Raw genomic sequence first — 71,542 nt, forward strand, 5'->3', positions numbered from 1 at the left:
ATGTTTAAGAAAAAGTCCTCTTGCTGATGTTTATGACAAAGTGGAACCTCTGGTTCCACATAGTTCATCTCTCCACTTCAGAGCAAATCTCAGCTATTTGCAGAGGACATTTTCACCATTCCCTTATGAAATTACAGGAAGGTTCCTGATGTGTGTGTCAGAAAGCAAGCCCAGCTCCTCTGACAATATCTGACCAATCTTCAGAACACCATATTGATGCTACCTGAATAAGTGGCACTGCTATTTATCAAATTTCTGCAGCCTGCATAACACAAATTGCTGGAAGACCTTAATACATGAGGAAACCCTTCTGATCCTAAGGGCAAGCAATTTGTCTGAGATTCTAACAGCAGGGAAGCTCTCAACTTTTGCCTCTTTGCACTCACCTAATTACCTGACTTGGTGCACCTAATTAACTTGCAATGCTGTCATCAAGGGAATCCATGATATTTCCAAACAATTTTGTGGCAGCCGCAGATGAGCCCTCTATAGAAAAGACACAATCTGCTTTTTAATTGCTATGTCCATTTTTCTCTATTCCCCTTCTGTATTCTCTTTCAAAATAATCAGAAGTGAGGAGAAACAAAATTGAATGAAGGGCATAAGAAATGCCATGTACTCCTGAGACAGCATTGTGTAACACTGAATCCTAAAGAGATCATATGTATATGAAATGTAGGTTAAATTCCCTTCATCTTTCATTGTAACAAACAGCTTTTGATTATTTAGCTTGCCTTTACATCTGGATTGGATTTAACAAGGGCATATGAATTTGCACATCCTTTTTCCATCCTTCTAAGGGTGGTTCTTGAGATGATGTTTTCTTGCCTGGCCAAAACATTTCAAGAACAAACTCCACTTGACATCTTCCAGGACACTTATGGACTCTTGTACTTGAGTATAACATTGGGAGTCAGGAGTTTTGGGAACTATTTCTGTCTCTGGCACTAAACACTAGAGGAGGGACTCAACAAAATGCTCTGACCTTTTAAAAGAGAAAGTTAAGCTCAAGTTTTCACCTAGACCTCCTCTGCTGAGAGAAGGAAGAGAGATACAGTTGTGGATGTATTATTCCACACCAAATAAACATGTTCAAGTTAAGTGAAGGAACTCACCTTCAAGGTAAATACTGACTGTAGTAGTTCCTCTGTATTACAGTGACACTCTGTTTGGAATGGAGACAATGAGGTTTATCAGGTATGATATGAGGGCAACCATGAAATTTTAGCTGCTAATTCATGTCATATATTTTTAAAACCCTGTTCAGGAAGCTGAATTGAATTTATTGCCATTTTTACCCAATAAAAGAAAAAGCAACAACCTGTACAAAACTTTTCTTCAATGAGAGAGATTTCCAGAGGAAAACTACAAGTACCTCTTCTGAGTCCAGACAGCGATTATTCAATTAAACAGAGAGCAGGAGGATGGAGAGCTCTTGTAATTTATGCACAGCTGTGCAGGCTGTTCACATTCACTAAAAGGCCTCAGTCTTGCCTTGCTCCCATCCATTGGTGTGCATCAGGTGATGTGGGTGCCAGTGTAGTTAATCCAAGTGTAATGCCGTGCTCCCAGAACTTCCCTTTTCCTATTTTCACTTCTTTAGCATTTTAATTCTGGTGCACTAATTTTGCTGCCCATGACAATGGCTTAATAAGTGTTTTTTCTGTCTTCTCAGCATTAACCTGTATTTTTTGTCTCTGTCACCTCTTTGCCTCTCACACCAATTTGCCCTTTTTACTCTCTCATACCTCTTAAGTCATGCTGAGTGATAATAATTCCTGGTAGAACTGGACTCTTAAGTTAATTTTTCCGTGGGTTTGTATTAAATCTCCCAGTCTTGGCTATCCTGAACATTTTGAGCCAACAGTGCATTTTAGCTCCTGGCTGGGCAGTGGTAAGTAAACACAGCACCAGTCTGCAATACTGTCCTTGCAGCTACCCATGGTTAATCTCTTTCCATGCTAAGAATTGGTCATTTGTTCCTACTCTTTTCTCCTTATCTCTTCTTCAGTTTTTAATCCATGACAAGACTTTACCTTTCACCCCTGGCCAAGTTTCTCAATAGGCTCTTGTGCTGGACTTTATCAAAAGCCTTTTGAGAGCCCTCTGAGTCCTCACTGCTCTGCAGCTTTGTTAACCCTTTCAAGGGATTCAAGTTGTAAAACAAGAACATGAGAGAAAGAAGATTATGGCTGACAGGCAGTTTGCTGGTTGGCACATCTATCATCATTTTGGTGTTTTCTTGGCCAAATGGATTCCAGTTGTAGGAGGGGTGTGGTTTATATGAACCTGCTTTTCTTGGAGGCAGTCTGGCTGTTTGCTCCTTCATCACATTTTGGGAGGGAGCAGAAAATAAACTCAAAATAAAACTCAAGAGTTTATTTTAAATCATGGACTAATTTTGGTCTCTAGGTGTTCATGTCAAACTCTGAATTGATGGTTCCAGATCCCCAGCCTTTGAAACAGACTTGTATGTATCCTGTCATGCCAACTGTATATCCAAACTAAGGGCACAATTTGGCTACTTGAATGTGGCCCAGCACCATTTTAAATGGCCACAAGTAAGTGGTTATTTGCATCATGGAACAGCTCTGTAGGTGGGTACCAAATGGGCACTGTGAGAGATCTGGGCAGTGCTGGACAGACAGCTGGCAGTGGGCATTTCTCCTGAGCCAGAGTACACAACTTGCAGCTCAAGATTGGGCAAGAGGCCTCCAGAGGTCCCTTACAACTCCATTTTCTTGCTCCAATACAGTGCTAGCAACACTTGATGCTCCTGGCTCCTTGCCTTCCCTCCAAACCCTTCTGCAGAGTGGGGCAGCAGCTCCCAGGCCTGCAGGGCACTTCCCATTGTGCAGCTCAGTGGGTGACTGGTGGGGCTGGCAGAAACCAGCCCCTTTTCTCTGTTCAGAAGCTTCTGTTTGCAGTGACTTGCCATTTTGCATAACGTTACCAAGCCCCTGCTGTACCCTATTTCAGCACTGCAGTGTGTGTCCTTTACTGTCACCATGTAGACATTCCTCTGATAACGTCCCATTTACTGTTGTTGTCATTTCTCTGCTTCCACTGAAGCAGGTCCCTGCTGGAATGTTCCCAACCCCACATGAACTAAGCCTGGTCACATCAGTGCCCAGTCCTCAGCCAGCCCTGCTTCCCTTCCTGCATATTTGTACTGCCTCTGGCTGGGCCTTTTGAAGCTTCACCTGGAAGATGTCTATTAAAAAAAGCTGAAAACTCTCAAATCTACAGCACCTTCAAAGCAAGCTGGGTGCATTCAGTATCTCTCAGGGCATAACTGACTGATGTCTCTGGCTTTTGCTCTCCTTTTTACTTTCCATTTTGTCTGGATTAACATCATCATGGCTGTTTTCACTTCTGTTTTCACTTGATATTGTTATCACCATAAGTATAGGAGAGAATATAGGCAGTAAGAGACTGTTGCTTTGCTTGTGAGGGCCACGACCATTTCCTTTTTCCTCTGCAGTCTTGATTCTGCTGCACTTTCTTCCTGCATCCATGTTCCTGGGATCAGTCATACATGCTCCAGAATTATTCCTCTTCTAAAGAAAATACCAAAATTGTAAGTGCATCTAGACAGGAGCTCGCTGGGTCCTTGGGGCAGACAATGGGAATTTCACCATTTGCTTCCTTGTTTTTTTACCTTATTCATTTTTTATATCTAGTCCTGCCTGTAATATATACATATAATAATACAAAAAGTACTTTGACTATAAATAAATATACAATTTAGCTTTCTGTAGTACTGTTACATTACAATGAATATGGCAGGAGTTGCAGAGCATGTACTGAAATCTCTGGCTTTCACAAGGCATCCTACAACTCTCAGAAGTAAAAAAGTTTTTAAATAGAGGAGAACACAATAACATTTTTCAGTTGCCACCTGTAATCTTTAGGGGTATCTAAAGACTCTGGAGGGTTCTGCTATATATACTGAAGACTCTGAAGAAATACTGTCATCAAGAAATCAATTCTCAGCTTACAAACAAGCAGATAAAAGTTTACAAAGGAACACCTTCAATAGGGATATATGACAGTCCTACAAAGACAGCTACCTCTCCTGAGGCAGCTGCATTAAGAAAGCTTTAACCCTTCAGGCAGTGATCAGAAAACTCAGCCAATCCTTGGACATGTTTTTGTTAATCATTTCACCTCCTTAGGAAGCAAACACCATAAATGTGTTTCTTGTGAGAGAGCCAAGGGCTCGCTGAGGACAGTGGTTTATCCCAAAGCTCTTGTTCAGGACTCAAAGTAACACTGATGTTGTGTAAACACCATTTAAAGTTGCCATAACAAGAACCCTGACAACAACAGATATATCATATCATATCATATCATATCATATCATATCATATCATATCATATCAATCATATCATATCATATCATATCATATCATATCATATCATATCATATCATATCATATCATATCATATATAATACAATATCTGTTTGAAAGGAGGCAAGATATTCAAATCAATGATGTCACTGCTTATGCCAGGTTGATTCCCCAAAGAAGAGCAAATCTATTATTACCAGAGCATAGGGGAGTGCCCTCTACAACATGACCTCCTTGTTCCCTCACCTTTTGTCAGAGTTTGACAGCTTTTTATTAAATTTTGGCACTTAGCTATATTCATGTTATAGCTACCTTGCCTTTCTGAAACACTGCTGCTGACCAGGGGTACAGCAGGTCATCGATTTTGCAAAATACCTGTATTTTTGGTAGGAATATTTTACAGGAAGTTTTCTGATAGTTGTAAAAACAAATTGTTCTGATTATGTTCTATCTTTTCTAACAGAATAAAAAGGGTTAATCTGAAGGAGAAGATTTGAAAGACTGGAAATTAACTTGCATACCACAGCTTCTTGAATCCAAGAAAGAATTAAACGACAAGGTAGGAAACCTATAATGCTGTACTTACCCTGGCCAGTGAAGGATTAGGAAAAAGGTAGGGAACATCTGCTGGAAAGGGAAGGGTTTTATAAACAATGGGGAAACCAACTATCATTTTCTTAAATGTCAGCAGAGTGAATAATCACATAAAATAAAACTTAAAAAATTCCAAACTCTTCTGCACCTGAAAGAAAAAATAGAATACTGCTATGAGATTCCTGCAGGAACCACACGATTTAGGGTTAAATCTGAGTAAATCAGATTTTGCTCAGCTCAGCTTCAGAGCATCCAAAGCATTTATTCTATTTAATTTTGAGACTAACAAAAGGGGAAGATTGTATGAGTCAGAAGTAAATTGCTATAATATGAAGTAATTTTTGTTAATCTCACTCACCTCAACTGTTTTCATTCGGCTTCCTTAAGTGTAGTACAGAGAAACCTTATCCAACCTTGATGTTCTGGTGTCTCAGGGATTATATATCAAGCTCATTTTAAATCACAGATTTAACACATCATGTGTTAGCTTTCAGCACCTGATAAATGTTATGGGTTTCCTAATGAACTTGCAGAATTGGGACCACCAATTCATCGATTCTCCAACTGTTGTTTGACTATGTGGCATTAAAGGCTGAATATTTTATTAACAAAAGGAAAATCAACCTTAAATTAAAATAAAATACTCTACCCAAGAGCCCAACTGCATAATGCTCAACCTCAAATCCAATTTGTGCTCCTAGCTGGCTTCAGAATACACAAATTGGGTAGTTTTAACAACTAAAAATGTTTTCTAGTAACATACCAAAGATGGGTCAGATTCAATCACCTGCTACAATCTCAGGATGTCTTTTTAAAAGGAAAGCAATCATAAGAAGAGAGTTTCAGAAGCTAAAATAATAAAATGCTGAAACTGAGTGGAAATAACCCCAGGACTGTGGACACAGTGGTTGGAAGGGCGTTCTGGAAGCCTCTTGCCCAGCCTCCTGCTGAAAGATAACTGACAGCTCTAGATTAGGTCAGATGTGGCTTTGCCACCCAGATTTTGAAAATCTACAAAGACAGAGGCTGAGCTCCCTCTCTGCAACCTGTTTCAGTGCTGCACTACATTCCTCATGAAATTATGTTTTTTTCCTGCTGCCCCTCCCAAGCTGCAGATCCCCCTTTGCCCTCTCTTACTGCCCTATACTCCCGAGAAGGGTTTGTTTCCATCACTTTTATCATTGTCTATCAAGGATTTGTGGACAGCTGCTGAATTTCTCCTTTCACTCTCTTTTTCCAGACTAAATGAGCCCCCAAGGACAGGAGGTCCCTGACCGTTTTACTAGAAATGTGTTTTGACATTGAAAACTTCAATGTCATTTGACTTCCTAAAGAAGTTCCCATTTGGAGTCCAGCAGACAATACTGGTTTAATGCATGGGCAGAAGAAGGTCCCAGAGTCCTTTGGAGACCTGCCCAGGATGGAAACCTCCAACAGACCAAAAAAATTGCACAGCCTTTTCTGCAGAGCAGGAATGAGGTTGCTTAATGGAGAAGGTGAAGAGGAGAGTTTGACAAGGCCATCTCCTCTGGAGAAATTGCCTCCTGCCAAAACTTTCATTCCTCTGAAAGCATCTCAGCCCAATTAGCTTGTAATTTAATCTCCTGTGTTTCATCTCAGGGTGTTTCAGCTGCTGTGGGTTTTATTTGCACATACGTGGTTTGTAGTCAGAGGGATGCCAGCTCTCTCTCTCTGAGAGGACTAAGAGAACCAGCTGAACATTAGTCTGGCGTGGGCAAGCACCTGCAGCACAATAAAAGCATCTCCTGATTTTCTAAAATTCCCTCTTTCATTCCCTGCTCTTTCCTCTTCCCTCACTAATTTTTCTGCATTTCTTTGTTTTTCTTTTTTTTTTTTTTTTTCCTGGCTCTATGCTCCTCTTTTAAAAACAAACACCTCTTTTTCCACATTCTTGGTTCCTTTCCCCATCCTCTCTGCTCCCTTCCTCCACAGCTGTGCATTAAGCCTTGGTGCCAACACTTGAGCCCAGTGTGTGAGCCCATGCAGCTTCACATCCCAACTGCACTTGTGAACCAAAGGAAAAACTCCCACTCTCTGCAGCAAGCCTGTTAAGCCAAGGTGGATTTATAAGGAAGATCTATGGGAGCTAATGACAAAAAGCACTTTCTGCATGTGCACAAACCATCACAACAAGGGGAGGGCAGCCAGCTCTCCGTGTTCCTGGGGACGTGCTCTGTCTCCATGGTGGCATTTGTAGATTGCAGTACATTTGTCCATAATTTACACATGTCAGGTAGCCTGACTGGGGCAGCTGATCTTACCAGGCAAGCAGATGTCCAGAAATGCTGACATATCCACGGAGCACGGGAACATCTGTGTAGGGTCAGAGCACTCAGATGGAGACTCCTGGAAAGCCACGTGGGACCCTTTGCTGTGGCAGTAACATCAGCTACAGCTTGACCCCAGCATGGAGGGTCTGGAGGGCACATCCCAGTGCTCCCAAAGCCTTTTGCAGCTATTACAAGCAGACAGTGTCAGGGCAAAATAGGAGGCCGAGGAGATTTTGTCTGTGCCAGCAGCTTGTCATGTTGCTGTGGCTGTCACTGCAATTTTCGTGCCTGGATTTGCTACTTTCAGCGTGAAGATTGTGTTGCCTTTCTGCTTCTCTATTCAGATGATCAGAAGTGATGGTAAGAATTTCGTAGTGTCCCTTAGGCCCAGCAGAGACACAATCTTCAATTGCACATCCCCTGAATGATGAGGGAAACCTGCAGCACAGTACAGAAGTACATGGCATTCCTTATTTTTTCTGGACTGAAAATAAGCAGGTTTATTCATATAGATCTGAGGCTTTTTTTAACCATTGTGGAGGAAGAAATATGCCCTAAGCCTTAATTTCCCCAAGTCCCAAGTAATTGACACTGAACAGAGACAACTTGATAGCAAAGCTCCAGGACTGCTGTTGGAGTCAGTGGCACTCACTCTTCCTGCTCTGGTGTCCTGGCACCAGCAGCTCCTGTGCAGGAGGATCCTCACTGCCCTCTCATTCCCTGCACAAAACATTCTCCCATCTCTAAAACCAGAAGGTCAGAAAGGAATCCTTATCCCAATCCTGTTCTCAGTTTTGACTGAAACTTTGAGACGTGGGGATTAGGATATGAAAATCTCAGCACTGACACTGACAACACATTCACAGGATCTAAGGCAGGGCCAGTCTGCAAGGCACGGTGACATATTTACCCAATAGGGACAGCAAAGCAGGGGAACGAATGCATTACCCTGTTGCTTCCTGAGAAGAGTCATGGTACTAATGGTGACACCCTTAAACCCACGTATATCTGTTTCCCTGGGGAACCAGGTAGCTAGGAGTAAAACTTCACCATATAGCTGACAACAGACAGGGAGCAATCCCCATCCCAAACTTCCTAAATCCAGCAGCTTTGAGGGTTAGGGGACACTGTTTCAGCCTTGCCAAGTGTTGCCACAGGCCATGTGTATCTTGTGCTGTCAGCACACCACAGACCCAGTGCATTACAAGGTAGAGGCTCTGGGTTAGACACATGTCCAGGACAATGAGAGACTAATCAGGTCATCTGATGCTGATGCCTCTTCCATGATCTCATTACTGGCATTTGTCAACACCATACCCTGGGAAGTCCCTCACTGATCAAAGGTCTCCAGACCCATCATACTTCCCAGACCAGGCATGGGGAATCCAGCCTCCCCAGACTGGTTTCCATGTTTAGTCCTCTAGTGCAGTAGAAGAGCCTTTGTCTCCACAAGGGAGCACCAAAGGGAGCCTGGGTGGCTCTCCCCAGCAACTCCTAAACCAGGGAGAGCTAAAAACATGGCATTTCCATTGGAGACAAGCATATTTCTGTTTTCTTACCTGGGCCTCGCAGACAGGCAGAATTATCTCCTACTTACAGGTAGGGTCCAAGTCTGATCCAGCTAAAACCCTCTTTTAACCAGCTTAAAGAAAAGGTTGTATTTGTTATAGATATAGATTTAGTTATTTTTATTGTCGATAAAAAGTTATATGCAACTTTGCCAGTGTGGGAAAGTAAGCATGACTTTGCCCAATTCTTTCTCTCTGATTTTAATATTCTGCATTTTTTATTCTCTCAGACTCTTGGAAGAAGAGGGAGTGGTTGTCCTGCATTGTGTCTCCAGCATTTTGTGGTGGCCTCTTCTGCAGCATATTTGGGGCTCCTTGGAGGAAATGTCACATGAAGGAAACCACCTCAGACAGCGCTTTCAGAAAGACAAATGTGCCACTCTTGACAATGTTATATATATTGACAATAAATAGTCCCTTCCCTTCCTAGGGAAGAGCTCTTTCCTAGATGGGAATGCAGCTTTCCATGTCACAAGCAGAACATCCGAAATTAGCTGAGGGGTTTGAAGTCTTTGCCAGCAGTGCTCAAACAGCATTAGCTCCTGGCAGGGTGCCTGGGCCCTCTCTGTCCCTGCTGGAGAGCCACAGCTGGCAGTGGCTGTTAACCCTTGAGAACATCCCCCACCCCCCAGCCAGCACAGAAAGTGATGGGGAGCTTTGGGCCACTGTAAACCTCCTCAAGTTCAACAAAGCGAATGGGAATTCAAAGTTGGTGAGAGGACTGGAGGATGTTCCCTGCAAAGACAGGCTGAGAAAGTTGGGGCTGTTCATCTCGGAGGAGAGATCTCACAGGAACCTTCCAGTACCTGAACAAGGCCCACAGGGAAGCCAGAGAGGGACTTTTCAACAGAAGCTGTTGTGACAGGACAAGGACTAATGGATGAAAATTGAAAGAGGGGAAATTTAAGTTAGATATTAGGAAGAAACCACTTAACATTCTGTGATTCCGTGTCCTCAGTCAAAGCCAAACCAGCCCAAGGAGCCCTGTGGAACAGCCAGCAGCTCTTGACATGTTGGAGAGGAGCCCACAGACATGCCAGGTCCCAGGAGCCACACCAGAATTACACATTCCTGCTGCAGTCAGAGACACCCAGAGGAGAAGCAGGTCTGTGCTGTGTTACATGCTTTAGAGATGCAGTCCAGGGAATTTGTCATCCCAAAGAGTTTAGCATCCAGGAGGAACATATAAGTACTGCTGGGATCTCAGCTTCACTTGATTATTTTTTTAAGGATGAGGATTCTCCACAAGCAGAATCACTTGAGTCATTGAGTACATCCTCAACAGCAACTAAAGATTGAAGGAGCAGTGGGAATACCTTTGTTTCTCCCCTTGCAGGGATATGGTTGGGATCTCTGCTCTCCAGCTGCCTTGGCTCAGTCACTGTTCGTGTCCACCCCGAGGGAGAGAAACCCCATCTGGGACTCTGTCCCTGACTCTTGTGCCTGGCAGGACACACAGCCTGACTGCCATGCACAGACTGCCCTGTCTCCTATTTGTAATGGTGGTATTTGCACCACTTAATTAGTGACTTGTCTGCAGTTTTCTTCTGTCTTGTCTCAGAGTCAGGATTAAAAACACGAAGGAAACTAATTTTCTCGTGTTTGGGCTTGGTTGTTTATTAAATCTTATCTAAAGTACAGAGAGTTCTGCAACATTTCTAGCTACCAGCTAAAAGTGAGCAAAATGGAGGAGAACCTAGCTAGTTACAAGGTCTTTTAAAGCTAAACAGTCCAATAGAGAACTAACACCTATATTATTTATACTTTTAACCCAATAACCAAATTCCTGTGACCCTCAGTGCAGCATTAACTGTCCAGCCAGAAACTACTACCTGAAATCATGAAGAAGAAGGAAGATGAACACTGAAAGAGACACCACCCAAAATCCTCCATCAGGTCCCATACCTGTTACTATATTATAAAAACCTCAAATTTAAACCCTTCACCATGTGAAAGCACATACTTCTATTTAACTACACACCCATGATTTTAACTTCATCACTCAAATTCTGAAGCCTTCTCCAAGGCCTCAGGTCCAAAGCAGTGTTCTCCAGGGGGTCAGAAAGCACAGAAAACTCAAAAACCCCAGGTTTCTGGGATCCAACACCGTTCACCGTTCGATAATGCTGAATATTGTTAACTCTCCAGGAACTGATTCCATCCCACGCTTGACTTCACATCTCAGACCCAGGAGAAGATTTGCAGGTCTCAGAGCTCATCAGAAATCCATGATGCCTCATAACAAAATGACTGCCTCTGCCTTGTTCCCTGACCAGACATTTTTCTCATGCACCTAAGTTAAACCCTCCCTCTGAAATACATCTCTATGAAATAAATTTCCAACTGCCACTAGCTCCTAACTCCTCTGTGCTCCTGGTTCCCCCAGCCTTGCTGTCCTCCTCTGCTGTCCTTTGCTGCCACAGTCAGAGCAGGCTGGTGGAGGCGTTGGCCCAACACTGCTGGGCAGGCAGGTGGACACTGACCCTTCTCAGCCCCACTCCTGGCTCCTTTCTCCACACTCGTCACAGTGACAGGTTGATCTGCTGTGGGAGGGCTGGGAGACAGCAGCACAGATGGGAGACCCAGACAGCCCATTCAGGAGCACAGCAGTAGGGCAAGAAGCAAGAAGATTCCTGAAGAGTGTTGAAGCTGCAGGGGAACTGCAACCACAACTGGGAAACACAAGTGAACTTGCATAAATCACTCCACAATGCTACATTTATTCCTCCAGTGCTTACAGAAATGGCAGAGCCCAGCTACCCTTTGGAGTTTATTGGATTGCTGCTGGGCTAACAAGATTAATGGAAAAATTAAAAATTGATCAGATGAGCTAAAAACATTGTGTTCTGCTGGAAAAAAGTTGGCTTCGAGTAATCTTGCAAGTTGGAAAAGTGTTTTTTGAACCCCACTTGACATTGCTGAACACATATTGTTTTACAGCTGGAGTGGGGTGACGGGCAATTGCTGCATTCTTGACATGGAAGTGAAACATTTCAGTTGCACACACTGGAATCTTTCTTCAGGTTTACATCTGGAAAACACTTCGGTGATTGTGGCTTTTCATGGCAACTCATAACAGATTTATTATTCTTTTCTTTGACACCCTAACAAATTTCACAGGGAGAGAAAACCACACTCTGCAGAGCTCTGACTACACACTCTTGGGGGCCAGGCATTGTTCTGCAGGGAAGGCTGTAGTGTGTGCAGCTAAAACAAGGGCTACCCAAAGCCCAGTTGTGCAGCTGCCTGTTTCACCCAAACAGTCACAATAACAGCCAACAATCAGATCACCCGGAGATGCTCCAGTCTCAAACAATGACGTTTTGGAGTCTGGGTGCAAGTGTCCCCACCAAGCACTGCCTACCTGCACCAGGGTCTGGTTTTGCAAAGCAGAGCCAGCAAGGGCCCGGTTCAGCTGCCCTTGCAGAGGCACAGAGCACCACTGAGGGTAGTCCGTGGGCACTGGACCATCTGTAAGGGACTGGTGGCTGTGATAGGGGGCATGGGGAAGGTTCCTGCCCATACAGAGCAGCTGGAAACCAGCTAGGCTGTGAAATGACCTTCCTCTGTTTAGGCAAGAACACTATACTGTCCTCATCTGCTTAAAGAGAAAATATTCTCTACCCAAATGTTACTGGGAGAGTGAGATTCTGGCTGTGCTCACACTGCTTCCTGCAGAGCTTCTCCCCACTGCTGAGGCAATCAGGTCTGGTGGGTGGATCCATGTTAGAACCCTGGAAACTAAAAATTTTAGACTTTCTATGCTAACAAACACTAACCCCCCAAAACCCACAGCTTTTGACCAGAAGCCATAGAGAAGACATCCAAAATTGAATAATAGAACTAGAATCACAAGTATCTAGTTTAAATAGAAGTGTGTATTATCACATAGTAAGAAACTTAGAATTTAAAGTTTTAGAATATAGTAACATATAAAAAACAAAGTGAAAGTTTTAAGGCAAAAGTTTATCTTTCTTCTTCATCTTCTTCTTCATGGGTCCAAGTAATTTTATTTAATTAAATAAAAAGTCTGCATTGCAGACCAGAGGTAGTTAGTTATTAAGTTAAAAATAAAAATAATTTAAGTAACTTTTCTTAATTAAACAATTAACCCTTAAAAGACCTTATAAAAAAGAAAAATACGTCTCCGTTTTTAGCTTGTTAACTTAAAGTACTGTAAAACCTACAGTTTATAAAACTATAATATAAATAAAAACTAATAAACATCTAAGTCCAAACAAAAAATACCGTCTCATGCTTTTAACCCTACCTCTAATTAAAAAAAACCAAAAAACAAACAACAAAATACAAAATACAGATCCCATCACTTTCCTGACATTAAGCACCATGATTAAACTGGACACTTAATGTAAGACATCTAAATTCAGACCAAAGTTGATGCAGGGCCCCAGCACCTCAACATTCCAGCAGGAGAGTTCAGTGGCTGACAGCTTGATCATCCCCACACAATGAGCCAAGGCTGGCTCAGGAGGAGAGGCAAAAATCTGCAAAGTGCCTTGGGGTGAGAAGCACCAGCAGCCTTGGAATGTCCCCTGCAATGGCCACCTGCCCCTGGGCTGAGGAGGTGGATGTCCCTGGAGGAAGGTGTGCCCAGCACGATATTTACAAGGATTTACAACCAGAATTTACAATGGAGATTGCCTCTGGTAGAAAAAAACTGAGCATTATTAGCAGTAGAGTAAAATATCGTGGGAGTCTCTCTGACCAGAGCAGGGCACAAGGGAGGCAGGATGCCCGGTCCTGCAAACAGATCCTTTTCTGTGAGAAAAATTGGTTTTTAAAATTAAGGCACTGACTTGCAGTTGCTCTCATCTGAGTGACTTGCTGGGATGGCTCAGTTTGGGTTTGATCTGCTGGAAAGGAAAGGCAAGCTGGGACAAGCTCTGCTCAGTCTTACTCATCTGGCATCTCACTATCACACTTCTGTGCTGGCTGGACCAGCTGTTCCCTACAATCAGTCCCTCTGAGATAGCAAAACGAGCTAAACGTGCTGTTCCCAGTGCATCCCTCCAGCCTACAAACAGCCTCATGCCTGCCACAAGTGATGGAGGGAGGTCCCTGAGCAGGATGTGGATTCCTCTTGGGGCCTCTGAGACACACAGGGAATTATTGAAAGCAGAAATGAAACTTCTCAAAACTTGTCCTCAGTACTGGGGACACAGGGAGGCTCCAGCATAGACCCAACCATAAGGAACCCAAACCTCACCATGGGATGGATGTGGTGTCTGGGGGCTGACTTGCCTTTTGTCCTTCTCCTGTCCCTCATTTCCCAGAAGGTGTGGGACATCTGGTCTTCTGTGACAGCACACCAGTTACATAAGCTCCCACCTACAGATGGGAAAGGAAACACGTGGGAAAAGCCCAAGGAGAGCAGATTTCCTTCTCCCTACAGGAAGCAGAGGAAAAGTGTATCTAGGAATGTTCCCTCCAAAAGATGTACTACCAGTCCAGGCTGCCTTGCTCTAGGAATGTTTCACGGGCTTTTGCACTGAGCAAAGACAAAGCAAAAGCTCTGAAGGACAGATTCTGCTCCATTTCCTTCCCTGTTCACAGCACCAGAAGCAGCCAAAACCTCCAGGAAGCTCAAAGACACAGGTTGTGTCCTCTCCTGAGAAGCCTCCTGAAGAAGTCAGGCCATGGTAATGCCACGGGGAACTAAGGCAGAAACACACTGCAAATCACAATGGTTGCAACAAACAGATGAATCTCTGGGTTTCAGATGGGTCTTGGCTTGTTTAGTCTAGAAAAGGAAGCTAAAATGCCCAAAGAGAATAATCATCCAACACATAAATGGTTGCTATAGAGCTGAAGATGGTCAGTCATTGTCCCTCAGCTCCTGACAGGAGAACAACAGATAATTGGAGTAATATCCAGCAAAAGTGCCTGAAGTTAAACGAGTAACTAAAAGGAGATTTAAACACCAGACAATAAAAAGAGCGATCAAGTTACTGAAGAAAGCTTCAGACTCCTCATCTATAAAGGCTTCTAATGACAGATCAGACTAACTTTGCCCTAGAATAGTATGGAAACACTCTGTACTTGATGGGGAAATCTTCATAAACTCTGGCCTCATCTCAACCAGAAATGCTGTTTTAGAGGCTGAACATGGGCAAACAGACGAACAAAAATAAAAAATGAAGCTACTTGGAGAAATCACTGCCCACAAGAGAAAGTCACTCTGAAATATGACATCCCAACAGTTTTTTCTTTCCTTACTTCCCATCCCCTGTATTGCAGTTATATGTATTGGCCAGTCACTCACCCTGTCTTTCCATCCTACCCCCTGTCCCAAGCCCTGGCCATGCTTTCCCCCAGGGCTGCTACATATTTAATAGGTATTTTTAGTACGTGCATCACTGTGACATCTCCTCCCACCTGAGGAAGCTGGAGTCAGTACCTGGTCATGCTGTGATGTGAACCTGTGGTTCCCAAGAGTGGGGGCATGAGCTGCTGAGCTGCACATTCCAGATGACACAATTTACTGAAACTTCAAGGCTAGACTGATTTATGGATGCTTTCTGAAGCCTGCAGGTATGGCAGTGACCTTGTGCTGGTAGCAAAGGCCAGCTGATCTTTCAAGGTGCTCACACTTGAAACAGGTGGATGAAATCCGTGCTCACCCCAGTAGAATAGCTGCGAGCACTGAGCCTGTTTCAAAGTGGCATCCAGTGACCTTCTGGTAGCCAAGTGCTGAACCAGCTGAAAAGGTCAATAGCATATCAGCCAGAACAGCTGGATCTAATAGAAAATGAGTCAAGATGCTACATAGCTGGCATTGCAGAAATAACAGATGTCATCTGGGCTGGTTATACCAGCATGTTGATGTGCTAAAACAACTGAAAAGAGACTCACATGACCACAGCAAATCACCCTCTTTCCAGCCACTGAAACTGAGATGACCCACAGATGTTACACACAGATTTTCTGGAGACCAGGTTTCTGCATGTGGCAGATACAAGGCAGATCTCATGGCAAAGCATGGTCTTGAGAAGGGCTATTTGCAGTGAGGCATACAGAGATGGAGCAGATTGCAAAGTAATAGATATCACCCACAGTTTTGATTTACATTAGGATGCTGAAGTTTTCAGTCCCAAGCAACATTGCTGCCATCCTGGATCAGGCATACTCACACCCCACATTTTCCATTTCACCTTCTCTGCTGTAGTAGAAGTGATGGTAACATTTGCAGCTTTACAAATAATAATAGTAAAAAAAAGCAGTTGCTTAGCTCAGAGCATCTTTTATTGTCCAAATTAAAGGGGGCTCATGGGGGCAAGGTGAGGAAAGCAGGTTGCAGGGAGTGAGGCTGAGAAGCCAGTCTTTCTGGGGGCCCTGCAATGCTGCACCTCTCCCACAGAGCTTAAAAAGGATTAACTTAACAAATTTAGAAAGAAAAAGAAGGCTAAAATAGGAGTCTAAAATAAGAATCAGAATCCCTCTGGTAAATTGCTGAGTTTGCTCCCTGCTATAGAGAGCCAGTGGTGTCGAGGGGAGTGAGCTATTTTCTGGAGATGTACTGGAAATAGCACGGGGTAATCAGGGAACAGCAGAGGGTGAGCAGCAGCAAGGGAACCTGTGAACCCTCTGAAGTTTTCCTGTTAGGTAGGGCACCCCAGAGTACAGTGGGAGGATACAGCAGGGAGGGGTGGATGTGGGGTGGGATGATATGGGATGGGATGGGATGGGATGGGATGGGATGGGATGGGATGGGATGGGATGGGATGGGATGGGATGGGATGGGATGGGATGGGATGGGATGGGATGGGATGGGATGGGATGGGGAAGGCTGTTGGCTCAGTGCTGCTGATTCGAGGCTGCAACCCTCAGCAAATGCAAAGCCTTGGTGTGCCACTCATGGAGCGAGTGCAGGAAGTGCTGACCCAAAAACATGGGGCTTCCTGCAGCCCTGTGACTTATGGCACTATCCCATCACCACATCCAGCCACTCTGGACCCCCATCATGCAGGCAGTGATGAGCAGAGAGTTGTGTGGCAATGCAATTACTGCCAGGCCCAACATTCCACTGCCAGTGCAGAAATTGAATTTTGAAGCAGTCAGCAGCACTCCCCCTGGGAGCACCAGCAGGTGGACGGGGGACAGCAAGGAAGGAGGTTTTTCTTACCAAGTTTCAATCCTCACTTGGACATGCTGAAATTAGACACTAAGCCTTGAACTCAAATCCTCTGATCTTCCCTTTTGTGTTCAGCACAGCTCTTGTTTTTTTCCCTCATAAAACCTGTTGGTTGTAGCCACACAAAATACTTCATTGGTATCTAAACCATTTGTCCTGAACTTTGAGATGACTCTGCCTCTTGCAGAGGGCATGATAGGAAGGTGATAGACATCAAGCAAGTCAGAAAAAGCCATGGAAGAGACTGGGGCTAAGAAATTAGGCCAGGTAAAACCAGCCGTGTGGTGTAAAGGGCTCACAAAAGAAAAAAGCCTCAAACCTAATTCCTTGGTGATTGTTAAACCCAGGAAATCATCACCAAACCCTAGGGGTTTGTATTGCTTTTTTTTTTCTTGCAGGAGCAGCAGACTGGCACGTAGAGCACTACCTTGTAAATGAGTAACCATTCCTTATGGAGGTGTTTACAATAGAGGCACATGAAGAAGTGGTGGTTGTTAGAAGGGTTTTGATGAAATCACATGAAGCTGATGACTTCCAGCCTTGTGCCTGTCTGGATGAGAACACCAGGAGGGAGGATATCCATGGGAAAGTCCCTCTGCATCTCAAAGAAGGAAGGAGTAAAGAAGAGGGAGGGAGGGAGAGAGAGAGGGTGGCATAGAGTTTCTGTACTGCACCCATTCCTCTGGGTGGGACGTTTGTGTGATGCTTGTCCCAGTGATGCACTGTAAAAATCCTTAGGGCAGACCTTTTCTGGACCCTCAGTGTTTCCCACTGAGCATTCCTGAGCACTGGTCTCTCGTTGTAAAGAAAGCATGTGTTCAAGTATGGGAAAGGAAATCCCTGACTGTCTCACCTGCTCTCAGGTTCCATGTTTCCAGTGCACAGCAAGGGCTGTAAGCAGCTGAGCCACGCCAGGTCCCAGACCCACTCCAGGACTGTGCAGGTTTGTCTGCATTTCCAGAGATCTGAAAGAGAAGCTGCAGGCTCTGTGCCCTAAAAGTGAGACGGAGCCCAGGGCTGCCACTGCGGTGTCACACAGTGCTTCACTGCACGGGCACTGTCCTGCCTTCCTCCGACACCTGAACACAGTCTGCACACAGCCAACCTTACTCATGCTCGAGGCACTGCCCACTGGAGCAGGGAGGAGAGGAGTAACCTTCCACGCCTCTGCTTTCCCACAGGACCGCTCTGTGCACAGGAGCAGCTCTGGCTCACTCACTCGCAGTGGCAGGGGAAGAAGAGGCGAGGTCCCGGTCCCTGGGGTGGCAGTACCGGCGGCAGTGACAATGACAGTGGCAGTGGCAGTGGCAGTGGCAGTGCCGTGCAGTACTCGGGAGGGCCGCTGGAGGTCTGTGTGTATTTGCTTTCTCCCGCTCCGTGCGCGGAGTGCGGGATGAGCCCCGCTCGCCCTCCCGCAGCCCGGCCAGCCCCGCGCACCCAGCTCCCCGGCCAGCCCCGGCCCCTGGGGCTGCTCCGCTCCCCCACAACCGTCCCAGGGCAGCCTTGGGCTCCCTGGCTCCCTCTGCCTCCAGGCAAAACTCGAGGGTGGGGAGATGAGCTCGTCTGGCTCCTCTCCACGCAGGAGGCGCCTGCAGCAGCTGGATGCACCGCTGCCTGTTTCCCAAGGAACTGCTTGCACCTCTCCCAAGTTTGGAGTGAATTCATCCTCGGGCCAGACCGGCACGAAGCTGTCTACCTTCAGGATGTGAAAACCTCTTTCCTTTTCCTGGCTGGCTGGCACCATTGACTGGGTGATGTTGGTATTCTCACAATAAGGCTCTTTTTTTTCCGAGGTCACAGGTTGCTCTTTTCTGAAGACGGCTGCTGTTATCCAGCCCCTGCAGCCCCAGCCCTGCACCTCTTGCCTGTATCCATCATTGCTTCCCTGGCCCCTGCTGCATCAGTTGCCCTGATTTTGTTTTTAATCAAGTTGAAATTCATTTGTGTGCTGCAGGATACTGGCATGAGTGTGTATTTGCACAGTGTTTTCATTCTGGGAAGGTGTTCACCCACTTTCACAGCTGGACAAACAGACAGGCACAGCAGCTGTCTGACACAGTTCAGTGCCAACACTGAGGATGCAGGATCACAGGTGACTCAAGGCTGGCTCACTTTGGCTGTGTTTTGGCCCAGTTTTATCCACCCACAATGGCAGGATGGCCTCTTCTCTGCCCTGGCCTCTGCAGGGTGCCAGGCCATGCTCATTGCTCTGGACTGTGATGCCACGGGAAGGCACTGTGTTTTTTGAATTTGCCCAGTGCAATCAACCACTATGAAAATGCTGGATCTTTCAAACTTCACAAGCTTTTAGGACTTCAGTTTTAAAGGAAATAAGGCACACAAGGATCAAAACATCCCCAGTATAGCAAAATCAGAGCAGCACACACAGAAAACCAAACTGGGCTTCTCAGAAGAGCCTAGGCTGAAGCTGTTCTAGCTTCATCTACACAAGGAAAATGGGGGCTCCTGGTTCTCCAGGCATCTAACACTGGAAATCAGCCTGTGAAACAGATTTGTGGCTGTGTCCTGCTCCAGCAGGTCTGTCCTCCTGCCCCACCAGTGAACTTTGAGGTGGAATCTTCCTTGAGCAGATGTCCAGAATGCAGGGGGCACATGTGAGCACTGCTGTTTGTGGCCAGCTCAGAGTCTGTCCAGGGCTCCTCAAAAACCTCTTTGTGGACCCTAATTGATGATGCCCAACACCCGTCCCCATGCTCAGACTGTCCCCGAGGAGGATGCTGGACTGCTGGATCTGTGTAGAGAAGAGGACCAAGCATCTGGCAGCTGTGGGAAGTGTGATTTTAAGAACAGAGAAGGGAGGATCAGTGAGATGGCTCTCTCTGTGATAGGTGTTGCTTCTCCAGAAGGAGCCCAGCTCTCTGTGTCATCTAGAGTGAGTGTCCCCCCACCCCACGTACAGAGGGATGGGGATCTGTGGTCTGTGTCTTGCAGCAGTGTGGCCTGGGGGCATCACTGAGCAGGAAAACTGGAAATACCTGAAAATTTGCCTCGGCTCCTTGCTGAAAGGCATTATGAAAGGAAAGGAAAATCCCAGCCTGGATCAAGTGCTGGAAAAACCAGTGTAAAGTCAGCTCTGACATGAGCCCAACCCATACAGGGGATGATCTATATTGCCACCCCCGAGGCTACACACATTGCTGTTGGAGGAGTTGGGGCATTTGCTGGACCTTGCAAGCAGTTACAGGGCAGCCTTGCAGGCCAAGCTGAAAATGTGACTTTCCTTTGCTCAGCAGCAGAACTGACTCTCAAACGTAGCCAAAAAACTTCGAGTAACCTTGCCACATCTTTTCCTGCCTTATCATTGCAGAGCTCATCTTGGACCAAGGTATTTAGTAGTGGCATTTTGAGGTTTTTTTACTCGTGGTTGGTTTGACACCGAATTTTCCTGTCCTTGCTACTGAATAGTCTCATACCTTCTCTGCTCCAATTTTCTTTCTGTTTTCCTTTTATCTTCCCTTGGTCCTTTTCAAACTCCTTTCCCCTAGCCTGCTGTCAGGCTGCAGTGCCTGCCATGTGGAGAGTAAATAGGATGTTCCTCATCCAATTCCCATCATAAAGCTACAGTTGTATTTTGATGATCGTTAGTTAAAACAATCATTGTTTACAACACCAGCAAAAGAGCTGTTGGTCAAAAGTGCAGTCATTAACCTCATGTTCTCCCCTTCTTCCTCAGCAAAGATGGATACACATTGACAGAGTTGTTCATGATACAGCAGATTTTGTAATAGTGCTACCCTGCTGACCCAAGCAGGTAGCCAAAATTCAGGTGGCTGGAGGTTATTCACAGCAAGAGAAAGAACTGACTGTGGAGGAAGGTAATTTTCCAAAGCAGTGCTGCTAATTTACAAAGAAGGTGCAAAGTCCTGCACTGAAAACCCCAAGAAATGAGCATTTCCTGGCTCACACTACCTGTGTTATTCCCACGTGAATAAGAGCTCTTGTGCTCTCAGCTTTTCTCAGGACTCATGCCGTCCTGTCCCCTCCTTCATGGCCTTGTGCTCCCAACACAGCCCCTGGACAGCCTCTCCCATTCTCCCATACATCACAGAGCTTGGTCTGGTCTGCTTGCACAGCTCTGTCTCCTACAGCTAATTGAAATGAAAGTCTCTGGTAACATTTGGACATCGAGGGGGAGAACCCAAGTCCTCTTTTTTTTTTAGGGTTTTTTTTTTAATCTAAGCTTGCAGCAAAAATATTATAAGGATGAAAGATATGTTGTGTCTCCAGGACTTCATATCCAGTGTGAGAAAATACTACTCCTTAAATGAAGATGCTTAAAATCTCTACAGAATCATAGAATGGTTTGGGTCGGAAGGGACCCTAAAGACCATCCAGTTCCAATCCCCTGCCATGGGCAAGGACACCTTCCACTAGACCAGGTTGCTCAGAACCCCATCCACTCTGGCCTTGAACACTTCTTTGTTTGAAAGTATTCCTGATGGCTGCACTGAGATGCTCTAAATAAATCTTTACGTAATTGCTACACAGCTCAGATTTTAATGTTGCTTTGATCTAGAACAGGGTTTCTTCAAGATGGATGTTATTGAACATTAAATGTACATGCAAGTTCCAAAATCCCCACTCGATAGAGGATAAAGCCAGCCGTGGGTGTGCACACTGTTTGGGAAACATTCGTATTTAATTCACAACCCACAAAATTCTTTCAGCCCAAAAAAGTTGTAGGAAGAGATTAATCTTCAGAGATCCCCCAGGAGACTTACACAGCTGAGCTAGTCACCCTGAACTCCCTTTTGCATATAAACTCTACTGCTTTTAGCACATGATTCATTCTATCTATTTGAGATCCACATTGGGCTGTGAGGCTCCGTGACTCCAAAGGGGCCTGTTTTCCCACTTTGCTGTGCCCAAAGCAAAAGCCAGCCAGCTCCAATACCAGCAGATATCTGTGTGTGTCAGCAGATCCCACCTCTGGCCCTGGTTACCTAAACGTGGATTTTTACCAGCTGGAAATAAATCCGCGTGTCAGGTTTTATAGTGACTTATTCCCAGCACCCAGACACGCAGGGAAGGAGGGAGCCTTCATCATTTTTGTGATGGGTCACAGGGAATGGCAGGACTGGGGAAACCGGGATGTGTGTGTGGTTACTGCCAGGCACAGCACGGGAGCTGCTGCCAGTGTCGGCTGCTGAGCAGGAGATTTGTGAATCCTGAGCCCCGGGGGTCTGTGCAGCAGAAAAGGGGCCAGCAACACAGATCTTAGCAGGAAACCAGCGTCCCTAAGAGAAGGTGCTGCAGAGCTGCTGCACTCAGAGGGAGGGCAGTCAGAAAACCTTGGGAAGCTAATTAGTCTCCCTTCGGGAAGATATTTATTAGGCAAATGCCTTACATTCATATGCACATCTGCAGCCAACAAAGAGGTTTTTACTTTTTCCCCAGCCCAGCAAAGCAGGAGGGTGGGAGCTTGCTGCAGCAGAGGTGCTGGGGGTGCTCAGCCTGCTCCGGGCATCTTGGGTCAAGCATGAAAAAACCAGCTGAAATGACCAAGGTCCAGGTTGAAGGAGAACCTGGAGGCGGCTGAGAAGATCTTTAAACCTGAATATCTTCTCCCCTGCTCACTAATGGAGACATTGCAAAGGACAGGGTGGGAGCCACCCCTGACAGACATCCTCATTCTGCTGGGATGAGCTGTTCCGGAATCACTGCATTAATATAACCTGGGGCAGCTTTAGCTGTCAACCAGTTAATTGCTGAGGTTGATAGATACAGCCCCTGATGAGCAAGGAATTGTGGCTGCTTGCAGCTTTTGCAGAAGAGCCAGCAGGACCTCTCCTTGTCCAACAGACACTGAGCAGAGGGTCACGGAGGTTTGCAGGGGACCTGCCTTGGTGTTCCCCACTCCTTAGGTGCTTTGGCAGAGCAACTGCTCTTCCTGAATTGTTTCCCTGATTTGCAATCACACAGATCTCACTGCTTCGAGAGTTACACCAAAATCTAGTTGGAAGATATTTCAAGTCATGCAAAGCCCAAGGTTGCACAGAAAACCTAAAATTTCAGACGAAGAGCAGGGCATGATCTTGTCAGCAGGGGAATTGGTAATTCTGTTCTACATTTGCTGGGTGTTTCCTAGGGCTCATGAGAGGGAGTGACTCCCCTTGACCCAAGATGAGAGATGCTGATTTGGGAAGGATAAATAATGGCATTTCCAAGGCCTACTGGTTTGATGTGCTAATCCAAAGCAAAGTTAGCCTAAAGTAGACCTGCTGAAGGCAAAGCATGTTTCTTACTGAAATAGTCAAACCTCCTCAGCCCCCAGAGTCACACAGCCTGCCCTCATTATCCCAGGTTTTTTTCCCCAACGTGCCAGTGAAGCAAACATCTGTACAATCTCCAATTTTACACTGAGCAGCAAGAGCTGCTGAGAGCACTGGCACGACATTCAAACTTTAAACTGTCCATCTTAATTAAATTAATTCTATCCGTGAGGTTCAGCAGTCGGTCATGGCATGTGGGAGATTTACCCTCAGGTCCTGAAGGAGCAGCAGTAAACTCAAGAGTAAAATCCTCAGTGACTTGGGATGACAACTGTGTTCTTAAAGACCAAAAGCTCCTGGCAGAGCAGTTGGCTTGCCAGCAAGCTGCTGTTAACAATATCCTTTTCATTCCAGGGACCCAAATCTGCCGTCTGTGAACCTGACTGGCTTTTGCAATGATTTCAGAGAGGCCCTTAATTTTCACTGACATTTGCTTTGGTCAGTCACAGCTTTCAGCTCCTCCTTCCCTCCTCCCTGTTGTGCAGCATCCCGAGAACCTCCCCTTCACCCTCATTTACAGAGAAAGCTGAATCTTGGCTTTGCAATAATAAAGGTGAAGTTTGGCATTCATACAGTGAGGAAAGACTCAGGAAATTTGGTCCAGTGCTTTGTGTCTTCTTTGAATCACTGCATGATGGTGCACAAATCACTGTATCCCTCTGTGCCTCAGTTCCCTTGCTGTGGCCAAGGATGATATCTCCTTATCTCGGGGGAACAGGAAATATTAATTACTGCTCATAAGATGCTCAAATGTGGCAGCATAAATAGTAAACAAGTATTTAGTGCTTTTCTAAAGATAACTCATCTGCGAACACTCAGGTCCATAGCCCAGAATTAGGAGCTCTCATGGCTGTTACATAACTGCAGTAGGTTGTTTTGATTTTTTTTATTTTTTTAAGGAATGAGTTGTTTTTATTACTGTAGTAATTTCATAAATAAGGAATGCATCTAACTAGAAAGGATAAAACAAAAATAAATGCCTGCTTAACCCAGGCATGTGGGAACTAGGCATTATCTTAATTATATTTCTGAAACAGCAACCTCCTATCTTTGGCCTGAAGCTTTCAGAATTCTAAGGCAAACATTGCCCTGATTTTTTCAGCTTTTTTCCTCCATCTGCTGACTCTTTGTGTTCGTGAATTTGGGGCTGCCAGGTATCTTCTAAGTGCTTGAGTTCAACTGCTCCTTCCTTGATGAGACGAGATGTTAAGGGCGATGCAGGGATGCCGTGTACCTTGCCTCTCCTCATTGGGGTGATCTCCCTCCCATGAGAAGCTCCACTTTTGATCAGATGATCTTTTGGCCAAGTCATCCACTGTTGTACCTGTGCCACGATGCCTTTTATAATCCTGTATTTTGATCTCCAGTGCAGACAATCAGAGGCTGTGGGAGCTGGGGGTTGCTCTGGCTGCAGTTGCAGGTGATGCTCGTTAGAAAGGGGAACCCTGCGGGTGCTCAAGCAGCGCTGCAGTGCCTGGCCACCAGCAGGTCCCACAGCCACCCCAAAAGCAGCTTCTCAACCAGGGATGTCCAGTGCAGCACAAGCCTGTGGGGTGCTGGCACTGCTCCTCTGGGTGGAAAGGCTTCCAAGTGTCCTTAGCTAAACCTTCCACCCTCCCTTCTCTCATACTCCTGAACTACTTTTTTAATAGAAAAGTGAAGCAATGAAACCACTATGAAATCATCACAGTGAAATCAAGCTTTAGCTTGAAGCAAAGATCCAGTCACTGCCTCTTCCTGAGGACCAAAGCATAGCCTGTGAGCTCCGGGAAGGCAAATCCCGCAGAGTTTCAGTGACACAGCCGCACTCCCTGACGGCAGAGTGCATCTCCCACGACATGCAGGGATGAAACTTGTAGGGAGGGTGCACGGGTGCATCTCACAGGGACGGACATGTGCACCTGGCAGGGGGATACAGGGATGTTAACGAGAGATGATGCACGGGGGGTGCACAGGGGCACCTTACCGGAGCAAGAGGCACAGATGAAACTTTCATGGGCTGTATGGGTGCACCTTGCAGGTGAAGGCACGGCTGAGGCTCGCAGAGGTTACAAGTCCCAGGGGGATGCACAGGTGAAGTTTGAGGACAGGCACGGCTGCTACGGCTGGGGACTGTCATCGGGCAGGGGGAGACGCGGACGAAGCTCTCGGGGGATGCACCTCACGGGACTGAGGGGGTCCGGGGCCTCCCGTCTCCCCGCCCAGCATCCCCCGCCCAGCCCCGTCCCTGCACCGGCCGCGCACGGCGCATGCCTCGGGCAGATGCCGGCCGGTTCCAACCGGGAGAGGCTGAAGCTTTTCGGGTCCTGCGAAGAGGAGGAGCCCGTCCTCCTCCCTGCGCATCCCCCTCCCCCTCCATCTCTTCTCACCGCCCCGCGGAAGGGCGCGGAGGCGGCTGGGCCGGCCTCGCTCTCTGCACCGCGCAGCGGCGTGGGCACGGCAGGAAAAGTTACTGACCGGGGGGCGCTAAGGGATGGAGAGGGGGATTTCCTTGGGTTTGGGACGACCCGGGCGCCGCGCGGCTGCACCTCCCAGCCCCTTTCCGCCCCGTGCGGGATGGCGGAGCTGGGGCGCGCTCCGCGGGGAGGGACTCACGGCGGAGCAGCCGCACCGCAGCCCGCGGGGACGCGGTGCGGAACCCTGGGGGACGCGGTGCGGAGCTCGCCCGGACGCGGTGCGGAGCCCGCCGGCCGGCCCTCCCTCCCCGCGGCTCCGCGCACCCGCAGCGACTACTCCAGAAAGCTGCCGAGTGCACAGTGCGCTCGCAGTTGATAAACAGATACATAAAAAATAAATTAATAACCCCCTTCCGCGTGTACCGGTGTACGCGGACAGGGATGCGCGGCCCCCGGCTCTCCGCGCAACCCCGCGCCGTAGTAATTTGCAAGGGGCGGTGCAGGGATGGGGGGGCAAGGGGGAGGTGTCCCGCCCCCCCGATCACATGGCGACCCCGCGCAGCCAATGCGGGGGGCTCTAGGACCCCGGGGACCCGCGGCCCCCCCGCCCTATAAATGCCTCTCCAAAATGCAGCGGGGCTCCTTCCTCTCGTCCCGCCCGGCCGCGCTGCTCTGCGCCCCGCTGCCCGCGGGTCTCCGTGCCGGCTCCGCGCCCCGCTCCTTCCCCCTCCCCTTTTTCCTTTTTTTTTTTTTTTTTTTTTTTGATCTTATTTTTTTGTTAATTTTCTGACACCTCCCCTCCCGTTTTTCTCCTCGCCCCCTCCCCGCGGCCGGTTTGCATGCATTGTCTGTCTCCCAAGATGGTTTGTGAGACCAAGATTGTGGCGGAAGATCATGAATCAATCCCGGGATCCAAAAAAGACACGATCATTGTTTCCTCCTCCCAGATGTGGCCCTCTTTGGCGGGCTCCCCTCCCTCACCCCCACCTCCCCTCACCCCACCAAAAGAAGACCCCAGGCGCGACAATGTCTATATCCGCGAATTCCACCCCTCTGAACAGGAGGTGGTGCGCCGCATCTTTTACGAGGGGATCATGGAGCGAATCCCCAACACGGCGTTCAGGGGGCTGAAGCAGCAGCCCCTCACTCAGCTGCTCTACGGGCTGCTGGCGGGTGAGTATCCGCTCCCTTTTGGGGAGGGGGGCGCCGGGTTTATTCGCCGCTGTGGGTCCCCACAAGATGGTCGGAGAGGCGGGAGGCGCCGGGAGCCGCGGGCGCGGTGCGGCCGGGGAGCCGCAGCGTCGAGCGGAGCGGCCGCGGAGCCGCAGCGCTGCGGCGGGGGCAGCGGGCTGCGCGGGGGAGCCTTGGCCGCCGGGGATGCGCGGGTGATAAGGGCGGGGAGGTCGCGGCGGGGGTGAGGGTAGAGCCGTCATTGTGGTTATTGCGGGGTTTGGGGGTGCACGGAGGGGAGCGGGGAGCAGTGGCCGCCCCCGCGCAGCCGGCGAGGGGGGGCTCGGCGTGCCGGCGTTGCCTGGAGACAGCCAGGCCCGCCAGTGAGCGGCCCCCAGCTCGCCCCCAGCCTGGGGAGGGGGTACAGGGGGTACCCCCTGCAGCCGGACCGAGCCGCGGGGTCACCTCACCTCCCTTGACTTAAATGCCCCAAAACAGCGTTTGCAGGGTGTCCCCTCCCCGTGCCAATAATTAATAATGCGTGCCCCCCGGCCCAAGAGAGCTTTGGGGTGGTCTCCTGCCCCCGGTGGCTGCAGGCTGGTTGCACCTCATGTCCCAGACACCGGGAAGGACGGAACCCCGCGCTGGAGGGGGACCCCCGGCCGGCGTTGGGGAGCAGGGGGACCCAGCCGGTGGCTCTGGGCCGTGCCGGAGAGAGCCGCCGGCTCAGAGACACCCGTAAAAGCTCCCCAGGATGGGAAGGGGCAGGGTGGCTGCCCTGGGAGTCGGTGCTGATGGAAATAGCACTGCCGCAGTGGCGAACACATGGCTGCGGAGCGCTGCCCGCAGCGCGGCTCCTCCACCCGGCCGCGTTCCGGCCGCACCGGGGACAGCGCGGGGGGCCCGGGGTGTGCGGGGCCCTCGGGGTCCCCACGGCCCCGCTCCGGAGGGGCTCGGTGGGCCCTGCCGTGGCCTGGCGGCATCCTTCCCACCGGCTCCTTCAGCACCTCATAAAGTTCTCCGGGTTATCTCGTCGCGATACGCCATCCCTTAACACGATAATCTCGAGAGCGTGAACTGTGTGTGTACTGCAAATGTATATTTTGACTGTGCTTGTTTTATTGATTTATTTTTATAATGAGTTTGTATTCCGAAATCAACACTAAATTCTCTTTTCTGACAGGTGTCGTTTATTTCTCTTCCTTATCTCCATAGTAATGTGCTTTGTTGTGACCAAGTCCTTCCTGCTGACCTGCTGTTTGCCCATCTTTCTGATGGGCATGAGGTACTACTTCAGTAGAAAAGTTATCCTGCACTATCTCGATTGTGCGCTGCACACGGACATGTCCGATATTGAGCAATATTACATGAAACCGCCAGGTGAGTACGAATTCCCAGAGGGAGCCTTCCTTCCCCCAGCCTGCTGGGGAACATGGCTGCTCCCTGCTGCTGGCGCCTTTTCCTCCTGTCAGCAGCACTGAGCAAGCTCAAAAGTCGCCAGAATGCAGCTCTTTAGCCACACCAAACACAAAGCCATTCTGGTTTTGGTTTGGTTTGGGGTTTTTTTTTTTGCTGATTTTGTTTTTTTTAATGTTTTTTTTCATTACTCCCCCTCCCCCAAGTGCCTAGTCATCCCAGGCAGCCTCTGTCCCCCCTGGAGCACAGCGCTGCTGGGTCCCACAGCCCCCCCGAGCACCGGGGTGAGGGTGCTTTGGGACACTGAGGCTGGAGGATGTGGGTTCATCACCCCAGCCCTCACATCTTGAGCTCGGTGTTTCTTTTCTCCATGCATTTGGTATTAGCTCTGACAGCAGGAGAGGGAGATGGAAGGCCTGTTAGCCTAAATGCTCAAAGGAGCCCATTTTAGCTGTTGAGCCCATTTGCCCATGTCATTCAAGAACATTCCTTAATGCAGGTGTTTTGGAAGAGGGATGGATCAGGTATGTGGAGGGCTGCTGCCTCATGAGTTTGCCCTAATATGGGTTCATCCCTTTGTTACATATATGCATATAATTGAAAATACAACATCTAATGATAAAATTACCTTGTTATCCTGTAAAAGACAACTTACATAATAATAAAAAAAAGTTTCTTTGGAACCTGTCAGGTGCTATTTCCCTTTTTGTAGGTACACATCCATATTAAGGACAAGAGCAGGGGATGCCTGGGCAGCTGGGGTTTGAGGTTTGCTTTTGGTGGTCGCAGAGTGCCCTTGGTGAGCTGGAAAAGCAAGGCAAGGATGGTATCCCACCTTAGTTCCATCTTCTTGGGGTACCTGCTCTATTCTTGGGTACCTACTGTGTTGTTTTTCCATGTGACCATGTTTTTGCTGTATCATTTGCTGTATCATTCCTGTTTCCCAGGTGTGATAAACCCCTCCCCAGGCACTTCTAGGTAACTGCTAGGAAGTACGATAGCCACAAACCTTGCCTCACTTCTAATACGCAATGTTACATTTTGCTAAAATGTTTCTTCTGTTATAAAAATCATTAACTAGACTAATTTAGCTTTTTCTTCCCATCATAATGTGTATCTTATACAGATCTTGTCTCATCTTACAGGGTGTGTTTCACTTACAGGACTTGTTTTTGTAAAAATTAAGTGATCTGTGACTTGTATTTAAAAAGCTCAATTTTCGTTAAAGGCAGTGTTACAGAAATAAAAGAGCTCATAGCAAAGCATTTCTGCACCTCTGTAGTGAGGCCCAGCAAAGTATTATGCTCGAGAAAGCAGCAGAAGATTCCAGTAGAATAAGAATGTGTAATATGGAGTTAATAGGTGTTTGAGCTGCTTAGCTTGTTAATGCTCAGGATTTGAGTGGTCACAATTTAGAGGGATCACAGTGCCTGTATTTATAACACTAGCAGACATAGAAAATAAAGGAAAGGGACTCAAAGTAATGCCCTCGATTTGTTTAGGATCAGTAATGTAATTTGGTTCAGCTGTGTTGCCAACATGTCTTTGAAATGTTAGCATTGCTTTTATTTGGTACCTGAAAGAGCTAATTGCAATTTTAGAGCAAGTGTGTGGGCTTTAATTTTTGACAGAATTTAATCATGTAATTAGGCTTCTGCCATGCCGTGAAAAGGAGATTTATGGGATTGTTGGTGCTTGTTAAAGGTTCTTGATGACAGTGGTGTTGGATAAAGGGACCAGAGAGGCTTTGGGGTCTGGGGAAGGAGAAGGGTGTCTGGTGTTGGAACCAGCACCAGCCACCTGCCATGAATCCATGGTGTAGCTGTGCACAAGGTGTGAATCCAGTGGTTTGCTTCTGCTTCCTCCAAAAATGTAGTTGGTGGATTTTTTTTCCTATAGGACAGCAGTATAAATACAGTCATCCTAGAAAATCCCAGAGTTTTGTGCACTTTGAAGGCTGCTGGCTGAACACCCAGAGGAAGGCAGCAATGTGCCACACTGGCATTGCCCATCCCAACCAAAGGACAGAACAATGGCAATAAAACAAATTCAAGCTCCAAGTTTGTCTTTTATTTGTCTAGTTTACAAATTAGCACCCAGGCAGAAATTATTGCAGTGGGAATGAGAAGGGCTCGTTGTACTGCTGCAGCTGAGGTATTTGTGAGAGCTTTCTCAGTGAGGTGTTAAGAGAAGAACTGGTCAAGGCTAATGGTGTGTGGGGACAGGGTCCCACAGAGGCTGGAGATGGCCAGAGTTTGACTAGACAAGTTAAACCCAACCTGATATAACTGCAGCTTGGCCTAGGGGTATGACCAGGCAACTTCCTGCTCATTCTTTAGAGAATCCATGTTTTCCTCCTTGAAATTTTTTTTTTTCAACATGGAAAAAAGAGGAAGGGAGCATTTTTGGGGTGGGGTTGTGAATTCCTGTTTCTCAGGGTGTGATGAATGCAAAAGTAGAACTGGGACATAGTCTTAACATCTCGAATAAAGATGTTGATTGTGGCTTTGCTGAGGTTTTTGCCCTTGGAATCCAAGATACTCAGGCTGATGCCAGGTCTGCATGGTGCCCAGGGCTGGGATACTGTGACTATCTACAGCAAACAGCCTCTGGTAAAGCAGACATCTACAGTGAGGGGATATTTAACTATTAAAATGGATCATTCTTGGTGGTATTGTGAAAACATTCACAAAACATGTGGGTCAGTTTTATAACCAAGCCAAGAGGACCCAGTTTGCAGTGGGATATCATGAGCACACAGGTTTAATGATTAGTGTTGAACAATTCCATGAGTTACACCGTATTTGGGTTTTTCTTCTTCAGTTTTTTTGAACCTCTCGCCTCCAAGTTAGTTATTGTTTGAATTTTCCTCTGCTGGGTTTTGTATGAACTGAAAAATATGTGCTGACAGTGATTTTGCAGAAGTACTCTAGCCAAATTAAATCTTTGTTTTCTCTTGCCCTCCTACTCTTATGCCAAGGGTCTGGCAGAACGTTTGGGCCAGTGCTTAACTTGGAGCTTGTACACAGAGGTGTGACTTGAAATTACTTTCAATGTGAAAGGAATTGTTTGTGTTGAGTGCTTGCTGGGGTCTTAAAACAGAAGGTTGAATGGTTCAAACACCTTCCTGAGCTCTTTGTAAACTAGCATTTTTCATTTTAAAATAGCACTTATTGGAATTTACCTTTCTCTTTTTTTCCTTCTTCAAAGGGTATGAAAAAAGACTACTGGAATGGTGAAAAAGAAAGGAATTGGATAATGGGCTTAATTGTCAACCAGAGTAACAAGCTCTAGTAAACAAAAAAAAAAACCAAACCCAACCACAAAAAAAAAAGGAATTAATTTTAAATAGAGCCCTGCCTCTTGCATTTATCCACACAAAAAAGATGAGCACAGCTGGAGCTTCTTTTATGGTCTGATGATTTTGATGACTAATCAATTTTACAGAGTCTCTTCAAGCTTCTGTCCCAGTTGGTTGTGTTGTATGTTTTTTTGCAGTGGTTAGTGGTTGGTGTGTTAGATTCTTGTGAGGCTGAGGTCTCAGCTGGAGAGCTTATGGGAACCAAGACTCCTTGTGTCTGATGCAAAGCTGCTGCTCCCCAAAGCGACTGGAGCTGGGGCTTTGGCTGACGAATTTCCATGTCTCTCTGAGGTTGTTTAAAGAGCTGCTGCTGGCTGTCCTGGCAGGGTTTGCCGAGGGGTGTGCATACCTGACCTGGCGGTGCAGACACCTGGTGGTGGCAGCTGGCCTTTGTCAGGGTTTTGGGGACTGGTGACAAGCTTGGTGGCCGCATCGCAGTGCCCAGTGCTGCAGGGGAGGATGGACAGACAGCACAGACCGGCAACCTGGAGGGCTGAGGCTGCAGCACCTGGTGGGGTGCTGAGGGCATCTGCCTGGAGTGATGCAGCAGCTGAAGCTGGAGTGCTGCTGCAGGAGGTGTCAGGTCACCTCAGCCACCCGTGCTGTGGCTTTCGGCTGTGGCTGCACAGCTCTGGCTCTCACTCTGTGCTCGTGGGCACCTCTGGCTGCCTCGTGCAGGGAGGGCACGGGTGCTCTGCTCTCCTGCCCCCATCCAGGGTGAGCAGAGCCTGTCCTGCTGCTCTTTGTCCCCTGTATGTGACGGTGCACACGAAGAGCCTGCACGGATATCCCAACCTCCCTGGGGGACAGGACCCTAAAGGAAGAGGGGCTGCAGGGGGATGGATCATTAGGGTTCAATTTCTGCTGCTCTTGGGTGGCACATTCCTCAACTGAGCTCAAGGGGAGGGGGGATGTCCTACCCTTCTTGGCAGAGATTTTGGGATCATGTCCTGCCAGAAGGACACCAGTTGAGGTGGGTCCAGAGCTGAGTTGTGAGGAGGTGCGATCCTGTTTGCTGCCTCTCCCTTTTGAGGTGTCCCACACCTGCAGGGAGGTGTTTGTCTGGGTAACAAGCGAGTGTTTGTGTCTTGCATCAGGGTTTGGCAGTGGGTTTGCTCCCTCTGGCATGATGTGTGCAAGGTGAACTTGTGGTTGTGAGTTGTGTAGCTCCTGCTACCTCTACTCCATGAGTGCTGAGCCTTGGGGAGACTCAGAGGTGAGCACCAGTGACTTTTGGGGTGCTGGAAAAATACAGGGCCTGCCTTGGGAGGAGATCCTCAGCCCTGGAGCTGTGGTTGCTCTGCCATGCCTAAACCCTTCCAAAAACACAGGGAGAGGGGGTGGGGGGTATTCCTCCCCACTGAGCCCCCAGGCAGAGGGGCAGCCACAGAGCCCAGTTCTTCCACATTCTGGATAATGCTCCAGCTGCTAGATAAGCAGGAGTGAAGCTGCCGAATGATAACGTTGTTTGGAAAGAATAGAGCAGCTCTTGCTTTGCAAAGAAAGGGCTCAGTTACCTGGCGTCGAAGATGGCTCAGGGCTGCTGCTTCCCAGTGGAGGAATGTGTTTTTGGAGAGCCCTACCCCACTCCTGGTGCCCAAGAGGCAGCTGGAATCTGAAGCATCCCTATCTGCAGCATTTCTTGCTGGCTTATGCAGTGCCCTGACCTCATGTATCTGCCAAACCCCTGAGCTGCCTGTCCTGTATTGGGGTTTTCAGGCTTGCCTTTCCCACACTGCCGTGTGGAGTGGTGAGTTCTGTGTGGGGCTGGGAACCCCAGGGGAGAGGCTGTGTCCTTATCTCCTCCAGGGTGTTTCCCAGCTCTGCTTCCTATCACTGCTGGGAACTGAAGTTAGGTCACCTCGGGCAGAGGAGGGTCTGTCCTGTGAGCATATCACTGCTGGCATCTCTGCAATTCCATGAGACGGCTTCCAGGGATGTGACCTCCTTAGCAGGGAGATTCTCTAAGATTAGGATTACAGACTTTTCATATGCTTTATAGTGCGAAATGTTTTGTCAAAGCATTTCTAAAGCTGACCTCCTACAAGTGGGACAGTCAGGGATTCTTCAGCTCAGCAATTTCTACTGTTGCTTTTGGGTTTCTACAATTTAGCAGCATGGAACTGCCTGATTAGGCATCTCTCATATCCAGTGCAGAGTTCTTTGGGAAGCAGGATGAAAACAACTCACGTTTCCAAGTGTTAGGTTTGTGCTTTGTCCAGCATTTGTAATGGGCTGAAATATTTTGGTTTTATTTGAATAATGTAAACTGTTTTTAGAGTTGGGCTGCCTCCCAAAACCCACCTCCTCTAACACTACATCACTCGTGGCTGCCTCATTTCACTGTGGTGGAGCTTTGGCTTTTCCATCTGGAGGCAGCCCCATCCTGCAGACGTGGGGCATGGGCACAGTGAGCAAAGAGCTGCTGGCACCAGTTCCTCCCCCCACCAGAATTCCCAGAGCTGACCAGGCTGTCCTGGTCCCAGCAGCAAGCACGATGCAAAACCCCAGCCCAGTGCTGCAGCCCTGCTGATAAGAGCTAGGGTAGAGCAGAGGTGACACAACTCGGGTCCCTTGCTGTGCTGAGCCACTTGGGCCAGCTCTGCTCAACCCACTGGAGGGCTGCAGGGTCATTCTACCTCACAACATCTTTATTTTTTTTTTTCCCCACTTTTGGGGTGCTCAGGTAGTACAGAGTAGCACTATGCTCTCAGCAAAGGGCCAACAGGAAAACTGGAGCAGTCTGTGAATTCAGGGCTGTGTCATCCACAGCCAGTGGAATAAACATGTTTATGGGCAAACTTCTGCAGCCTCCCCCCCTTCCTATTTATTTATCACAGGAGCAGGAACATGTGCAACGAACTCATTACTCAGTGTGAGTATCTGTAACATAAAAATAGCTCTCCCTTTAGATCCACAAGTTTGGCACAGTCCCATGTCAAAATTAGATGAAAATAGATTTTATAGTAAATTGTGCAGAGTTAATATGACCTCTTTTCCCCCCTCATGTATTCAAGAATTCTCTCTGAAAGTAGCCAGTCCCTCATGGACACGACCATCCCTTAATGCAGCGGTGTTTGAGTTGTAGCCATGACTGGGTGGATATGATGCTACTGAATGTAAGCTCAGCCTGCAGGTGTTTAAAATCCTCAGCACACGCCAGTGCTGGTCATTAATCTTCAGTACAGGAGGTAACCAGTTGTGTAAATTGAACATCAGTAGTTTTTAGGCACAGTTAACTTCTCAAGACCAGCAAACAAGCCACGCTGGGATTTAGGAACATGAAGGAGGCAGGGGACATCAGGTGTTCTGGGTTTTTTCCTAGCTTTGAATAATTTTTTTACTGTTTTGTCCAGTGTTAAATGTTTTCTGGCATAGCTGTGTGCAATTTCTCAGGACTGTCTTGGGGAATAAACCAAAGTGGATTCTGACTCCAGAATTTTGTTCGCAAGTTTAAATGCAAATTTATTACTCTTATAAAGGGTTTTTAGTAGCTCTTCTTCTTTCTCTCGCTTTCTTAGGAGTGCCCAAGATTTAAAACAATTGCCCAAAAGTCTGTTTCAGGTTAAGATTTCATAATAGCCTAAATTTAGGCTCTGTGTCAGATATCTGACTAGTGGCAGGAGTTTTAAAGGTACAAAGCTTTGAGCCCCTCTTGACACTGAATTCTGAATATAGGAACATGAACTGAAAAATCTTATTCTCACATTGTTATATTTATTTACTATATTCAGCCTCTTAGGATTACCCAAGAGTGTGGTCACGTTGCCTCTCAATGTGCACCACCAGTGGTCTTAATACTTTAAAAATTGCAATTGGGCATTGCTCTCTACTTGAAGCTCTCTAAATTTATTGAAAAAAATTGGTTTTATGTAAAATTCTAAATGCATGGCCTGATGTTTCAAAAACATAAACCATTCAAAATGTCCCCAGATTTCAGAATGGATTTTGAAATTTATTCTGTAGGCTTAGATCTTGATTCAGGCAGGTTATATTTAATTCCTGGGGATGGGAATAACTTTTGGAGTGGCCATGAGCCCCTCAGGAACTCTGGGAGCTCGCAGTGTTGTTTGCTGGTGTATTGCAGAGTGCATGGTTATTATTTTGGTAATGCAGTGCTGGGGATCTGTTACAAATAATCACATACTTGATGCTACTCCCTTCCAGGCTACAACAAAAAGAGAGACCTAGGGTGTTTTGCTGGTATCTGTTTCTGTGATGAGCTGAGGGATGTATGAGCCTTTGTTGTTACTTTCCGCATCAGCAAAACAGGGAGCTTCAAAGTCTATTTTTAGATTTTCCTTTTCCCTTTCATTTTTTTTTTTTTCCATTCTGTAGAAAGCTGAGGTATCATTTTGTTATCCTGACAGGTGGCTAATGAAAGGAGACTTAAAGAAACTCTAAAGATAGCAGCATGTCTTACCTAGTTTATATTGACAAATTTATTCCTTGTAACCAAACAATAGGGTTTGGGGGAAGAGGGGGATGTTGGGGTTTTATTTTTGTTTTATTTTTGTTTTGTTTTTGTGTTTTGCTAAGGGGGGTCACATGGAATTGCCAAGAAGCCGAATGCCTTTTATTAAGGGTGCATCAAAAATTAGTTCATAGTGGTCTGGTCAGAGCCAGGTACAAGCTGTGGTATCTGTTACAGATGGCTTTGAGCCATTCTTTTAAGTCATCTATTGACCAGTTGGACCCCAGCAATCAATTAACAATTCATGACAGCATGTGCAGTATCATTCATTATCTTCTATAACTCTTTGAAGAGTGTTTCTTTCAAAAAGAAACAATTATATTTCTTACAGGATAATTCTAAAACGTAGACCTGTGATTTCCAGGGCTTAGTACCAAGCTGGGCTTCTGCTTTAAAATGGGATTTTGGGAGTGAAAGGAGACATTTCAAAATTGGTAATGAGAAGCATGTATTTCAATTGTATTTTTAAGTGGCTACATGAGATATTATTTAAAATGGGATTTGCAACAGTGTAAATGCTAATGGAATAATACAAGGTATTAGTCCCACCACAACGTGTCCTGCTTGAAATTGTAACTAGCAAGTAATATTTGTCACTTAAAATTCATGTGTTGTTCTAGGACTTATCCAAGTGGCAAAACTGAAAACCAGGGGTTTTGTGAGAAAATGATTTTTCCGTTCCAGAACTGGAAAGTAAAAAGAAGAATAGTTTTGGTCCAAACAAAGCTGATTTACTATTCCCTCTCTGTTTTTTTCACTATGATGAAGCAAGGATCTGTGGTTAGTAGAGGGTGTAATGCTTTTTTTCAGCCCAAACCAGAATGGTTGGCTGTTACAGCTTTCCTTGAGAAGCACAGGTCAGACCCGAGTGTATACTTAGGAAGTGCTGACCATGACAGAGCCATGATATGGTCAAGTGTTTGTTACCCCTCAGGCAGGTCCTGCTCTGCATGGCACTATTAAATCTATGCTGAGTCAATGCTGGGATTCCAGGCATCCCAGGCCCTGTTTGAATTACATATTTAGGTATTTTATATCAATGTAGTAGTTGAAGCAGTGGTGTTGAGGTGTCCATCTCTGAAGTCCTGGCTGCTGGGGCATCCATCCCCTGTGATCCTTGGAGGACTGAGCTGTGTGCCCATGTCCTGGCCAGCAATGCTGAGCTCTGGGCAGGATTTGTGCCAGCCTGGCTTTCCTCTGCATTTCATTTTCCACCTTTGCTGAATTCAGGACAAATGTGTGAATTGTTTTGCATTGACAAAAACTGCATTTTTAAGTAAGCTGTTTGCCTAGATTTACCCTCAATCACCAGTAATTGCTATACAAGCTGCTCCCACTCTCCCTTGCCAGTGTGCTCGAATCCTGACTTGGAAACCAGCATCAGCAGTGCAAGTTTGTTTGCTTTTTACAGTTGCAGCTCCTGGGCTCTGTGCTGGTGCTGCTAATTGAAATGGAAGGTGCTGGACCAGCTTCTGGTCGTGAGTAGCTCCTCAGTGCACCCTGCATTCAACACTCACTTCAACAGCTCTCAGATAACCAGTAGTGATTCCTTGAGTTTTTTTTTTTTTTTCATTTTTTCCCCTCTTCCATCCCTAGCACAGTAGTTCTGTATTCCACATTTCCAGCCTTGGGTCAAACTGCAATACTTGCATTCCTTTGAGTTCTGCTCAGCTCTCTGGTCCATTCCTGTGTTGAATTCTCCAGTGATTTTTGGTCTGGTCTACTTCTTGCTTCACTCATCACTTCTGGCATTTCCCATGAGTGATGGTCCTCTACCCAGGATCCCTCTGTACCTCTGATTTTCCCCTTCCTTCCATCAAGCTTTTCAATTTATGTGCCTTTACCTAATTTTATTGTATATGTAGTTCTCTCCTTAGTTTTCTGGATGTTTAGCGTGGTGAGTGCAAGTATTTTTTTTCTTTTTTTTTTTTTTTTTTTTGATAGAAGACTCGGAATAACAAAGATGAGAAAATAAACAGAAGCCAGCAGCACAAGGATATTGTCTGCTAAGCTGAAAACAGTGCACAAACCCACATGTCACTGGCTGGGGGTGAACATTTTACCTAAAGGCAAATGAACTGCCAGCAACAACATTTCTTACACCTTCTTTAGAGCATCTGACCCACATCACTTTCAGATGTATCCATTGATCTTTTCCCCTATGACTTGTCTAACAAATCTAATCCTTCCCATTTTAACAAGATATATAAAATTGTTATTGCATTCAGAGTGCAAGGAAAAAAAACCCAAAGCCAACCACTTCATTTTCTGAGATCAGGGTTTTTTGTTCTTTTTTTGGAGGTGCCAAATCTGTTCCTCCTCCCTGGATCTAGATAACAGCATCAGAAACACTGTGTAACACTTCTAGTGGGAATCCAGGGAAGACCTAAATCTGTAGTCTTCCAATTTAAAATAATGTTAAATAGTAGAACTGCAAAGAGAAGCTTTTGAAAACAGCCTGGTTTGGAGCACCTGTCATTTCCAAGTGCTAATTCAGATGATGGTTAGTGAGAGGCAGAGCAATGAAAGCACAGCAGATACCTGGCTGCTGAACAGCAGTGAGCATCCTGGTAAAGTCCTTGGTGGAATTACATCCTTAGACGTGAGATTTGTTGAAAAAGAGAGAAAGCAAGCAGGGAAGAAGTGCTATTGTACAATAGGGATGCTAATGAGAGATTTTTTTTTTTTTTTTTTTTATCCAAACTGTTTAAAAGGGGCATTTGTAAAACACCTTTTCAAGCTTTTGCTGCTTGTAAAGTCAATTAGATTCACTTAATGGCTCTGAAAATCTAAGTCTGGTGGAGTTTCAGAAGCTGTCAGTGTTCAGGGGATAACATCAAGCTGTGCCTTTCGGACAGTGATTTCTGTTTGGGAATAAGCCATCATCGGGTTTTACACGGCTTTTTTTGAGCCATCAGTAGTCTGAAAAACATCAAAGGATCTGCAAGGATTCTTGAGAAGTGGGAACATTTTTCATGGATAACTCAAATAGCTAAAGAGGATTTCAGTGAAATTCTAAAAAAATCTTCACATAACCCCCCACATTCACTGAGACTGAACTCTTGGGACAGTTTGGCTTAAAGATCCAGTGGAGCACTTGCTTTAACTTAATCATGGGCTTAAATCCCTTGTCTCTTGCTGGGAGTTTAGCATATTCTTAGGGGCAGTATAGATCCAAGTGATTTTTTGGATAGTTACAGGAGACCTGTGACATAAATGATGGTAAACCTTGGGTTTGCTGTATGTGCTATCAGCTGCCTGCAAGATGAATTTATGGTGTGTCAGAGAATACTGGTGCATTGCAAAAAGGAGTTGTAGTTGTGAACCTGCTCTTGGATATATTCATTCTGCCCTGTCCTGGCATTGTGTGCAGGGTTTAGTTCTCTTTGTGGATGGGACAATCCAACAGATCCTCAAAATATGAAGATCTACGCAGTCTGGTGTGGATTTGCATCACTTCTGGCTCTGGTTGCTGTAGTGCTGTTCATATTTGTAAGCTGATCCCGTTTCTGCAGCTCCTTTGTGAATGGGTGCCTCAGTGTGAGGGTGCAGGCATGCAGGTGTCTGCTTTCACTAGCCCTGAGCAGCCTGCCCTTCATTTGCCACGTGTCTTCCTGATGGAACACATGGCCTGTTACCTGCTCACTCCAGTAATTCATTTCACAGCTGTCTTTCAAATCCCCAACTCTTGTGGCTGGTATTGAGGCTGGGGCTCACAGGGGTGTGGGGTGTAAGGAGATGATAGATGGTTATCCCAAGAGATCTGGATTAGGCTTTTGTAGGGACTTTTTTGGCCTGATTGTTCTGGCATGGTAGTCTGAATGTGTGGCAAATGTTTTTTTTTTTTTTTTTTTTTTTTCTTTTTTAGTTTTAGAGATATAGAGATTTACACATGTAATTTTCATTTTCTGTTAATGCATCATCCACAACGCATCCACACCAAGGAAGAGGTTCGTTTACAGTGAGCTGTGGTGGGATGGCCAGGGGGAGGTGGTACCTGGAGGGGGTTGGGTTGCCTCGACAGGCTTCTCCTGCTGCAAAAAAACCTGTGTTTATTTTCAAGGAGAGCACTCATTGAAGTTGTGTCCCTGGCAGTCCTGGCTGTCCCAGTTGCCTCAGAAGGGCTGAGTACCCTCAGACACCATCTCAGAAGGGCTCAGCATCTCCCCAAACCAGGCTTTACAAACACAGTGGGATGAGAAAGCAGTTCCCTGTCTGCTGATTCTGCCTGGTCATAGAAGTCACCACCCCTGGCTGAGGGTTGGGTTGAAGATGTGGGAAGGTGCAGATACCAGGAGGTGCCTGCAGCTATCAGTAGATCAGATCCAACCCCAGCAGGACTGGGGAACACCTTAGGGTATGGAGGGGAAAGGACCTCTGTCCCTGCTCTTCCCAAATGGGATGGGCTGGTTGGTGTCATAGGGAGAGGGTCATTGCTCCAGAAGTCCTCCAGTGTTAGAAGTGTGATGGTGCTCAAAGCACGTCAAGAATACTCAGAATGTTTGCTTCCAAAGAGGTTTGCTAGTTATCTATTCATTTATTTATATGGGTTAGGAGTTGGATTTGCTACTCACTGTAGCATTAGTTCTGTTGCTGTAGCCTTGGATATCAGAAGTACATCAGACCCTGTTCCAAGGGAAAGGCCTTGTTTCTTGGCATGCTGCAGATAGAAATTGGTTTTTTTCCATCACCTTCCATGATAGGATGAGCACCTCTGCAGAGACAACATGCTGCCTTGATGGGAGCAGGGCAGAAGGTCTGGGGTTGGTTGTCCCAAGCCTGATACTCCTTACCAGTTTGATTATCTTTCCCAATTTCCCTGTTATTTAGTCACATACTCCTCCCCAGAGGTTTGGGGAATAGCTTTGCCCAGATGTTTGGGGGGTCAAGCAGGTCAGACAGGGTTGGTCCAGTAAGAAATGCCCAAATGAGTGGCCTTGGTGAGCAGCTGGGGAAGACAGGGGTTGTGAGCAACCCTCACTCCTCACCTCTTGATTTCTTTCCCAAGCAAATTGTAGTGGATTTTAGGGGCTCATCTTGGTGTAGCAGCTGGTGATAGGGTGAGTTTGTCCCAGCTGATGGTAACTGCTGTCCTTATTGGATGCCTGTGCTCTGGGAAGGTTGTGTGTGCAGCACCATTTGAAGGTGTTGTGCTAGAAATTGGCAATATTTATTGCTTGCAATAAACTTAAGGAGATCAAGCCATCTACCACCGGACTTCAGCCCACAGATTTTACCAAATTTGTGCCCTGAACCTTCTTTCTTTTGATGTCTTCCTAAATATTGAGTAATGAATTCTTCACTGTGGTTTCAGAGAGAATATAACTCCTTGTGATGGCTGTTTGACTCCTACAGGTTATGAAAAGCTAGAGGTCAGGGAGGTTTGATTCATTGTATTAGCAACAAGATAGGATTCTTGTGAAACCACTGTCATGTGCAGAAGGAAAGGCTTCGGGTGCAGCAGAGCCATATTTATTGTTGGAGGTAGAAGAGTATCCTGGCAGGTTCTTTGCAGGATTTGGTGAAGTGCAAGTCCCTGTCAGTCAGTTCCCAGTTTTTCCCAGCAAGGAAAGCAGAGGAGCTACCCTGGGATCTGAGACTTTTCTGGTCAGTGTTTCTGCACCACAAATATTGCCTTGTCATTGTCACTCCTCGGCTGCTGTGGTAGGAAAGTCCTCATTTAGACACTCAAGAGGGCAGCAAGAGGGACAAGGGAGCCAACATCATGCTCAGAAGCACTGAAACATCATGTGCAGCATGTTTTGGTTGACTATATGCACCCTTTATTTGACTTGGTCTATTGTGGTTTCTTTTGCTGGGTGGGTTTTTTGTTTGATTTTTGTCTGTCACTTTAAAAATATGCAAATATTCTTAGTTGCTCCCTTTTTTACCTTTTAGGGGAGGCACCTTGCAGCCTTGTTTTTGACTCTGATTTAAAGAGTTTGCATGCACAGATGAGTTGTTCTGTCTTGATGCATCATTATTCCATATCCTAAGTTTGAACTTATATCTGCAATTCATTTTACCTACATTGCTCCTGGCTGAAAGTAGTTGTTGGCAGTGATCTCTGTAGGCTTCAGCTGTGGTCTTTTGCAGAAGAGGTGCTCTCCTGAAGAGTGACTCATCTCAAAGGTTGTTGACTTCACAGCAGCATAAAACCCCCTGGAAGTCTTTGTAGAGCTCAAAATTACGTTTATTATTTAACCTTAAGTAAATGAACCTTAGTTTCTCCCTTTGCTGTGAAGGATTTGGTGCAATACCTATGTAGATAAGACACTTCTGTTGAATAAAGGGAGTCTTGGCTAAATTTAGACCAGACAAGTAATGATGGATGGTGAAAATCAGACTGATTCTGTCCATTTTCCCAGTTTGATTTATGGCTTGGCCAACTGCTAAGCTAAAGAAATCTATTCAATGGTTATTGCTCAGTCCCTTTTTACTGAAAAAGTAAAGCATATAAAGTAAAAGTCAGCCACCAAGTAATGAATTCTAGAAGATCCAATAATTGTAGATTTACCAGTTTGTTCGATGTTTGGAAGTGAAAATTGCTGCAAGGCAAATTCAGTACCTTTTGAAAGCAATAAAGCCATGTAGTAAAAGATTGATGAAGAAGATGGAGACTAAACCTTAATAATCTCCTTTTAAGGAGCTGGCCCAAAACACAATCAGCAGCACATTTGATCTTGTAAACTAATTTCACTAACAAGGAGCTAATTGTCACATCAGTCTTTTGGAGCTGGCATGACCCAGGCTAGCAAAGCGGGCAGAAGAGGTTGATTTCTTTTTTCCTTAAAACTTCTAACTAAAAACCAGTCTAACATAGGCTTACTTAAGGCCTGACTCGGCAGTTGATCGGCTTAGTGTGTATTTTGCATGCATAAGGAGCATCTACCCTGAAAAGTTTAAATACTTTTTTCTGGTTTTGTCCGTTCGTGCAGACCAGACCGTTCTGCTGAGCCAGCTCCATTGCACTGGGACTCATCATCCAGTCAGCCCTGAGGACAATGCCCAGCCAAAATCACATATCCCAGTCTTTATCCACTCCTTTTAGCTCTTTAATTCTTTGCTTATCGATAACAATTGTTCACATGCCAAAACCACAGACGCTGCCTCGTTTCTCAATCTGTGCTTTTCCCCTGATGACCCAGCTGCAGGTAGACCCTGGTTGCTACATCTGTGGTTTTGTCTCTCCTTTCTCTGTGTCGTGTCCTTTTCAGCAGCAGAGAGCAGAGCAATGGGCCAGGCTAAATCTGTCCAGATAACCAGGCTACTTCTAATCCCCACATCTGCTTCTGCAGCTTTTTCTTGAACAGTTGTTATACGTTGGCTTTATTACAGTCTTTGCTTTTCAAGGTGCAGCATGGCCAGCAAAAAGAGCCTGATAGAAGATTTTGAAGTCCTGCTGTTACACTTCTTAATATAGCACCCTCTGAAATGTGCTGGAAGGGCTGTCTTTATCCCATCTGCAGCATCGCCTGCATTTCTAGCTGTCTCATCAAAAGCCTGCTCCTGCGCTGTGCTGAGCACTTCCTGGGGCTGTGCTGAGCACCCCCTCGGGTGCTGTCACACGTGGTGACACTTTGGGCCCCAGGGGCCTTAAGCCTGCTTGTAAAATCAACCAGTGAAGTGCTGACGTGGGGCACGGCCGCGAACAGCTTGCATTGATCCAGGCGTCCAGGCTGGGTCCTCACAAAGCTTTGCTGGGAGCAAGAAGCGTGGGCAGGAGCTGTCCTAGGGGTGTTTCACAGGAACAGGGTGAGATGTAAAACAAAGGCTTTAAAAAGATTAGAAATACCTGCTGGGTTATGTCCCCAGCAGTGACAGCAGGAGATGCGGTTTAGGACCAAACCTGGCCACTTCCTGAAGTCCCTTTGCTGCAGAATGTGTTTTTCTTTTTTCCTGTCAAAATATTAGAGTGAAAATAAACTATAACTAGCCATCAGCATCTTAGGGGTTTTCTGGGGGCTTTGGCACCCCAAAGTGGAATACCTGTGTTGAAGTAGCTGGGTGCTTTTTGAGTCTGGACCAGCTCTATCAGAAAGCATGGAGCAGGCACTGATGAAAGTTCTTGTACTGTTACTCTAAATTGCAGACCTCACCACCTTTTCCACCCCCAGGCATAGGTAAAGCAGGTTTATCAGCACTGGCATGGTACAGCATATACCACTCTGAATACAAATATTGGTTTGGGGTTTGCACTGATGCTTAGGGCAGCCGTTGCCTGCAGTCCAAAACCCCATCATTCTGTCTCTCATTTCATGTTCAGGTTTATCAGCTCAGAGGCCACCTCTGAACTCCTCTCTCCTGGGGCAGTTTGAGACCCACTGCTGTGGTGGATTGGGGTCACAGTGTTGCTGGTGGCAAATGTCCATGGATCTGCCCTGTGGCTGTGTTGCAGACTGAATGCTGGATGTATCACTGTCACTCCACTGATTCCCTGCTGCTTCCAACTGTGGAGGCTTTGGCTGAGCTTTGGGGTTGTTGCAACTACCTTCAGGCCTTGGTGTAACAACACAGCAAGGATGGAAAATAAGGTAGATGGAGAAGGAGAAGTGGTTGCTCAGAACCAAACTACCCATCTCTTTTCATGCTTTGTAGGTGATCTCATTGCCTGCTGCCCAGATGCTCCATGAATCAAGGGATGTCACTCACCCTCGGCATATAGATGCACTGCCCTGTGCTCTTCCAGCTGGGAATTATTTACAACAGGGCAATGTGTCCTGCAGTGGTAGATTATGTGAGGTTATTTATGGGGAGGAAGGTGTCCCACAGCATTTCTCATTTCATGCATGAATAATTCCTATGCCCCTAATATATTTTGTTCCCCCACGCTTGGGCCTTGTCTAGTGCAGAGGGATGCTCATGGATGTAAGGAGTGTTGGAGTCGGGATCTCTCACATCTCACCCAGTTTCCATAGCCATAAACTACAATAAAAGCCATTATTTTGTAGGACCCCTCCAGGAATGCCTTTTAACTGAAGTGTAAAGTTACTAGCAGAACTTGTGGGAGCTGTCATGCAGCCCTGCTTGATGCCAAGGGAAACTAGAAAGGTGGAAAGGAAACTCAACACATGGGAAAGATGGAGGTAAGGAGGGATAATAGGATAATGGCATGCCTCATAAACACAGACATAAATCCCTCCCCATCCTGGCTAGCTGAGCAGTTGTAGTCAGTGACAGGGACAGCTGCTGCCTGTCCTTGGTTGGTCCCTGCACCCTGCCTGTGTCTGGCTGGGTGGCAGCTGATGTGCCACGTCTGTGCCCCAAACTCCTCCTGCCTGCACCATTCACATCCCAGCAGCCAAGCTGTCCCCAGAAGAGCCTCCTTGCTCCCTTGATGCTGATGTAACTTGGCTGTTGTGCCCTGTGTTTCACCAGGGGTGGAGGGGAAAGAGGAGGGAGTGTTGCCTCAGGTGCTGGGTAGTTCCTCTTCTCCTTCTTCAAGACCCAGAGAGGATAAAAGAGCAGGAATTTAAGCGACATCAGCAATACACAGCCACAGCACAGCCAGCTTTGGGCCAGGCACTCTGTCCACTTGCTGCCATGTACAGCCTGTCTCTCTTGAAGTGATGTATGTAATTAGTGCTGGCAGGAAGAGAGCCCAGACACTGAACTTTGGAGCTTTTTACCAGGTTATTGATGAATAGGTAAAAATGGCTCTGCACTGGGTCCTGATTCCCTCAGTACTGCCCTGCTTGGACCACCCCTGCTTAGCACAAAAAGCTGCTGCTCTGGCCAAAATCACACCAAAAGACGGCACAGGAGGCTGAACTGCAAGTCAACTGCAACTGAAGTTGACTGCAAGGGCAAATACTTGAGGCTCTGTGATGTGTCAGCATGTTGTGTCTCCTCTCCTGTTTCTGTGTGGTGGTGTCACACCAGGCTGTGCTGCAGCCAGGGATCACAGGGAGGAGTCAGGAAGCATTTGGATCTCGGGGATGAGCAAGCCTGTCCCTTTTGGCAAGCCTTTATGTAGGTATATTAAGAGCATGGAACACAGGCAATTGCAGACTCTGTCCTATGGAAAGCACAGAAATGATTTTGAGCTTTTTGGTATTTGGATGTTTTTTCTTCCCTTTCGCGCCCCTTTGTAGCAGTCTAGGGAAAAACGTAAAAGAGGGAAGTTTGCCCTGTGCCTTATTTCCTGGCTCTGCTGCAAGGATGCAGAGGAGCTGCTGCTGTCCTGGAGGGTTCCCATCAGTGGTGATGGAAACTGCCAGTCCCCTTGTCTGGATGATGCTCCAGGGACATCACCTGTGACAGCTTTGAGCCAGCAGGGGAATTGCTCACATTTGTGTTGCTGTGACATGCCAAAGCAGAACTGAAAGTCACAGTCTCTGCTTGAAGGGATATTTTCTTAAGAAGTTGCATTTCTGTCTAGAAATTATGTTCCACGCATAAGCCTCTAAGAATTAATGAGAGCTTGGCTGCACAGATAGCAGTGCCACCCCTGAAGAAAAAGAGAGAAGACTGGCATGCCTCTGGGCAAGATTTCCACACTTGCTCTGTGCTGAGCTTCCAAGGAAAACTCCTTCCCACAGGGATGCATCCATGCAAAATTAGCATCAACAGCTGGTGGTGGCTGCAGGAGCTGCTCTGTCCTCTCCCCAGCCCTAAGGAAAACAGGGACAGGTTTTACCTGCCTCAGCCCTCACCCCTCAGTGTGTGGGTGCTGGCACGAGGGAAGACCCACGTGTGAGTTCAGAGAGTTTTGGGGCAGCAAAGCTTTGCTTGCTCTTTTGGGAATACTAGAATTTTCTAGGAAACAATGTATTTGAAAAGTATGTAGAAGACAGAGCTTTGCTTTTTCAGAGCAGCGCAATTCTGAGGCTTGGGGTAGTGGCCCCTGCATGCTGAGAAAGCTGTTGGAACCTGCAATAGTCAGTCATGTGGGACTCATGCTGCTGAGGAAGGCTGATGTCTCTGTCCCCCCTCCCTTCTAGCAGTACTCTGCTATTGCTTTTGGCTCCACTCTTTCCACCCATCCACCCACCGGCCTTTTATTCATCAAAAGGTGTAGAAGAATTTGCAGCAAAAATAAATGAATTTATTTTCACCCACCATCCATCCTCGTCGGCTGCGTGGGGGAGAGCTGTGCAGCTCATGACAGTGGAGGAGGGTGGGAGAGGAGGCTTGCAGGCACAGCCAGAGGACTGCATGGCATGGCATGTCCTCCTTGGCAGGAGTGGAGGAAATGTGGCCAGCCTGGTGCCACCAGTGTGGGAACATCCTTGGGATGTGGTGTCAGCAGCGGTGTGTGGACGCTGAGAGCAGCCCTGTACTGTGGGAGATGGATTAGAAGAATACCCTCTTTGGTCTTCAAAAGCTGGGAACCATCCTTAAATTTAGAACAGAAAGACAGTGCCATCTTGTGTGCTTTCAGGCTCTGGAAAGCTGAGGAGCCAAGTCTGACCTTGTTGTGAAGCGTGAACAAGACAAAATCATGTTCCTTATGCACAGCACAGCCATTTTGTGCTTGTTTCATAGGTGTGTGCATCACAAGGTGGTTTTGGGCTTTTTTTTATGGAATGGTTTGGGTTGGAAGAAGCCTTTAAAGACCATCGTGTTCCAACCCCTCTGCCATGGGCAGGGATGCCTTCCACCAGACCAGGCTGGTCAAAGCCCCATCTGACCTGGCCCTGAACGCTTTCATGGGTGAGGCAGCCACAGTTTCTCTGGGCAGCCTGTCCCAGTGCCTCACCACCCTCATGGTAAAAAAAAAATAAAAAATTCTTCCTTTATTGTATCTTTTGTCTGTGAGTTCCTGATGTCAAGACTATGTGGTGAGGCAGCAAGCTGAGGAAGTGGAGAGAGCTAAGGAATGTGGTGGTAGGTTTTCCATGGCTGCTTCTCCTCCCTTTTGCTTTTGGCAACCCAGAAGGAGGCAGGGGAGAGTGCTTGGTGTTTGGCTGGGAGCAGCTAGAGCCTCTGGAAAGTGTTCCCAGGCATCTGTGGGTAAATGCAAGATGTCCATGAAGAACAGATCCTGGAGTGAGCTGGAAGGGCTTTGGATGACCACAGTGATGGGTTGGCAGAAGATGGAGGCAGGTGAGGGCAAAGACAACAGAGGTGCTGCCATGAGATGAGTATCTGGAAGGGCAGGGAGAGTTGTAGCTGTCAGGGTCTGTGTTTATCTTTGCAGCAGTGATTATTTTCAGATAGCATGTGAGAGAGTAAAACGTCAGCTCTTGCTAATAATAGTGCTGCAAACAAGGCTGCTGCTCATTACTGACAGCTGAGATGAAGTTAGTTTTGTTTCATCCTAGGTATGAAAAAGTGCAAAAACAAGCCATGCTCTGAGTTGATATCCTCAGTCCAGAAAAGGTGAGGAGGAGACCCTCTCCCAGCCTTGGGGTGTGGCAGGGCAAAGTGGTTTTTCCAGAGTGCTTCCACACTCCTCCAGAATTAAGTGCTGCTGGAAGAGTGGATATGGTGAGGAGCTGCAGCTGGCTGGCATTGTGGAAAACGTAGAATCACAGGATAGGATAGTTTGGGTTGGAAAGGACCTTTAGAGGACACGTAGTTGAGTCTGGATGAAAAGCAATGTGAGGACCTTCAGCGTTCTTGCTGTGAAACTGGAGGGTTTTCCCAGAGGAGAGGAAGTCCCAGCCCAAGGTCGGCAGCATGTGGTGTGATCCCAAGACAGCTTTCAGTGGCAAGTCCCCATCTGAATGGAACACAGCTCCTGGAGGAGGGATTTGACAACCCCATGGGAAAGGCTGTTCCTGGGCTTGTAACCACCTTTGGGAACTTGAGGTGTCTTTAGCAGACTGAAGGAACTGATGCTGGTGATCCTTGGAGCAGATATAGGCATGAGGAGGACAGCAGGGTAGAAGTCCTGGGGACTGATGGCACTGGTGTAAAGGGGAGCTGAATACAACTCACATTGTTTGAGCAGATGTGTCCTGTCTGTGGCTAATTATAAGTGTTGTGTGCACAACACACACTGGGAGATGTGCCAGATACTATTTCTTTTCGTGTTGAACTCAAAATCATTATAATTAAGCTTTAAAATTGTAAGTAAAAACTAACAAGGAGTGCAGGTTTGCTGTCATGCTGCTTGCAACCAGGTCCTGTCCCTGCTGGGATGGACAGGTGTGGGAGTATGGAGAGGGTGATCAGAAAGGCTGAGAATGTGAAGGGTTTGGTGACTCTGCACTAGCAGGTATGTCCAGATTTGGGTTTTAAATATTCAGAATACCTCAAAGTACCAGAAACGTGCCATTTTACAAATGTGGGAAGTGTTGCTGAGCGAGCTTTAGCAGCTTCTCAGGTTTGCTGGGCACAGAGAAGAGGTGCTTGCTAAGAAGAGAAAATAAGGAATAAAAGTGGGAAGCAGCCGTGGAAGCAATTGTGTAACCTCGGGTTGAGAGGAACCTAGGTTGTTTCTCTGGTTTGAGGGGAAATGAGGCAGACTTGCTGAAGAAGCAGCTCCAGGAGGAATTGCTGTGGATGAGGCTGGATGAGGGGGATGTGATGGCTGTGCCACCAGTTTGAAGGCTGCTTTATGGCACTTCTGAGGGCTGCCCCAGGCCTGGGGCCCCAGGGAAGCATCCCACCCCTGCTCCCCAAGCATGGGGAAATTCCTGAAACTCCTTTTTGGATCTACACCACGGGAGTGGTGGCCATGCATGTAGGGTGGGGATCACCCTTATGTTTGGTGTGCTCGCCAGAGGTGTGATGGATGGGCTGGGAAATGAATTGGGCTCAGCCACCACGTGATGAGCACTTTAAAACCAGCAGTGAGCTCTCTGCCCAGCAATTTGTATGCAGAGGGAGGGTGGCTGCTTGATTTCAGTGCTTGTAGGTGTTCATCTGGGGTCGTGTCTGAATAAATCACATTCTGAGATCCAAGTGAGTGCCGGGGAACAAGCCACACTGTCAACGCAGCAGCAGAGCAGAGACATCTTCATGCTCATGATAAATGGGTCAAGATGGGCCCTGGTGTTTTAAAAATTAGCTGTTGACCTAGATAGCAGCAGCATGATGACTTGCTCACAGTGGGAACAAGAGTGAGCGTCACTGGAGCTGCACATTCCTCTGAATGTAGGGATGAGCCTGGGCTGGTTCCCCACTCCTTGTTTATAGCCAGCTTTTCCTTGGAAGCTGAGCTGTGCCACAGGGAAGCAGGGAAGACCTTGGGCATCTCTTTCAGATGGTCTCATGGAGTCACAAGGTGAATTTTTCCTGCAGCAGCTGCAAAGGCACCTCCCACCACCCCATGCTTTGCTCTGCTCCGGTGACAAAGTACAATGAGTTGTTGTACTCATGTTTCCCCTGGTTTTTCAGGAGGGGTGGTCCTTTCCCCCTGGGTTGTGTAACTCTGGTTTTACAGAGATGTGCCATGCATTTGGGTTGGAGCAGTTGGCAGGGTTGGTGCAGAAGATGGAGTTGCTGCCCAATTCAGGTTTTCTTCTGCTTACAGCAGGGAAGAAGGCCGTTGCCTGCACCAAGGGTTTCTCCTGTCATGGGGTCTTTTCTGGATGAAGACATATTGCTCCAGAGCACTGAAAGTCAATGTTTTTCATCTGGGCAAGAGATCTCTCAGTGCCCATGGTTGGCTGCTGTATTGAACAGTGGCTTTATTGAGTGATAATTAAGCAACTGGTCAGGCCTCACCTTGAGTACTGTGTCCAGTTCTGGGCCCCTCAACTTAGGAAGGATGCTGAGATGTTGGAGCATGTTCAGAGAAGGGCAACAAGGCTGGTGAAGAGTCTGGAGCACAAGTTGTGTGAGGAGCAGCTGAGGGAGCTGGGGCTGTTTAGGCTGGAGAAAAGGAGGCTCATGGGAGACCTTCTCACTTTCTACAACTCCCTGACAGAAGACTGTAGTCCCCGTGTGTTTTCCTTGGGTAAACAACATTTCCTTTGCACTGTCAGGAAAAAGAGTGTTTGGTCCTTATTTATGGAGGTCATTGGTCTCATTGGTCCCCACGTGTGACGTGGTTTTGGACGCCAGGCCCTGCTCCCAGATGTGTGTTTGGCAATGGGCACTCGTCCATCGGGGTGGCCAGTGACTACATGTGCTGCTTTGTCTCCCACAGGCTCCTGCTTCTGGGTTGCCGTCCTGGACGGCAACGTGGTGGGGATCGTGGCAGCGCGGGGCAACGAGGAAGACAACACGGTGGAGCTGCGGCGCATGTCCGTCGACTCCAACTACCGCGGCAAAGGGATCGCCAAGGCCCTGGGCCGCAAAGTGCTGGAGTTCGCCATGCTCAACAACTACTCCTCCGTCGTGCTGGGAACCACGGCCGTGAAGATGGCAGCCCACAAGCTCTACGAGTCCTTGGGCTTCAAGCACGTGGGTGTCGTCGAACATTATGCCCTGCCAGGGATGACACGCTCCTTACTGGAGAGAATGTTTTTCCAGGTCCGCTACCACCGCTACCGCCTGCAGCTGCGGGAAGAATAAAAACACCCCCCGCCAACCAAAACAAAACAAAAAAAAACCACAAAAAAAAAAAAAATTCCCCTTCCTCCCCCTTCAAAAATAATAAATTACCCTTCTATTTCTCATCACCATTGATTTGCCAATTTTGGGTTAGAGTTTTTGTACCCTCACGTCACGTTTTGGTTGGCTCCATTCCGCTCGATGGGCCGGCCGAGCAGCGCCCCTTCCTCGCATGCTGTAGGTGGTGGTGCTGGGAGTCCTGCAACCCAGCAGGGCGGGGCGGAGCAGCGGCCTCTCCTTCCCAGGTACCTCCGTAAAGCACAGAAACTTACTGCAAAATAGTACAACTGCTCTGGTGTACATAGTCCTCTCCTTCTCCAGGTGTAAGATAACATAGTGATGCATTCATAATAGTGCAGAAATATTACTTGAATGCAGTTTTCAGTATTTCACGCACCAGTAAGTAGAATATGCATTCCTCTTACCATAATCTACTGGTTAATAGTTTTCAGAGAAAAGGTGGGGAGTGCACCCTGCCCCCCGCCCCAACCCGCTTGCTACAATGCATGAAGAGGAAAGCGCGTACACGCACTCAAACACATCGCACTGCCACCACGGCACTGGTGTTGCACTTTTTTTGGATGTGCCTCATTCTGCCAAATGTCTGAGAGACCCCGGGTGCATCCGGTAACCACGACTCCGCTCCACCTCCCCCTCCTTCCTAAGCCAGCACAGACTCGGACCGGCTGAACTGAGCCCCATTGTACCATAGTGTGAAGTTAAGATCAAACCTAAGTATCTCCTGCGCTGTTCCGTAGCCACGCGTAACCTGCAGTCCTGGGCCAGACTCCGCATGTGCGTTGGACTTTCTCTTTGCTGCCTTTTGGGGGTTTTTGTTTGTTTTCATCTTATTTTTAAGGGTTATTTTTTTGTTGTTGTTGTTATTTTAGTTTTGGCTTTTGCTGAATGGTGTCGTTGAGGCGTAATGGAGGCTGCAGTTCCTATGGCAACACATTTGCACATTAATGTGCGCACCAAATCTCACCACTTCAGAGAAGCAACGAGTGACAGATAATAGCATTTTGGGGAGCGCCGGGGTGGGGGGAGCGTACTTATTATCTTAACCAGCTGCTTGTTTGATAAATGTAGATGGCCTCACTGCAGCCTTCCATCAAAGGTAATTAACTGCTTTAATGATGTCAGATTTGTGAATTGTACAATGCAAAAAGCAATGCAAGGCAGATTCGGCATGTGTCTGTACCTGGTATGTATGTACAGTGCCTGCCAACTAAAGAATAACCAAGACTACAGCTTCTTCTAGCCTGAGATATCAACTTTTATAACTTATTTAAACAAATAGCAACTTTGCATGAATTACATCTTGGGGAAAAAGAAGACTGGTAGGTTTTAATTTTTAAAGCGTGGTATCAGAGGTATTACAGAAAACCATTTCTGGCTGCACTTAATTTTGGGTAGGTAGAGGGGTTTGGCTCTGCTAATACATTTAAAAGAGAACCCCTTTACTTACTGGGAAAAACAATTATTATTTTACAAAGTATTATGTGTGTGGTGAGGGTGGAAACCCCCCCACCTCATCGCAATGAAGTTGGTGAAGGGGTAGAGCATGTGTTAGCCACGCTTGCTCATGGAAGAGTCGGCAGGAGAGCCACAGAGGGAAGGAGCCTTGGGGTGTGGGGAGAGGACAGGAGCCCTGGGGCAGGTCAGGGAACAGACAGCACAGACCTTGGACAGGGGGTGCTGTCTGTCCCACTCCTCCCAGGAGCTGCCCTTTCCTCTCCAGCCAGAAGCTTTCCCAGCACTGAGATGTGGCCAGCGATGCTGATGGAGAGCAGAGGGGAGAGGGCTCAGCCCATCCCTGCAGGGCCATGCACTGATGCTGGGATGCAGGAGCCATTTGGCACAACCCCAGTTGCCCTTTCAGTGCTTGGCTTGGGCTCAGTTCAGCCTGTGAGGAGTCGGAGGGGCAGAGTCCCAGCGTGTGTCCCAGCAATAAGGGGGTAATGAGAATGGTGAAGGACACTGTAGCAAGAGACCATGAGTTTAATTAACAAAATTTCTGTATGGGGCACTATATTTTTAAAAGTCTTTCTATGCTGTACATTTCTCCTGAAGCTGAAATAATGTACTGTTGGTAGGGGTTCTTGTATAGTGTACAGAAATTGGCAGAATATTTTCTTGCTGCATTCAGTGATTTATTAACCGAAGTAAAACAGACAAATATAAAGTGTTAGCAAAAGTTGAAAGAAAAAACACAAAAGTTTGTGCCTTTTTTAGTTTATTTTTCTGTTGCTATATAATCACTGCACTAAACCTTTCCAGAGGGGTAAAATAAAACAAAAAGCAAAAACTGGTCTCTTAATAAGGGAGGAATATGTAAAGTCTAAATTGAGCATTAACTTTTTTTATTAGGCTATTTAATTAAACTAATGTTGCTGGTTTTATTTGATACCTGTGCCTTTGAAATAAAACTCCACATCCTGTCAGAAAATCTAAACCTGGAATAAATCCCACCAGATCCCACAGACACAGAAGTACCATCAGGTTTACCAGTATTTTCTTCTAAAACGTGTAAACTTTAACTGATGATATTACAGTAGCTGATCGTAGTACCTGTTGAGTTTCCTGGGGAAGAGGTGCTTTGGAACGGTGTGGTTTTGGGGGTGCTGTCTGCATTCCTCCCCAGCACACGGAAATGCACTGATAAGGATTGAGTTGTTGCCACTTGGCCAGTAGCTGCCAAGAAAATTTATTCCCTTAATGCTTCTGCCAGTTGCTTTGTGACCGAGCTTTTTGGAAGAAATCCAGCTGGTTGCTCCCAGCTCTCCAGCCAGGACAGCTTGTTTCTGAAGGAAAGGGCTGGCTGCCAAATAGGCTGGGATCTGCTCTCCTTGGAAGATGTGCAGGCTGCCAGAGCTGCATCCCTGGTAGCAGCAGTGGGACAGGGGTGCACACACTCCTGCCTTGATGCTGCTCTTCCACCCAGAGCTGCCAAGGTTGGGCTTAAAAGCACCACATGATACTGTTGTTTTGTCTGCATTCATGGGAAGTTTCCCTAAATGCAATAGCTCAGGGGTCAGGGGTGCTGGTTCTGGACCCTGCCAGGTTCACCTGCTGCCAGGGAAGTGTGTGGGCAGACCATAGTGTAGCTCACAGGGTGACACATTGAGGTCGAACTGCCTTTGGCAGATCCAGCCCTCCACTCTGCATCTTTCGTGGTGCACTGGTTTAAACAAAGTGCTTGGAAAAGATCAGCACAGCCCTTCCTCTGGGCCTGAGCATCATCTCCTGGCTCTCCCCAGCCCAGTTCAGTGGCTGGGTGGGTGAGGAGCAGCACAAGGTGGCTGTGGGATTGGTCCCAGAAGAGGTGGTCATCTGGACCTACTGCCAGTCCTTGAGTCTTGATTCCAACAGACACATCAGTGTGAGATGAGAGGGGATTTTCCTGATTTATTTGGGGGTTTCTCTTTCCAAGGACAACATTGGCAGGAGTGTGAGGAAGAGTGGGTTTGAGCCCAAGGTAAATGTGGTGGTTAAGTAAGACCAGTTCAGATTCAGGTGGAGGATGTATTAGAGATGTGAAGGCACCTCTCACAACCACTCTTACTTTGCAGTGCAGGTGGGCTGTCACAGCCCCCTGCCCTCATGCTGCCTACAGAGATGCAGTTTCCTCACCTGGCTGCTCTCTCCTTGGAGTGGGGCTTTTTTGTGCCAATCCCTGTGCACTAGACACTGCTCAAGTGTCCTTTGCTAAGAGGGGCTTGGGACAAAGCCCTTGCTCCCTGAGGAAAGCACTAGGTGCCATGTCCAAAAGTAACAAACAAACAAACAAACAAACAAAAAAAAAAAACCAAGAAAGGAAAATTTTCCCTACTGTGGCTGAGGTCCACAGCCTTGGGATTGGCCCAGCCCTCCAGCACAGCCTGGGCCATTCTCTTTGGAGTGAGTGGGAATTCCCTCCACACCCTGAGCAAACTGGCATCTCAAGTACATGTCATATTTGGCAATAAGCTCTCTGGGAAGCTTGGCCCCTGAACAGATCCAGGCTGATAATGTTAAACAATCAAGCCAACAAAGAAAGTGGTTCCTAATATAACTTGAAACCCTTAAATTTGTATTTGTTGTAAATTCATGCTGTGTTTTCCCTCTGTGAAGCAGACAGCATCTGCAGGATGTTTAGGAATGGCAACTGTGTCTCTGCTGGGAGATGCAGAAAAGTCCAGGGCATTGCCATCAGTGGAAAGCTGTTCTTTTCCCTCCCCTCCGTCCCCAGGTGGGATGCTGTCTCTGAGAAAGCCTTTACCTTTCTCCAGAAGTGATCCTGCTTCTTGGTCCTGTGCATAGGTACAGCCTGCAGGACTCATTTCAGAAATACCTTTCAGCAAATGCAGGGGGCAAATGACCCTGGGGACATCTGTCCCTGGGGCTGGGACCTGGGGTGGTTTTACCCCTGCGTTCCTCCCCATGGGAAATGAGGGTGATTCTTTAGGTCATGATGTCAGAATTTAATAGTCCCTGGGTAAGAGAAGCAGGACTAAGGGTCAGCCGTGGCTGTTTGGGTTGGGATGAGCCTGTGAGATTCTGGTGCTGCACACCTGCAGCAGGAACAGAAAGTGTTTGGTGCCAGAGGTGTCTGGGGCCCTGCACTTGCTGTGGCCAGCTGGAAGAACAGAAAGTCCCATGGTCAGAATTCCCAAGGGAACTGTGGTTTTGCAGAACCTTGTCCCAGTCCTTGCTGCTGCTGTTGCTCACTGATCCACACCCATATGTGATGCAGGTCTGCTGTCTTTTAATTTGCCAGATTTGCTGGCTGAGGTGCAAATGGATTGAAACTGACTGCAGGGATTTCCAAATTTGCAAACACACAAAGGCAGGAACCAGCTCTGGTTACCTCTGAATAACAATCTCATTTCAGGTTTGCTGGGGCTGTGTTTCATTAGTGCTGGTGTGATGCTCTTGTTATGCACTCTACTTAAAGCTTAATAAAGGCATTTTAATTCGACACTAACTGGAGTCTTGCAGTGGAATATACTATACCACATAAAGAAAATTAAGTAATGCTAAGTGTTAAATAAGCTTTAAAATGCAAAAGGAAAATTTTCTTTTTTCTCTCTCAAAATAGATCCACATAGAATCTTGAGGAAAAATTGGTGTGCTCTTGCATACCTCAGTTATAGAGACTATGCAACAGAGTTTATGCTTATCTCCCACCAAAACCTGAATGGTGCTCGGGAGTACCTTTCATAAAAAATAAATCAGGAGATTAATTTGAACAATAGAAAATTTAGTCAAAACACAGTATTGTTTAAAATAACCAGCTCCAAGTCAGCATTTGGAGTCTGATCACAGTTAGAATTGCTGTTCAGTGCTGTCTTTGTATTGCACAATGGTCACCTGTAGGAGAGAACATGCTTTTAACATCTAAATAGTAGAAGACAGACCTAGTGAGACCAAGAGCATAACAAATACATAATGCAACTGTAAATTTATTTACAAGTAACACGTTTGAATGCAGAAGCAGCTACTGCTATGTAAGTGTAATGAACTTACAGCTAATATTGTTTCCAATTTCTTTTCCTCCAAAGCTTAATCCTTTTGCCTTGTAATATGTATATTTGATTTTTTTAATGTAATTAGGTTTAACAAAGCATCAGTTGCTTTGTGAGTTGTACTTATGATTGTGCTGGGCTGTTAGCTTTAAGCAGTTTGTGTGCTTGTGTTATTTTATTAAAGCAAAAGTCTTCTTGAGACAAATGCAGTAAAGGAAAAAAAATAATATTTTTGGTAGTGTTAAGCAGATGTGTGGTATGCATTTGGAAAATGTCCAATGTCAGTTTAAAAAAACCAACAAACAAACAGGCTAATTTGCTTCCCAGAACTGCTCATGTTTAAGGCAGTGGCTTACTCACTCACGCCTAAATAGAAACTTGGATTCCCTCAAACAGCCTCTTACTCTGCATCTCCTCACCGTTGTACAAGACCAATGTGAAATGAGTCTTGTGTTTTCTATGTTCAGCATAGTATGTACTGTACTTTGTAACGGGAAGTGGCTGCAAGTCCTCAAAGAAAAACGAATATATTCTAAAACAGCAATAATTACCACTGTAAAGAAAAGAGCACGTGGGGGAGAGCCCAGGGAGATAGTTAATGAAGATGATGCTGTTAGGAGCACGCTGGCAGCAGTGTGTTCCTAAAGGGTGCTGCTGCACCTGGGGAGCAGGATTAAGTACTAGGGAAGGCCATCAGTCTCTGGAACTGGATGTCACCTTGGCAGAGAACCTGCCCGTGTGGGGTCCCTAGAGCTGAGTCATTGTGAGCCCTTATGCAGTGCAAGTTTTTCACTACAGTTAAGGGTGAGTTATTGCAAATACCATTCCTGGTGGGAGAGACAGACACAAGGAAGAGCTGTCAGAGTCACACAGAGGAAGGTAAACACTTATTGCCACAGTCTTGTACCCCAGCATACTCTGCTATTGCACTTCTGGGGCTCAGCAATGGCAGAAAACAATCAATTACTCTATTTTCTGTGGAGGGAAGCAGGAGTCAGCTCTGTTGGAAAGCTGTTTGCATACCATCAAGGTAGCAATGCAAACCGTTCCCCTGGCGTGGCAGGTGTTAAGATGTGTGCAAGTTATCCCTTGGTGTGCTTTAGGCTTTGATCTCCAGCCTCCAAAGCTGACCCCGAAGCAGTGAGCTCAGTCTGTCCCCCTGCAGAGCCCCGGGAGCCAGCCAGCTCTCGAGGGACAGCAGGGTGTCCTCAGGCAGGGGCAGGCCAGGTGCTCTGCACAAATGACTTGTAGGTACTTAAGTTCTGTTCCTGATGGCCGCTGTAACTGTGAAAATTAACCAGACCTGCTGTGATAAATTTGGTTATATAAGGTTTATTTGGTTAATTTTTTATAAGTGAAAACTGAAAAGATGAAAGAGAATTGTAATATGAAAGCAACTGCTGTAAATAATGTACGAATGAATAAAATCTAAAACTTATGTCAGTTTTTTCCTAAACTGTATTGCTGTCAAGTTACTGATGTGCAGATGGTGCCTGCATCTTTTCCAGCTCCCCAGCTCCAGCATGGGCAAACACCACTCATTCCTGCTTCTGCTGATAACAGAGATATCTTTCTGTGCCTCATTCTAGTCCTTAGATTGTATTTCCATGCTATTCCAGCTCTCACCGCCACGTTCAGAAGGTGCACACAGTAACTGGAGACAGCCCTGCCATGGGACCCAGCTGTCCCTGGCCACCTGCCTGGTTGAGCACTCACCCCAAATCCCCCGTGAGATCAGAGGCAGCCCTGAGGAATGTGCCACTGGAACACAGGACAAAACAAAAAAACGCAGTGTCTACTCCCTGCCACCAAGGCCATAAGGTGATGGAGTGAGCATTATTGAGGATACTTTCATGGTGGGGGTGAATCTTGGAGCCTCCCCAAGCCACACGAGCCCCTTTTTCTTCCCTACACCTGTGCATTGCCTTACGTAAGAACCAGCATCAAAGGGCTGTTCCCCACTGTTTGTTTGTGGAACCTGCACAAGGCTGTTTCTGACCATCTCTGGAGCACCTCTGTGAGGCTGGGAATCACTGACCTCTGTCTGGGGAGGGGAAGTGGGGCTCCAGCCTCCAGTCACAATTAGATACACTTGAAATAAACTGATTGCTGATGAAACAGCCTCTGGAGATGTCTCTTCCTACAAACCAGTTTCTGGTGGCAGTTATAAATGCTGCAGGAGTGTCCTGCCAGAGAGCAGCTGGTGGCCACCTACCTAGCAACACCCCCTGGCAGCCTGGCTTTGGATCCCCCAGGCAGCACCCCAGAGCCATTGTCCCCCCAGCAGTGTGGGCTGAGGCTTTGGGATGTGCAGGGATGTGCAGGGATGTGCAGGGTTATCTAGCTGAGCAGCCAGGCAGTGATGTAGAGCACAAAGTTTATGCCTTTGCCCCTTGGATCTGGCCCCTGTCACTTTCCTGCCTATCCAGAGGTGCAGACCCTGATAGCAGAATCTCACTCAGACGAGGTGAACACAAAACACCTTCTGGGACTGATAGCAATGTGTTCTGGGATTCAGAGAACAGCTGTGGGGAGAACAGCTGTGAAATCATGCATGTCCACAAGCTTCATTTTATATCAGAGCTAAAACACTTCCACCCTTAAAACTGCTTTGGTGAAACAACAGAAAAGTGGCAACAAAAGCTGAATTGGTTTTAGAAGCTGCTGCAGTGTGGGTGTGCTGTGTGCCTTAAAGCACCTCAATTAACTGCTAATTGGGCTCAAACTCTCCACTAATAGGCCACACATCCTTGTCCTGGCCTCTTTCATCCTTCATGGTGAATTGCTTCAGATAAAAAAATTAGAATTCATGGAGACAAGACTCTGCCTGCAGACCCTCTGTTCCCAGGCACATATCTTGTACTCTGGATGAGACAGGGCCTCGTGATCCCTTTCCCTGTTGCTCCCAGCACATCCACCATCTAAATACACCTTAATGCCTCCTAAAGAGCCAAAGCAAAACAGTAGCACGGGCCCACTCCTGGCTGTCCCTCTGCCATAAGCACGGCCTCCCATCAGGGGCTTGATGCTCTCCCAAAGAATGGAAGAAGGTTGAGGCTGGAACCAGGCAGGGAGGACCCCAGGTCTACCAGCTGAGAACATCCAGCCCACAAAATTGCTTTCATCTTGGCCAAACAGCTGCAAAATATTCCTTCTGTCTACTTACCTATCCAGCCATCTACATCTCTCCATCCATCCATCCATCCATGCTGGCCCACCTTTTGCCAAGAGACGTCTGCTCAGCTGTTGCCAGAGCCTGCTTGGAGTGCTCCTGAGTGTGTGCAGGAGTCAGCTTGAACTTTTTTCATCTCCCAAGTCTTTCAGAGAGCTTTCTGTGACATTTCTCTCTTCACTCCCTTAAGCATCTCCCTGGTCACAACATCCCCCACCAGCCTCTGTTACACAAATGTAAGTACCACAGTTACCATCTCTTCCATTTTAATAAATAAGAAATCCTTGTGAAGGTGAGGGTGTTCTGTCCCAGAGATTATTTTTATTGCACCTATTTACAACACTACTGGCCAAATTTGTCAGGAAATCAGCCTATTAATTTCTTCATGGTAGGTTTTCATTATTTTCCATGCTTGATTGCATTTGCAAAGTCAATAAAGTAAATTCAGCACCTGATGTCTGTTATAACAGAAGAGGAATGAGCATTGTAGGAAGATGAATCTTCTCATCTGGACATCAAAGGCAGGGTCAGGTGAATCATGCTCCAAAAAGTGCTCATTTCTCTCCATTAATAACCAGTCCAAGACATGTCTAGACTACCCAGCAGTAAATGTCTATCCTAGAAACACCTAAGGTGAGATAAATCCTAACATGATGCCTCTATAGAGAAGCTTAATTGCACCTGAGAACTCAGGGAAGCTGAAGGACAAATTATCATTTTTTTAACAGATATTCATTGGGACTTTAAAAGCAAATGGTTGCATTCAGTAACCAAAGCTCAAAGACTTAACAGGGAAAAATGCTCCTGGTTATTAAAAAAATCAGAGGTTTGATGCTATGGTAAAGACAAATTACTTGTAAAAGCTCCTGTGGCCATTAGTGTGGTCCAGATACACTGGTTATCTGCACTGTGGTTCCATCTACTAGAGAGAGGAGTGAGAATGAATTAATCACTTACTTAGATTTTTTTTACCTAGGCAGGAAAAAACTGATAGAATAGGAAAAGAATAAAGAGCTGCTTTGTATTTCTCTGCAGAGAGAGAAGTACAATGGAAAAAAGGAACACTACAGCAAACTGAATTACCTTTCACTCCTCTTTATTTGTTTTATGTTGTCACTCATATTTTAGCTTTCAGCAACCCTGAATAATAGCCATTAAAAATCAACATCAGTTTTTCAGTTCTGTTTAGCTCTGTGTTTCAGCTCTGTTTAGAGGCCACTTTGGTTTACAGCTGCTGGACTTACTTGTAAAAACAGAAGTTCCTACATCCTTCTAAGCTGAACAGACCTTGTTTCTCAACAGAATCTGTATGATGACATTGTATAATGAGATTGGCTTCCAAGATTAATTTTTTTGGAATTTTTTTCCTTTCTGGAAATGTAAAGGAAAAAAAAAGACAAAAAGCAAATGCTTAGCTCTTACAGGTTGTGATTTCTTTAGGAGTACATTAGGAAGAGAAAGAAACGCTACAAGTCCTTGGACCATTAAAAAATCCTCCAAAATATGTGCACTAGGAAGATATTTGGGAAAATCATCAAGGGGAAGAAGATTCAGTACTGGACCTGGACCCACCAAGGGGGAAGGATGGATCTTCCCCCCATCTTGGGAATTGTCAAAACATCAAAGAATGTTTGAGGGAGGGATGACTGGTTACAAATGCTGGTCTTGGCCTTTGCCAAGCCTGGAAAGTGGAGAACCTCCAGTTCCACAGTGATGAACTTCTCTTGCTCTTAAGGCACCAGGTGTCTCAAACCTGTTAGAGAGTCATTAGAAGGGGAAGGTCAAGCCTTCAAACCCAAAAAGATCACTCCAGGAAATGAATTTAGGATTGGATGCTCTCTTCACATACAGATTTACTTTTTTTTTTTTCCATGGATAGAGGAGCTGCACAATCCAAGAGGTGTTTGTAGGGTTTGGATTGCTTTGCTCTGACAAAAGCCCATGCCTTGAATAATGAATGACCTCACACTGAATGTCAAACCTGCACTCCAGCCCAGCAGGTGGGTGGGTGAGAGGCTCCACACTCAGGAGTTTTGTGCCATACCTCAGAAAGCAGAATGCTCTGTCTGCACTGCTCTGCAGCTGCCACTGTGGGCACTTTCCCTCGTGGATACACAGACACAAGGGCATGACAGAGAAGCAGTTCTTCCTTTCATTTCAGTGCAGCATATCCAGAAAAACACCACCCAAAATAACTTCAAGGTTAACCACATGGAAAAAATACACTGTGATTCTGCCTCACATTGCAGAGATCAGCATTCTGTTCAAAATACTTTCTAATGCAACAATGATGTCTAAAACATCATTATTAGCCTATATGCATGCCAATTCGTATTAAAAAAATCAAATATATATATATATTTCTCTAATGAAGATACACTTTTTTTCTCTTAAAAATGTATATTATACACCCAGCTCTCCCACTGAGTCCACTGTAAGAAAGAACCCAACTGGAGATCCTCCTTTTGCATTGCCAAGTGTGGTGAGTGGAATTCAAATGACAGGGAAAATTCTACCGACCTATTCCTGCCTTCATTGCCATTAAGTTTTGTGGGGGTTAATGTACAGAAGAAAAGAAGGTAGCTCTGTTCATCAGATTCTGTTTCAGATAATGTTAGATAGGACATCAGTGTCCTGGGAAAATTGGGAACTGAAAAAAGGGTGAGCAAATAAAAAAAAAATTTAAAAAGGGAAAAAATGGAAAACAGAAAAAAAATCAAACTGATAACTGGTTTCTACAAATACAATAGTGTGAAAACTTTCCAGTTTGTTTCCCAGACAGGAAAAATTTGCATGGCTGGTACTTGGGTACATTAAACTGCAGAAAACATCCATGATAGCCTATTAAATTTTCACAAGGCTGAGGTGTTTCTCACTGATGGTAGATCTGAACTTTTTATCATTGCAGTATTAGTCTCCTAAATGTCAATTAATGTACCTAGGATTATCACACACAATCTCCTTCAGTCTGGTCATGGGGAGGAGAACTGCAATTCTCTATCATGCTTCAGCTCTATTGCAGTGTTTAAAATCAGCATTTGAGATTTTGGGCAGTCTGGCAATATTCCCTCCCTGTGACTTGCAGAAATAGTGCACTTAGTGGAGGCAGATGCTGGTTTTTTTCACACTCCTTCTAATAGAAACACAATAGATTTTGATATGAACAGCAATGCCCTCTAGAAACACAAAGGACATGATTCAGCTGGCTAAACATGAGGATCTACTATCATTTGAGACAGCCCGTGTTTAGATGGCTTGAAGTGAGCCCAGCCAGGCTGTGAGCAGTGCTTTGGGAGAGTTAACCAGCTGGAGAGGTAAGAAATATTGTTGTCTTCTCCCTTACTCTCATGCTGAGTCATTAAGGTTTATTATATGCTCTGTTTGCATGACAAACGTGAACAAGTCACACAGATACCTGGAGCACTTGCAAGTTATAAAGGCTAAAATAGAAATGTCCTTTCCCCCCCGGGATTGTTTGCTTTCCTAGACTCTGAACATCTGAGGCACACAGCTCAATCACATGATTATTTATTATTTCTCTAGTAGCCTTTTAATTAATATCAGTGTCATAACACCTCTGGTCCTAAGAATGTGCTATGCCTATGCCTAATTGAAAAAAAAAAGATAGCTTTCAATAGGACAAATAATAGTGAAATGAGCAGGGTACATGATAAAAGGATTCCATTGTCATCCACTTAAGCAAAAGTAATCAAAACACTTCACTATGCTAATAAACTGCAAAATTATTCATTGAGAGGGCTTGTTCCTTCCTCATGTCATAGTCTCAAAGGATTTGTCACCAGAGCTTCCACACAGATTTTCAGTATTTTTTGCATATGTAAAGAAGTCTTAAGAGAAAACAGCACAGAAGCTCAGGCCCTACAAACCCCATGTCAGATGGGCAAGAGCTTTAACTTAATACACTTTGAGCATATTGGTATAGAATAGACTATCTAAGTGTGTCCTGTACCCAAAAATTCATTCTCAGAAAAATATTTTTAAGAGTTGTGTGCTTAAACTGTAGAATTAAATTACCATCAGTGTGCAGTAGCCTCATACTCCCTGTATGTTAACAGCTACACAGAACTGGAGGCTGTAGAGCTCACTCTCCAAGCACCCAGGTGGCTGCCCAGAGAGCTTTGCTTGCTGTGCTGTCTGGTATTGAGGAAAATCTGTGTTAGGTGAAACACCAGGTCGAGGTAAGGAGCAATATTTAAGGTTGTTTATTCCCTTTCCATTAAATTAAAGAATGTCACACAAATCTCTTTACATTCATTCTATAGGTAATGAGTTTAATAAAGGTTGTGTGATTCTCATGCTGCAGAGCTGACAAGTTCAAGCTGCTGTCACTGGTGGCTCTTGCTCTGACCAAGATGCTCTAAACCAGTGTGGCTGCAGCTGCAAAGCATCCTCAGCAGGCAGCTCCCAAACATATGGTGGGGATACCTCTGCCCATCGCAGGCTTTTTAAGAGATGGGCCACAGTATCTTTGCCCCTCTCCACCTCTTTACTTCAGGAATGGCCACGGAGTGGGACTCGAAAGGAATTCCTCTGGGTCTGAGAGTCCATAGGAGGTGTTTCAGCAGGGCAGTAACAGTGCAGAGCTTCCCACAGGACATTCCCTGGAGCACTCCCCTTCCCAAGTGGCTCCTGCAGCCCACACTGTGCTCTCTGCTGTCCCACCATCCCTGAGCCACCCAAACTGCACTGAGAGTGAGTTTCTGTCACGGATGTGGAGGCATTTGCTGAAATTCAATATAGTAACCCTTGGTCAGTTAATTGGGACATGAAGTTCTTGGAAGTGAAGTACCTATCAGGGTTATTTTCCTGGAAAATCTTTTAATTAAAGAAAGCCATTTATTTCCTACTTAATTATTATTTCTGGGAGTGCTACCAGAGTTAGACATTTAAACTGCAAATGCCAAGCATTTTATCTATCTTGTTCAGCTTAATAAAACCTATTTATTACCTCTAGACACAAACCATCCCAATTATTACAACGGCAGGTCTTCAAAGGGGCTGGTTTGATGTAGTTTACAAAGAGATGAAGAATCTGTATGGCTCTGGCTTTGGAGTCTTTTGTGGTGGATTGTGACGTTCTGTGCAGGTGACTCAAGATCAGTCTTTACAGACAAGGCATGTCAGAGTCTAAGGAAAATAGAAATAAACAGACATATAAAACACTTCCCTTAAAATGTTTGATACAGCCTGCCTTGGTAATAATTTTGTGCTTGTGTCCAGACTGGTAGCACTGCCAGAGGCTGCATTTTCACAGCCCTGTGCCAAAGCCTTATGGAATAAGGGCACCATTGACCATTCCAAAAGGAAGTGATCTGAAAACCTTGTTTCTCTGTAAGCAAAAATTGAGATCTATCCCAGCACACACTGTGAGGAGGAATGCCTTGGCCTGTAAGCACTGCCTGGAAGAGTAGTGGTGGACAGATGGCTTAGATGAAATTTCAAAAAACCTGAGGCAAGAAATCATGATGCACTTAAAGACACACACTGGGAGGGCTGCTCTAAATTGTGGTTCTTCTCTAAACCTCTTGCAGATGTTAAAATTACAAAGCAAACTTGAGATCTTGCAGTGATGTCCAAGTTCAGTTATCAGTACAACAGGTTCAAAACTTTCCTGTTCCTTAATTGTGGGAAGCAGAAAGACAGAGACTTCTTCAGAGCATCTCCATACTTTCTGAATTGAATCCTTCCCGTGCAGGTTTCCTTTAGGATCAGTTTTTTCTGCTGAATTCTGTCATATCACTCATTTTTGGGGAAGAGAACCCACATTTTTTTCAACTGCATATCAAGAAGTGTTTTCAAAATTGACTTTTAATCCAATGGCTTTATGAACCAGACAATTTGATGGCTTATTTCCCTATTGCTCCAAGGCAGGAAAAGGAAATACCTGAAGACTGAACACTTAGCCTACAATGTGAGGTTCATGTAGGCAGTAAAGAGATTCCAATTCCACTGTTTCCCCCCTTTGACTAATGTGCTTAAATAAACCACAAACAGGACAATGGCTGGCAGATTTGGAAATTAAAAAACAAACCCACAAATAAAAAAAGAGCCACTGTTGTTGCTAAGGATGAAAGTCCTTGGAATATTGGCAACTCTTAGGTACAGAAGTATCAATGAGCAAAAAAAAGCAGGAGGTAGAGTGGGATGGGGAGTGAATAACACCTGCTGCTAAGATAATTTATTGAAATAACTGAAATATGAGGAATCTAGAAATGAGTTTTAAGGCTAAGACATGACATAAAAATAGCTTAAATCCCCACCCTTGAGTCAGAAGATGATGGAGGTGAAGCAGGGACAAGAAAGCACATTGCTGTCTTTGTACCACCAGTGTAGAGCGTGAAGAAGGGCATGGAGGATCCATAATGCAGGAGTGATGAAAAAAGTGGAAAGCCTTCCAGCCCAAGGGCAAAAGGCAGGGATCTCACTGGGGTGTACCTATGGGCAAAGACATATTTAGAAACATGAAGTATCACCTGGATTGAAGACTAGAGACAGAGGCTAGGCTTTTCTGTGGGATGCAGTAACTTGGAGTCTGGACAGTCATGCCTTTTTTTCTTTCTTTTTTCTCTCTCTCAGAGCAAATATTGATTAGTTCAAATGCAGTGGTCAGCCCCAAGAGGGAGCACAGAAAGCTTCTCAGCAGAACATCCTGTAATCTGGTGATTTGTGCATTCCTGTAGGTTGAAAGCTTTTCAGGGAGAAAGGTTTCCTACACTTTGTAGATAAAAGGACAGGAGCAGCAGCAACATCCATTGCTCTGACTGCCTTTTGAAGGAAGGAACAGCCTCCTCAGTGGTAGAACAAAAAGCCATGGCTATCAGTCACAGGGAAGTGAATCCCAGAAGCTGGCACTTAAACTCCAGAGGGGCAGAATTAGTCACTTTCCTGTGCACAGGTTTTGGGCAGTCTACTTGGATATTCAGAGGACTGGCAAACAAGGGACAGGTCTTAGGCATTTTGAGGAGTGCTGAGTGTATACGTTCCTAAAAATGATGTGTGACACCAACAGTCTGCCAGCTCCTGCTACTCTGTCAGGCTGAGCAATCCTCACATTAGCAGCTGATGAAAAGAAGGGTCAGAAGTTCATTTGACCCAAGCTGGACTTCCAGATAAGCAAAGATAAAGCGCCCAGCTCAGCAGGTCACTGCTCCCTGCATGGCAAGGATGGACACAGCGAGAACATGAGCAGGAAATGGAGGGTGGTGCTGGGGTGGGCTGGGAGACACAAACATGCTTTTGGCCAACCTCAAGGGTCAGGTGCTTGTTACACAAAAGCCAACACATTCCTGATCGTGCCTGTCTAGTGCTGAGGCTTTCAAAGGATACATGCTCACAGTCACCTTTGAGTAAGTCACAGATGTGTGGTTTTACTGTTTTCAAGATCCCAAATGAACTGACAGCAATAGTTCTGAAGAGAGTGTTCAGTCAGAAAAAATCAACGTGTAGATGCCTTGCAGTGTTGTGCTCTACTAAATGCAACAGAAGGAGTATTTGGGACTAAGAGCCTTTATGGCCATTTTGTGATCTGAGCTTGCATGTTGCAGAGGCGTGTCTTCCTCAAAATTGAAGCAGGGGAAAAATGACCTCTGAAGACTTTAAACATATTAAGTGTACCTTAAACATATTAGGATATGTGGAAATAATATTTCAAGAAATTCAGTTGTTGCCCAACATTGAAAGAAATCCAGAAATTTCTGATGGAAGACTGATGAATACAAACTTTGGTCAATCTTAAGGAGCTGTCTGGCAATCAATCTGGGAGTAGCATTTTTTGTATTATGACTTACTGATATTGTATGTTGTTCCAGAGAAAAGACCCTAATTTGTACATTGCTGTGTTTAAACAACCACAGAGTTATGTATATGGACATATACATATACAGCAGCAAGTCACCTACAAATACACTGATAAAAGTTGTATCAATTCAGCCAGCTGAAGGTGCCTCCTTAAGAATTATGTCTCCAGTCCTCAGCCAGGTCCCAATAAAGCTTGTGCAGCAACACATTGATGCAGTTGTTCCTGTAACATGCTATCCATAAGGAAATGGCAATGAACAGTCACTGGCAAGTAGGAAGATGTGTGGGGAGATAGTAAAACCACAAAGTCTAGAGAGCTTGAACACTACTATTTTTGCTTGATCAAAAGATCAAGATCCTTCAAAAATCATGAGCAGGTCAAAATTTAACTATTTTGTTTAGTATGAAGAAAAATCCATCTGCACTAGCTGAGACTGACTTAATTAGAAAATCCCAGCTTTCTCCACACCAGTAAAACCCCATTGATTAAAAAACCCCATTATGGACTCTTTCTCTGAGACAAATAAGAATCTAGCACTGTCATCCAGGCAGACTGCAGAGCTGGACCAGGATTCTAGCTGGGAATGACCCAGCAGAAAAGCAGGGTGCTTCACCTCTGCTGTTGGTATACACTCACAGAATAATTGAGGTTGGTAAGGATCTGTGCTGGTTCCTTCTACTCCTGTCCCCAGGGGCCAGCTTCGAAGAGAGGAATGGCAGGGAGCTTTATTTTCTCTTAGACAGTACAGAGTCTGCCCAGAACTAGTAACACACATTCTGCTGGAAGTACCCTCATTTTGCATTGGGGATGTAAACTGAGGGTCTGGTTTGCTGGTGCCATTGCAGAGCCAATGGCACCTTTTCTTCTGCTGTATGTGCATTCTCTGAAGGCAGAAATAGGGTTGGAAAAGATCCCAATGTACTGCTCAGCCTCTGACCTGGACTGAAGAAAGATCAAAGAAGCATAAGGATATTGTGACATGTATTTGTCAATCCTGTTCTAGAAATGCATAGTAATAAATACCTGAAAGCTCTATTCAAGTCCATCCAAATGTTCAATTATCACTAGCATTCTTTTTAAAGACTTGCTTAACATCTTCCCTAGTTATACCTTGCTGAAATTTAAGCCCCCCTCTTCTCATTCTATCTCCAGGGGACCTATGGAGCAGTTCACTGCCACCTTTATAGCAGCCTGTCTCATACTGGATGAATTCTTTTGGATTTCTCCTCAGTCTTCTCAAGGTTAAACGACTGAAATTCTTGCAGCCTTTCCTCATAGATGATATTGTCTATAGCTCTGATCACTCTCGTTGGTCTCCTATGGATTCCTGTTGCTCCATCTATTTTCTGAAATGCACTTCTGAAAATTGGGCAGGGCATTCAACTGAGACCTTGCTGGGGCTGAAGTGAGTGGAGGGATTGGTTTTTGATCATTCTACAAACATCTTCAGTTCCCCAGGTCCTTTCCTGAAATTGATACTTAACTAGCTGTTCCCTATATTTTAAGAAATATGTTGCCTACATTTTGGTAGCTAACTGGTTTTGCTTTTGTGTGAAGCTTTGCATTTATCCTCAGTTCTTTATATTCATCTTATATTACTATTCCATTGTGTTTAAATCCTTTTGAATTATAAACCTGTTGGCCAGAAGGATTTAAAGCAAGATTTCAATTCTACAAAAGCAATATAAATAGGATTCAAGACCTTCCCAGGAAAGAAATATATGATTCATTGTCAGAAAAATATTTGGTTTGTGTGCAGTGACAAATGTCTGCCCAGACTGGAGGTGTAGGATGAATTAAAAAGGTTTTTATTAACCTGATTTCCAGGGAATGGAAGGTGTTAAAGGACATGAATAATGCCAGGAGAAGGTTAAATTTTAGGTCAGGTATGAGAAGAAGTGAAAGGACTAAAAAACATTCAGCTCCAGAAGAAAAATCAAATATATCACAAGCCATAGTATCAGAAGCAGCCAGAGAGTTTGACTACAGCCCAACATTTACAACACTTTTTTAACCTCATCTGAGACCCACAGAGGCCCCAAGGGAAGATGTTGACTTCTCCCAGCTCATATGTTACAAAAGCTCATTATATTTAAAGGAAAACCTCCCTGGGAAGCTTATTTAATTTAACATCATGGTTCAAGTGAATGGATGGGAAGATAAACAGAGATGGGGATTGCTGGCAGGCGAGTAGGGTGGCTCAGCTTTCAAACTGCTGCAGAATTTATTCATTGTGAAGAAATGAAGTTCTTATAGGTGTCTATCACATGCAGTTTGGAGTCAATCATCAGCCTGAACCGGCTCTGGGGCAGAGCTTAGAGTTAAAAAGAGAGGGAAAAATACATTCTGGCAGAAGTCCTGAGGACACTTGTCTTCTTCACCTAACCAGATACCACTAAAACATTTAGGATAAATCAGCAATTAACTAATTTCTGGACTCAGCTGGATGTGGACTAATGGCTCAGTGCAAAGAGGCCAAGTAACCCAGGGAGATATTTAATTTTGACTCAGCCAATTCTGTAGAGAAAGGCAGTGTAGCAGGCAGCAGCCGCTCGTGGGGAGGATGGAGGTTGATTCTCAGGAGCCTGTAACTGCAGTACTCTGCTTAACACACAAATTGGAAAATGGGATTGTAATCTGATGCACGACACTTTGGAATAATTAGATGTGAGAAATTCAGTGTGCACAGCAGATGAAGCTGCCAAAAATGTAGGGGGAGGGGTGTGGAACCAGAGAGGATTTCTACAGTCGATTTTTGATAGCCTAGAAAAATTGATCAAGAAATGAACAACTACATTAAAAATACAGTTAGCCAGAGAACAGTCTCCAAAATGCAACAAATGCATAAACGTCATGCCAAATGGCAGAGAGGAGTGAACTGAGGGCACAAAGATTAGAGGTAAAAACATAAGCAATTTTTTTTCAACTTGTGGACAACTAATAGTGCGATTTTTACTAGAAATAATAACAGTATCTATGAAGTGGGAGGAAAGGTTAGCAGTGGAAAACTGTCAGTTTAAGAAGCAAAAGTTGAGGAAAAAGAAGCTAAAAATTGTACAACTAATTAACCTTGAATGGAGGAGGTGACATGGAAAAGTGCACAAAAAATGTGCAAACGTTGGCTGGAAGCTGGACCTCCACAATACAAAACACAAGCAGACAGCATAAAAAATTGCCTGGACTTAGGGCAGATAATAACAACATGCTTGATAGCATAAAAGGGACTTCCAGAAAGAAGTGGTAGAAGTGCACTTCAAATACGTCTCAAGAGAACTCAAGAGCTGGCCAGCGACAACAGTCTGGCTGTTGTCTCCAGAAGGGATGAGCTGATTATTAGGCTGGGGATGTTTCCCAGCAAGGCAAGGACAGGGCACAATTGAAACTTATTTTAAACCCAGAGATGTACTCTCTACTAAAACCATTGCAGAATGGCAGAAAAAACGATTCTTTTCCACTCCCTGAATGTTTCTGACAACATGCTAATACCAAAAGGAAGCATGCCAGCCAAAAGTGAGCCTGTGAGC

The 71,542-nt window shown here is 46.0% G+C and overlaps 1 protein-coding gene across 1 annotated transcript; it reads left to right on the forward strand.

The window, feature by feature from the left end:
* The first annotated feature begins 26,339 nt into the window (after window positions 1-26,339).
* ASPNAT (aspartate N-acetyltransferase) lies at window positions 26,340-58,483 on the forward strand. The gene is made up of 3 exons (XM_014895178.2): window positions 26,340-26,822; window positions 28,035-28,199; window positions 51,114-58,483. Exons 1-3 carry the CDS (start codon window positions 26,489-26,491, stop codon window positions 51,479-51,481), a joined length of 867 nt encoding a protein of 288 aa, XP_014750664.1. The 5' UTR covers window positions 26,340-26,488; the 3' UTR covers window positions 51,482-58,483.
* The last annotated feature ends 13,059 nt before the right edge of the window (window positions 58,484-71,542 follow it).

The sequence above is a fragment of the Sturnus vulgaris genome, chromosome 4, assembly GCF_052056855.1.
Source record: "Sturnus vulgaris isolate bStuVul1 chromosome 4, bStuVul1.hap1, whole genome shotgun sequence".
Taxonomy (NCBI): Eukaryota; Metazoa; Chordata; class Aves; order Passeriformes; family Sturnidae; genus Sturnus; species Sturnus vulgaris.

Bases quoted from the DNA above. Each gene is read 5' to 3' on its own strand.
- ASPNAT (XM_014895178.2), top strand. From the start codon at position 26,489: ATGCATTGTCTGTCTCCCAAGATGGTTTGTGAGACCAAGATTGTGGCG. The intron at 26,823-28,034 runs GTGAGTATCCGC...TTATCTCCATAG, and splicing joins GCTCTACGGGCTGCTGGCGG to TAATGTGCTTTGTTGTGACC. The intron at 28,200-51,113 runs GTGAGTACGAAT...TGTCTCCCACAG, and splicing joins ATATTACATGAAACCGCCAG to GCTCCTGCTTCTGGGTTGCC.